The sequence below is a fragment of the Pristiophorus japonicus genome, chromosome 23, assembly GCF_044704955.1.
Source record: "Pristiophorus japonicus isolate sPriJap1 chromosome 23, sPriJap1.hap1, whole genome shotgun sequence".
Lineage (NCBI taxonomy): Eukaryota > Metazoa > Chordata > Chondrichthyes > Pristiophoridae > Pristiophorus > Pristiophorus japonicus.
In genome coordinates this window covers 27120929-27193017 of record NC_091999.1, presented here as the reverse complement: position 1 = coordinate 27193017, position 72089 = coordinate 27120929, and positions in this window count along the sequence as shown.

Here is a 72089-nt window from a genome sequence, read left to right as displayed (position 1 = left end):
GGGGACAGTATGGACAGAGAGAGGGGACAGTGTTTATAGAGAGAGGAGACAGTGTGGATAGATAGAGGGGACAGTGTGGATAGAGAGAGGGGACAGTGTGGATAGAGAGAGGGGACAGTATGGATAGAGAGAGGGGACAGTATGGATAGAGAGAGGGGACAGTATGGATAGAGAGAGTGGACAGTATGGATAGAGAGAGGGGACAGTATGGATAGAGAGAGGGGAGAGTATGCATAGAAATAGGGGACAGTATGGATCGAGAGAGGGGACTGTGTGGATAGAGAGAGGGGACAGTGTGGATAGAGAGAGGGGATTGTATGGATAGAGAGAGGGAACAGTATGGATCGAGAGAGGGGACTGTATGTATCGAGAGAGGGGACTGTATGGATCGTGAGAGGGGACTGTATGTATAGAGAGAGGGGACTGTATGGATAGAGAGAGGGGACTGTATGGATAGAGAAAGGGGACAGTATGGATAGAGAGAGGGGACAGTATGGATAGAGAGAGGGGACTGTATGGATCGAGAGAGGGGACTGAATGGATAGAGAGAGGGGACAGTATGGATAGAGATAGGGGACTGTATGGATAGAGAGAGGGGACAGTATGGATAGAGAGAGGGGACAGTGTGGATAGAGAGGGGACAGTATGGTTCGAGCGAGGGGACAGTATGGATAGAGAGAGGGGACAGTGTGGATCGAGAGAGGGGACAGTATGGATCGAGAGAGGGGACAATATGGATCGAGAGAGGGGACAGTATGGATAGAGAGAGGGGACTGTGTGGATCGAGAGAGGGGACATTATGGATCGAGAGAGGGGACTGTGTGGATCGAGAGAGGGGACTGTATGGATCGTGAGAAGGGACTGTATGTATAGAGAGAGGGGACTGTATGGATAGAGAGAGGGGACAGTATGGATAGAGAGAGGGGACAGTATGGATAGAGAGAGGGGACAGTATGGATAGAGAGAGGGAACAGTGTGGATCGAGAGAGGGGACAGTATGGATCGAGAGAGGGGACAGTATGGATCGAGAGAGGGGACAGTATGGATAGAGAGAGGGGACTGTGTGGATCGAGAGAGGGGACATTATGGATCGAGAGAGGGGACTGTGTGGATCGAGAGAGGGGACTGTATGGATCGTGAGCGGGGACTGTATGTATAGAGAGAGGGGATTGTATGGATAGAGAGAGGGGACTGTATGGATAGGGAGAGGGGACTGTATGGATAGAGAGAGGGGGCTGTATGGATCGAGAGAGGGGACTGTATGGATCGAGAGAGGGGACAGTATGGATCGAGAGAGAGGACTGTATGGATCGAGTGAGGGGACAGTATGGATCGAGAGAGGGGACTGTATGGATAGAGAGAGGGGACAGTATGGATAGAGAGAGAGGACTGTATGGATAGAGAGAGGGGACAGTATGGATCGAGAGAGGGGACAGTATGGATTGAGAGAGGGGACAGTATGGATCGAGAGAGGGGACTGTATGGATAGAGAGAGGGGACAGTATGGATAGAGAGAGAGGACTGTATGGATAGAGAGAGGGGACAGTATGGATCGAGAGAGGGGACAGTATGGATCGAGAGAGGGGACAGTGTGGATAGAAAGAGGGGACAGTGTGGATAGAGAGAGGGGACAGTGTGGATAGAGAGAGGGGACAGTGTGGATAGAGAGAGGGGACAGTATGGATAGAGAGAGGGGACAGTGTGGATAGAGAGAGGGGACTGTATGGATAGAGAGAGGGGACAGTGTGGATAGAGAGAGGGGACAGTGTGGATAGAGAGAGGGGACACCGTGGATAGAGAGAGGGGACAGTGTGGATAGAGAGAGGCGACAGTATGGATCGAGAGAGGGGACTGTGTGGATAGAGAGAGGGGACAGTGTGGATAGAGAGAGGGGACACTGTGGATAGAGAAGGGGACAGTGTGGATAGAGAGAGGGGACAGTGTGGATAGAGAGAGGGGACACTGTGGATAGAGAGAGGGGACAGTGTGGATAGAGAGAGGGGACAGTGTGGATAGAGAGAGGGGACACTGTGGATAGAGAGAGGGGACAGTGTGGATAGAGAGAGGGGACAGTATGGACCGAGAGAGGGGACAGTATGGATCGAGAGAGGGGACAGTGTGGATAGAGAGAGGGGACAGTGTGGATAGAGAGAGGGGACAGTATGGATAGAGAGAGGGGACAGTATGGATAGAGAGAGGGGACAGGATGTATAGAGAGGGGACAGTATGGATCGATAGAGGGGACATTATGGATCGAGAGAGGGGACTGTATGTATCGAGAGAGGGGACAGTATGGATAGAGAGAGGGGACAGTGTGGATTGAGAGAGGGGACAGTGTGGCTAGAGAGAGGGGACAGTGTGGATAGAGAGAGGGGACAGTGTGGATAGAGAGAGGGAACAGTGTGGATAGAGAGAGGGGACAGTGTGGATAGAGAGAGGGGACAGTGTGGATAGAGAGAGGGAAGAGTGTGGATAGAGAGAGGGGACAGTATGGATAGAGAGAGGGGACAGTGTTTATAGAGAGAGGAGACAGTATGGATAGATAGAGGGGACAGTGTGGATAGAGAGAGGGGACAGTGTGGATAGAGAGAGGGGACAGTATGGATAGAGAGAGGGGACAGTATGGATAGAGAGAGGGGACAGTATGGATAGAGAGAGTGGACAGTATGGATAGAGAGAGGGGACAGTATGGATCGAGAGAGGGGACTGTGTGGATAGAGAGAGGGGACAGTGTGGATAGAGAGAGGGGACACTGTGGATAGAGAGGGGACAGTGTGGATAGAGAAAGGGGACAGTGTGGATAGAGAGAGGGGACAGTGTGGATAGAGAGAGGGGACAGTATGAATCGAGAGAGGGGACTGTATGGATAAAGAGAGGGGACAGTGTGGATAGAGAGAGGGGACAGTGTGGATAGTGGGAGAGGACAGTGTGGATAGAGAGAGGGGACAGTGTGGATAGAGAGAGGGGACAGTATGGATAGAGAGAGTGGACAGTATGGATAGAGAGAGGGGACAGTATGGATAGAGAGAGGGGAGAGTATGCATAGAGATAGGGGACAGTATGGATCGAGAGAGGGGACTGTGTGGATAGAGAGAGGGGACAGTGTGGATAGAGAGAGGGGATTGTATGGATAGAGAGAGGGAACAGTATGGATCGAGAGAGGGGACTGTATGTATCGAGAGAGGGGACTGTATGGATCGTGAGAGGGGACTGTATGTATAGAGAGAGGGGACTGTATGGATAGAGAGAGGGGACTGTATGGATAGAGAAAGGGGACAGTATGGATAGAGAGTGGGGACAGTATGGATAGAGAGAGGGGACTGTATGGATCGAGAGAGGGGACTGAATGGATAGAGAGAGGGGACAGTATGGATAGAGATAGGGGACTGTATGGATAGAGAGAGGGGACAGTATGGATAGAGAGAGGGGACAGTGTGGATAGAGAGGGGACAGTATGGTTCGAGAGAGGGGACAGTATGGATAGAGAGAGGGGACAGTGTGGATCGAGAGAGGGGACAGTATGGATCGAGAGAGGGGACAGTATGGATCGAGAGAGGGGACAGTATGGATAGAGAGAGGGGACTGTGTGGATCGAGAGAGGGGACATTATGGATCGAGAGAGGGGACTGTGTGGATCGAGAGAGGGGACTGTATGGATCGTGAGAAGGGACTGTATGTATAGAGAGAGGGGACTGTATGGATAGAGAGAGGGGACAGTATGGATAGAGAGAGGGGACAGTATGGATAGAGAGAGGGGACAGTATGGATAGAGAGAGGGAACAGTGTGGATCGAGAGAGGGGACAGTATGGATCGAGAGAGGGGACAGTATGGATCGAGAGAGGGGACAGTATGGATAGAGAGAGGGGACTGTGTGGATCGAGAGAGGGGACATTATGGATCGAGAGAGGGGACTGTGTGGATCGAGAGAGGGGACATTATGGATCGTGAGCGGGGACTGTATGTATAGAGAGAGGGGATTGTATGGATAGAGAGAGGGGACTGTATGGATAGAGAGAGGGGACTGTATGGATAGAGAGAGGGGGCTGTATGGATCGAGAGAGGGGACTGTATGGATCGAGAGAGGGGACAGTATGGATCGAGAGAGAGGACTGTATGGATCGAGTGAGGGGACAGTATGGATCGAGAGAGGGGACTGTATGGATAGAGAGAGGGGACAGTATGGATAGAGAGAGAGGACTGTATGGATAGAGAGAGGGGACAGTATGGATCGAGAGAGGGGACAGTATGGATTGAGAGAGGGGACAGTATGGATCGAGAGAGGGGACTGTATGGATAGAGAGAGGGGACAGTATGGATAGAGAGAGAGGACTGTATGGATAGAGAGAGGGGACAGTATGGATCGAGAGAGGGGACAGTATGGATCGAGAGAGGGGACAGTGTGGATAGAAAGAGGGGACAGTGTGGATAGAGAGAGGGGACAGTGTGGATAGAGAGAGGGGACAGTGTGGATAGAGAGAGGGGACAGTATGGATAGAGAGAGGGGACAGTGTGGATAGAGAGAGGGGACTGTATGGATAGAGAGAGGGGACAGTGTGGATAGAGAGAGGGGACAGTGTGGATAGAGAGAGGGGACACTGTGGATAGTGAGAGGGGACAGTGTGGATAGAGAGAGGGGACAGTATGGATCGAGAGAGGGGACTGTGTGGATAGAGAGAGGGGACAGTGTGGATAGAGAGAGGGGACACTGTGGATAGAGAAGGGGACAGTGTGGATAGAGAGAGGGGACAGTGTGGATAGAGAGAGGGGACACTGTGGATAGAGAGAGGGGACAGTGTGGATAGAGAGAGGGGACAGTGTGGATAGAGAGAGGGGACACTGTGGATAGAGAGAGGGGACAGTGTGGATAGAGAGAGGGGACAGTATGGACCGAGAGAGTGGACAGTATGGATCGAGAGAGGGGACAGTGTGGATAGAGAGAGGGGACAGTGTGGATAGAGAGAGGGGACAGTATGGATAGAGAGAGGGGACAGTATGGATAGAGAGAGGGGACAGGATGTATAGAGAGGGGACAGTATGGATCGATAGAGGGGACATTATGGATCGAGAGAGGGGACTGTATGTATCGAGAGAGGGGACAGTATGGATAGAGAGAGGGGACAGTGTGGATTGAGAGAGGGGACAGTGTGGATAGAGAGAGGGGACAGTGTGGATAGAGAGAGGGGACAGTGTGGATAGAGAGAGGGAACAGTGTGGATAGAGAGAGGGGACAGTGTGGAAAGAGAGAGGGGACAGTGTGGATAGAGAGAGGGAAGAGTGTGGATAGAGAGAGGGGACAGTATGGATAGAGAGAGGGGACAGTGTTTATAGAGAGAGGAGACAGTATGGATAGATAGAGGTGACAGTGTGGATAGAGAAAGGGGACAGTGTGGATAGAGAGAGGGGACAGTATGGATAGAGAGAGGGGACAGTATGGATAGAGAGAGGGGACAGTATGGATAGAGAGAGTGGACAGTATGGATAGAGAGAGGGGACAGTATGGATCGAGAGAGGGGACTGTGTGGATAGAGAGAGGGGACAGTGTGGATAGAGAGAGGGGACACTGTGGATAGAGAGGGGACAGTGTGGATAGAGAAAGGGGACAGTGTGGATAGAGAGAGGGGACAGTATGAATCGAGAGAGGGGACTGTATGGATAAAGAGAGGGGACAGTGTGGATAGAGAGGGGACAGTGTGGATAGAGGGAGAGGACAGTGTGGATAGAGAGAGGGGACAGTGTGGATAGAGAGAGGGGACAGTATGGATAGAGAGAGGGGACAGTATGGATAGAGAGAGGGGACAGGGTGGATAGAGAGAGGGGACAGTGTGGATAGAGAGAGGGGACAGTGTGGATAGAGAGAGGGGACGGTGTGGATAGAGAGAGGGGACAGTGTGGATAGAGAGAGGGGACAGTGTGGATAGAGAGAGGGGACAGTGTGGATAGTGAGAGGGGACAGTGTGGATAGAGAGAGGGGACAGTGTGGATCGAGAGAGGGGACAGTATGGATAGAGAGAGGGGACAGTATGGATAGAGAGAGGGGACAGTGTGGATAGAGCTAGAGGACAGTTTGGATAGAGAGAGGGGACTGTATGGATAGAGAGAGGGGACAGTGTGGATAGAGAGAGGGGACAGTATGGATAGAGAGAGGGGACACTGTGGATAGAGAGAGGGGACAGTGTGGATAGAGAGAGGGGACAGTATGGATCGAGAGAGGGGACTGTGTGGATAGAGAGAGGGGACAGGGTGGATAGAGAGAGGGGACACTGTGGATAGAGAGAGGGGACAGTGTGGATAGAGAGAGGGGACAGTGTGGATAGAGAGAGGGGACACTGTGGATAGAGAGAGGGGACAGTGTGGATAGAGAGAGGGGACAGTGTGGATAGAGAGAGGGGACACTGTGGATAGAGAGAGGGGACAGTGTGGATAGAGAGAGGGGACAGTATGGACCGAGAGAGGGGACAGTATGGATCGAGAGAGGGGACAGTGTGGATAGAGAGAGGGGACAGTGTGGATAGAGAGAGGGGACAGTGTGGATAGAGAGAGGGGACAGTATGGACCGAGAGAGGGGACAGTATGGATCGAGAGAGGGGACAGTGTGGATAGAGAGAGGGGACAGTGTGGATAGAGAGAGGGGACAGTATGGATAGAGAGAGGGGACAGTATGGATAGAGAGAGGGGACAGGATGTATAGAGAGGGGACAGTATGGATCGATAGAGGGGACATTATGGATCGAGAGAGGGGACTGTATGTATCGAGAGAGGGGACAGTATGGATAGAGAGAGGGGACAGTGTGGATTGAGAGAGGGGACAGTGTGGATAGAGAGAGGGGACAGTGTGGATAGAGAGAGGGGACAGTGTGGATAGAGAGAGGGAACAGTGTGGGTAGAGAGAGGGGACAGTGTGGATAGAGAGAGGGGACAGTGTGGATAGAGAGAGGGAAGAGTATGGATAGAGAGAGGGGACAGTATGGATAGAGAGAGGGGACAGTGTTTATAGAGAGAGGAGACAGTATGGATAGATAGAGGGGACAGTGTGGATAGAGAGAGGGGACAGTGTGGATAGAGAGAGGGGACAGTATGGATAGAGAGAGGGGACAGTATGGATAGAGAGAGGGGACAGTATGGATAGAGAGAGTGGACAGTATGGATAGAGAGAGGGGACAGTATGGATCGAGAGAGGGGACTGTGTGGATAGAGAGAGGGGACAGTGTGGATAGAGAGAGGGGACACTGTGGATAGAGAGGGGACAGTGTGGATAGAGAGAGGGGACAGTATGAATCGAGAGAGGGGACTGTATGGATAAAGAGAGGGGACAGTGTGGATAGCGAGAGGGGACAGTGTGGATAGAGGGAGAGGACAGTGTGGATAGAGAGAGGGGACAGTGTGGATAGAGAGAGGGGACAGTATGGATAGAGAGAGGGGACAGGGTGGATAGAGAGAGGGGACAGTGTGGATAGAGGGAGAGGACAGTGTGGATAGAGAGAGGGGACAGTGTGGATAGAGAGAGGGGACAGTATGGATAGAGAGAGGGGACAGGGTGGATAGAGAGAGGGGACAGTGTGGATAGAGAGAGGGGACAGTGTGGATAGAGAGAGGGGACGGTGTGGATAGAGAGAGGGGACAGTGTGGATAGAGAGAGGGGACAGTGTGGATAGAGAGAGGGGACAGTGTGGATAGTGAGAGGGGACAGTGTGGATAGAGAGAGGGGACAGTGTGGATCGAGAGAGGGGACAGTATCGATAGAGAGAGGGGTCAGTATGGATAGAGAGAGGGGACAGTGTGGATAGAGCTAGAGGACAGTTTGGATAGAGAGAGGGGACTGTATGGATAGAGAGAGGGGACAGTGTGGATAGAGAGAGGGGACAGTGTGGATAGAGAGAGGGGACACTGTGGATAGAGAGAGGGGACAGTGTGGATAGAGAGAGGGGACAGTGTGGATAAAGAGAGGGGACAGTGTGGATAGAGAGAGGGGACACTGTGGATAGAGAGAGGGGACAGTGTGGATAGAGAGAGGGGACAGTATGGACCGAGAGAGGGGACAGTATGGATCGAGAGAGGGGACAGTGTGGATAGAGAGAGGGGACAGTGTGGATAGAGAGAGGGGACAGTATGGATAGAGAGAGGGGACAGTATGGATAGAGAGAGGGGACATTATGGATCGAGAGAGGGGACTGTATGTATCGAGAGAGGGGACAGTATGGATAGAGAGAGGGGACAGTGTGGATTGAGAGAGGGGACAGTGTGGATAGAGAGAGGGGACAGTGTGGATAGAGAGAGGGGACAGTGTGGATAGAGAGAGGGGACAGTGTGGATAGAGAGAGGGGACAGTGTGGATAGAGAGAGGGGACAGTGTGGATAGAGAGAGGGAAGAGTGTGGATAGAGAGAGGGGACAGTATGGATAGAAAGAGGGGACAGTGTGGATAGAGAGAGGGGACAGTGTGGATAGAGAGAGGGGACAGTATGGATAGAGAGAGGGGACAGTATGGATAGAGAGAGGGGACAGTATGGATAGAGAGAGTGGACTGTATGGATAGAGAGAGGGGACAGTATGGATAGAGAGAGGGGACAGTATGGATAGAGAGAGTGGACAGTATGGATAGAGAGAGGGGACAGTGTGGATAGAGAGAGGGGACAGTGTGGATAGAGAGAGGGGACAGTATGGATAGAGAGAGGGGACAGTATGGATAGAGAGAGGGGACATTATGGATCGAGAGAGGGGACTGTATGTATCGAGAGAGGAGACAGTATGGATAGAGAGAGGGGACAGTGTGGATAGAGAGAGGGGACAGTATGGATAGAGAGAGGGGACAGTATGGATAGAGAGAGGGGACAGTATGGATAGAGAGAGTGGACAGTATGGATAGAGAGAGGGGACAGTATGGATAGAGAGAGGGGACAGCATGCATAGAAAGAGGGGACAGTATGGATCGAGAGAGGGGACTGTGTGGATAGAGAGAGGGGACAGTGTGGATAGAGAGAGGGGACACTGTGGATAGAGAGGGGACAGTGTGGATAGAGAGAGGGGACAGTGTGGATAGAGAGAGGGGACACTGTGGATAGAGAGAGGGGACAGTGTGGATAGAGAGAGGGGACAGTGTGGAAAGAGAGAGGGGACACTGTGGATAGAGAGAGGGGACAGTGTTTGTAGAGAGAGGGGACAGTATGGATAGATAGAGGGGACAGTGTGGATAGAGAGAGGGGACAGTGTGGATAGAGAGAGGGGACAGTATGGATAGAGAGAGGGGACAGTATGGATAGAGAGAGGGGACAGTATGGATAGAGAGAGTGGACAGTATGGATAGAGAGAGGGGACAGTATGGATAGAGAGAGGGGACAGTATGCATAGAGAGAGGGGACAGTATGGATCGAGAGAGGGGACTGTGTGGATAGAGAGAGGGGACAGTGTGGATAGAGAGAGGGGACACTGTGGATAGAGATGGGACAGTGTGGATAGAGAGAGGGGACAGTGTGGATAGAGAGAGGGGACACTGTGGATAGAGAGAGGGGACAGTGTGGATAGAGAGAGGGGACAGTGTGGAAAGAGAGAGGGGACACTGTGGATAGAGAGAGGGGACAGTGTGGATAGAGAGAGGGGACATTATGGATCGAGAGAGGGGACAGTATGGATCGAGAGAGAGGACTGTATGGATAAAGAGAGGGGACAGTGTGGATAGAGAGAGGGGACAGTGTGGATAGAGGGAGAGGACAGTGTGGATAGAGAGAGGGGACAGTATGGATCGAGAGAGGGGACAGTATGGATCGAGAGAGGGGACTGTATGGATCGAGAGAGGGGACAGTATGGATAGAGAGAGGGGACAGTATGGATCGAGAAAGTGGGCAGTGTGGATAGAGAGAGGGGACAGTGTGGATAGAGAGAGGGGACAGCATGGATAGAGAGAGGGGACATTATGGATCGAGAGAGGGGACTGTGTGTATCGAGAGAGGTGACAGTATGGATAGAGAGAGGGGACAGTGTGGATTGAGAGAGGGGACAGTGTGGATAGAGAGAGGGGACAGTGTGGATAGAGAGAGGGGACAGTGTGGATAGAGAGAGGGGACAGTGTGGATAGAGAGAGGGAAGAGTGAGGATAGAGAGAGGGGACAGTATGGATAGAGAGAGGGGTCAGTGTTTATAGAGGGAGGAGACAGTATGGATAGATAGCGGGAACAGTGTGGATAGAGAGAGGGGACAGTGTGGATAGAGAGAGGGGACAGTGTTTATAGAGAGAGGAGACAGTATGGATAGATAGAGGGGACAGTGTGGATAGAGAGAGGGGACAGTGTGGATAGAGAGAGGGAACAGTATGGATAGAGAGAGGGGACAGTTTTTATAGAGAGAGGGGACAGTGTGGATAGAGAGAGGGGACAGTGTGGATAGAGAGAGGGGACAGTGTGGATAGAGAGAGGGGAGAGTGTGGATAGAGAGAGGGGACAGTATGGATCGAGATAGGGAACTGTGTGGATAGAGAGAGGGGACAGTGTGGATAGAGAGAGGGGACAGTGTGGATAGAGAGAGGGGACAGTGTGGATAGAGAGAGGGGACAGTATGGATCGAGAGAGGGGACTGTGTGGATAGAGAGAGGGGACAGTGTGGATAGAGAGAGGGGACACTGTGGATAGAGAGAGGGGACAGTGTGGATAGAGAGAGGGGACAGTGTGGATAGAGAGAGAGGACAGTGTGGATAGAGAGAGGGGGCAGTGTGGATAGAGAGAGGGGACAGTGTGGATAGAGAGAGGGGACAGTGTGGATAGAGAGAGGGAAGAGTGTGGATAGAGAGAGGGGACAGTATGGATAGAGAGAGGGGACAGTATTTATAGAGAGAGGAGACAGTGTGGATAGAGAGAGGGGACAGTGTGGATAGAGAGAGGGGACAGTGTGGATAGAGAGAGGGGACAGTATGGATAGAGAGAGGGGACAGTGTTTATAGAGAGAGGGGACAGTATGGATAGAGAGAGGGGACAGTGTGGATAGAGAGAGGGGACAGTGTGGATAGAGAGAGAGGACAGTGTGGATAGAGAGAGGGGGCAGTGTGGATAGAGAGAGGGGACAGTGTGGATAGAGAGAGGGGACAGTGTGGATAGAGAGAGGGAAGAGTGTGGATAGAGAGAGGGGACAGTATGGATAGAGAGAGGGGACAGTATTTATAGAGAGAGGGGACAGTATGGATAGAGAGAGGGGACAGTGTGGATAGAGAGAGGGGACAGTGTGGATAGAGAGAGGGGACAGTATGGATCGAGAGAGGGGACTGTGTGGATAGAGAGAGGGGACAGTGTGGATAGAGAGAGGGGACACTGTGGATAGAGAGAGGGGACAGTGTGGATAGAGAGAGGGGACAGTGTGGATAGAGAGAGGGGACACTGTGGATAGAGAGAGGGGGCAGTGTGGATAGAGAGCGGGGACAGTGTGGATAGAGAGAGGGGACACTGTGGTTAGAGAGAGGGGACAGTGTGGATAGAGAGAGGGGACAGTATGGATCGAGAGAGGGGATACTATGGATCGAGAGAGGGGACTGTATGGATAGAGAGAGGGGACTGTATGGATAGAGAGAGGGGACAGTGTGGATAGAGAGAGGGGACAGTGTGGATAGAGAGAGAGGACAGTGTGGATAGAGAGAGGGGACAGTATGGATCGAGAGAGGGGACAGTATGGATCGAGAGAGGGGACTGTATGGATCGAGCGAGGGGACAGTATGGATCGAGAAAGTGGACAGTGTGGATAGAGAGAGAGGACAGTGTGGATAGAGAGAGGGGACAGTATGGATAGAGAGAGCGGACAGTATGGATAGAGAGAGGGGACAGGGTGTATAGAGAGAGAGGGGACAGTATGGATCGAGAGAGGGGACATTATGGATCGAGAGAGGGGACTGTATGTATAGAGAGAGGGGACAGTGTGGATTGAGAGAGGGGACAGTGTGGATAGAGAGAGGGGACAGTGTGGATAGAGAGAGGGGACAGTGTGGATAGAGAGAGGGGACAGTGTGGATAGAGAGAGGGGACAGTGTGGATAGAGAGAGGGAAGAGTGTGGATAGAGAGAGGGGACAGTATGGAGAGAGAGAGGGGACAGTGTTTATAGAGAGAGGAGACAGTGTGGATAGAGAGAGGGGACAGTGTGGATAGAGAGAGGGGACAGTGTGGATAGAGAGAGGGGACAGTATGGATAGAGAGAGGGGACAGTGTTTATAGAGAGAGGGGACAGTATGGATAGAGAGAGGGGACAGTATGGATAGAGAGAGTGGACAGTATGGATAGAGAGAGGGGACAGTATGGATAGAGAGAGGGGACAGTATGGATAGAGAGAGGGGACAGTATGGATAGAGAGAGGGGACGGTGTGGATAGAGAGAGGGGAAAGTGTGGATAGCGAGAGGGGACAGTATGGATAGAGAGAGGGGACAGTGTGGATAGAGAGAGGGGTCAGTATGGATAGAGAGAGGGGACAGTATGGATAGAGAGAGGGGACAGTATGGATGGAGAGACGGGACAGTATGGATAGAGAGAGGGGACTGTATGTATCGAGAGAGGGGACTGTGTGGATAGAGAGAGGGGACAGTGTGGATAGAGAGAGGGGACACTGTGGATAGAGAGAGGGGACAGTGTGGATAGAGAGAGGGGACAGTGTGGATAGAGAGAGGGGACACTGTGGATAGAGAGAGGGGACAGTGTGGATAGAGAGAGGGGACAGTGTGGATAGAGAGAGGGGACACTGTGGATAGAGAGAGTGGATAGTGTGGATAGAGAGAGGGGACAGTATGGATCGAGAGAGGGGACAGTATGGATCGAGAGAGGGGACAGTGTGGATAGAGAGAGAGGACAGTGTGGATAGAGAGAGGGGATAGTATGGATCGAGAGAGGGGACAGTATGGATCGAGAGAGGGGACTGTATGGATCGAGCGAGGGGACAGTATGGATCGAGAAAGTGGACAGTGTGGATAGAGAGAGGGGACAGTGTGGATAGCGAGAGGGGACAGTATGGATTGAGAGAGGGGACAGTATGGATAGAGAGAGGGGACAGGGTGTATAGAGAGAGAGGGGGCAGTATGGATCGGGAGAGGGGACATTATGGATCGAGAGAGGGGACTGTATGTATCGAGAGAGAGGACAGTATGGATAGAGAGAGGGGACAGTGTGGATTGAGAGAGGGGAAAGTGTGGATAGAGAGAGGGGACAGTTTGGATAGAGATAGGGGACAGTGTGGATAGAGAGAGGGGACAGTGTGGATAGAGAGAGGGGACAGTGTGGATAGAGATGGGGGCAGTGTGGACAGAGAGAGAGGACTGTGTGGATAGAGATAGAGGACAGTGTGGATAGATAGAGGGGACAGTGTGGAAGAGAGAGGGGACAGTGTGGAGAGAGAGAGGGGAGAGTATGGATAGAAAGAGAGGGGACAGTATGGATAGAGAGAGGGGACAGTGTGGATAGAGAGAGGGGACAGTGTGGATAGAGAGAGGGGACAGTGTGGATAGAGAGAGGGGACAGTGTGGATAGAGAGAGGGGACAGTGTGGATAGAGAGAGGGGACAGTGTGGATAGAGAGAGGGGACAGTGTGGATATTGAGAGGGGACAGTGTGGATAGAGAGAGGGGACAGTGTGGATAGAGAGAGAGGACAGTGTGGATAGAGAGAGGGGACAGTGTGGATAGAGAGAGGGGACTATGTGGATAGAGAGAGGGGACAGTGTGGATAGAGAGAGGGGACAGTGTGGATAGAGAGAGGGGACAGTGTGGATAGAGAGAGGAGACTGTATGGATAGAGATAGAGGACAGTATGGATAGAGAGAGGGGACTGTGTGGATCGAGAGAGGGGACAGTGTGGATAGAGAGAGGGGACAGTATGGATCGAGAGAGGGGACAGTATGAATCGAGAGAGGGGACTGTATGGATCGAGAGAGGGGACAGTATGGATAGAGAGAGGGGACAGTGTGGATAGAGAGAGGGGACAGTGTGGATAGAGAGAGGGGACAGTGAGGATAGAGAGAGGGGCAGTATGGATAGAGAGAGGGGACAGTGTGGATAGAGAGAGGGGACAGTATGGATCGAGAGAGGGGACTGTATGGATCGAGAGAGGGGACAGTATGGATAGAGAGAGGGGACAGTATGGATCGAGAGAGTGGACAGTGTGGACAGAGAGAGGGGACAGTGTGGATTGAGAGAGGGGACAGTGTGGATAGAGTGAGGGGTCAGTATGGATAGAGAGATGGGACAGTGTGGATAGAGAGAGGGGACAGTGTGGATAGATAGAGGGGACAGTGTGGATAGAGAGAGGGGACAGTGTGGATAGAGAGAAGGGACAGTGTGGATAGAGAGAGGGGACTGTGTGGATAGCGAGAGGGGACAGTATGGATCGAGAGAGGGGACTGTCTGGATAGAGAGAGGGAACAGTATGGATCGAGAGAGGGGACTGTATGGATCGAGAGAGGGGACAGTATGGATCGAGAGAGGGGACTGTATGGATCAAGAGAGGGGACTGAATGGATAGAGAGAGGGGACAGCATGGATAGAGATAGGGGACTGTATGGATAGAGAGAGGGGACAGTATGGATAGAGAGAGTGGACAGTGTGGATAGAGAGGGGACAGTATGGGTCGAGAGAGGGGACAGTATGGATCGAGAGAGGGTGGACAGTATGGATAGAGAGAGGGGACAGTATGTTTAGAGAGAGGGGACAGTGTGGATAGAGAGAGGGGACAGTATGGATAGAGAGAGGGGACAGTGTGGATCGAGAGAGGGGACAGTATGGATCGAGAGAGGGGACAGTATGGATCGAGAGAGGGGACAGTATGGATAGAGAGAGGGGACTGTATGGATCGAGAGAGGGTACATTATGGATCGAGAGAGGGGACTGTTTGGATCGAGAGAGGGGACTGTATGGATCGTGAGAGGGGACTGTATGTATAGAGAGAGGGGACTGTATGGATAGAGAGAGGGGACTGTATGGATAGAGAGAGGGGGCTGTATGGATCGAGAGAGGGGACTGTATGGATCGAGAGAGGGGACAGTATGGATCGAGAGAGGGGACTGTATGGATCGAGAGAGGGGATTGTATGTATCGAGAGACGGGGCAGTATGGATAGAGAGAGGGCCCAGTATGGATAGAGAGTGAGGACTGTATGGATAGAGAGAGGGGACAGTGTGGATAGAGAGAGAGGACAGTGTGGATAGAGAGAGAGGACAGTGTGGATAGAGAGAGGGGACAGTGTGGAAGAGAGAGGGGACAGTGTGGATAGAGAGAGGGGAGAGTATGGATAGAAGGAGAGGGGACAGTATGGATAGAGAGAGGGGACAGTGTGGATAGAGAGAGGGGACAGTGTGGATAGAGAGAGGGGACAGTGTGGATAGAGAGAGGGGACAGTGTGGATAGAGAGAGGGGACAGTGTGGATATTGAGAGGGGACAGTGTGGATAGAGAGAGGGGACAGTGTGGATAGAGAGAGGGGACAGTGTGGATAGAGAGAGGGGACAGTGTGGATAGAGAGAGGGGACAGTGTGGATAGAGAGAGGGGACAGTGTGGATAGAGAGAGGGGACAGTGTGGATAGAGGGAGGGGACAGTGTGGATAGAGAGAGGAGACTGTATGGAAAGAGAGAGAGGACAGTATGGATAGAGAGAGGGGACTGTGTGGATCGAGAGAGGGGACAGTGTGGATAGAGAGAGGGGACAGTATGGATAGAGAGAAGGGACAATATGGATCGAGAGAGGGGACTGTATGGATCGAGAGAGGGGATAGTATGAATCGAGAGAGGGGACTGTATGGATCGAGAGAGGGGACAGTATGGATAGAGAGAGGGGACAGTGTGGATAGAGAGAGGGGACAGTGTGGATAGAGAGAGGGGACAGTGTGGATAGAGAGAGGGGCAGTATGGATAGAGAGAGGGGACAGTGTGGATAGAGAGAGGGGACAGTGTGGATAGAGAGAGGGGACAGTGTGGATAGAGAGAGGGGACAGTGTGGATAGAGACAGGGGACAGTGTGGATAGAGAGAGGGGACAGTATGGATCTAGAGAGGGGACTGTATGGATCGAGAGAGGGGACAGTATGGATAGAGAGAGGGGACAGTATGGATCGAGAGAGTGGACAGTGTGGATAGAGAGAGGGGACAGTGCGGATAGAGAGAGGGGACAGTGTGGATAGAGAGAGGGGTCAGTATAGATAGAGAGAGGGGACAGTGTGGATAGAGAGAGGGGACAGTGTGGAATGAGAGAGGGGACAGTGTGGATAGAGAGAGGGGACAGTATGGATAGAGAGAGGGGACAGTGTGGATAGAGAGAGGGGACAGTGTGGATAGAGAGAGGGGACAGTGTGGATAGAGAGAGGGGACTGTGTGGATAGAGAGAGGGGACAGTATGGATCGAGAGAGGGGACTGACTGGACCGAGAGAGGGGACAGTGTGGATAGAGAGAGGGGACAGTATGGATCGAGTGAGTGGACTGTATGGATCGAGAGAGGGGACTGTATGGATCGAGAGAGGGGACAGTATGGATAGAGAGAGGGGACAGTATGGATTGAGAGAGGGGACTGTATGGATAGAGAGAGGGGACTGTGTGGATAGAGAGAGGGGACTGTGTGGATAGAGAGAGGGGACTGTATGGATAGAGAGAGGGGATTGTATGGATCGAGAGAGGGAACAGTATGGATCGAGAAAGGGGACTTTATGGATCGAGAGAGGGCACAGTATGGATCGAGAGAGGGGACTGTATGGATCGAGAGAGGGGACTGAATGGATAGAGAGAGGGGACAGTATGGATAGAGATAGGGGACTGTATGGATAGAGAGAGGGGACAGTATAGATAGAGAGAGGGGACAGTGTGGATAGAGAGGGGACAGTATGGGTCGAGAGAGGGGACAGTATGGATCGAGAGAGGGTGGACAGTATGGATAGAGAGAGGGGACATTATGGATAGAGAGAGAGGACAGTATGGATAGAGAGAGGGGACAGTATGGATAGAGAGAGGGGACAGTGTGGATCGAGAGAGGGGACAGTATGGATCGAGAGAGGGGACAGTATGGATCGAGAGAGGCGACAGTATGGATAGAGAGAGGGGATTGTATGGATCGAGAGAGGGGACATTATGGATCGAGAGAGGGGACTGTATGGATCGTGAGAGGGGACTGTATGTATAGAGAGAGGGGACAGTATGGATAGAGAGAGGGGATTGTATGGATAGAGAGAGGGGACTGTATGGATAGAGAGAGGGGACTGTATGGATAGAGACAGGGGGCTGTATGGATCGAGAGAGGGGACTGTATGGATAGAGAGAGGGGACAGTATGGATCGAGAGAGAGGACTGTATGGATCGAGTGAGGGGACAGTATGGATCGAGAGAGGGGACTGTATGGATAGAGAGAGGGGACTGTGGATAGAGAGAGAGGACTGTATGGTAGAGAGAGGGGACAGTATGGATCGAGAGAGGGGACAGTATGGATCGAGAGAGGGGACAGTATGGATCGAGAGAGGGGACAGTATGGATCGAGAGAGGGGACTGTATGGATCAAGAGAGGGGACTGAATGGATAGAGAGAGGGGACAGCATGGATAGAGATAGGGGACTGTATGGATAGAGAGAGGGGACAGTATGGATAGAGAGAGTGGACAGTGTGGATAGAGAGGGGACAGTATGGGTCGAGAGAGGGGACAGTATGGATCGAGAGAGGGTGGACAGTATGGATAGAGAGAGGGGACAGTATGTTTAGAGAGAGGGGACAGTGTGGATAGAGAGAGGGGACAGTATGGATAGAGAGAGGGGACAGTGTGGATCGAGAGAGGGGACAGTATGGATCGAGAGAGGGGACAGTATGGATCGAGAGAGGGGACAGTATGGATAGAGAGAGGGGACTGTATGGATCGAGAGAGGGTACATTATGGATCGAGAGAGGGGACTGTTTGGATCGAGAGAGGGTACTGTATGGATCGTGAGAGGGGACTGTATGTATAGAGAGAGGGGACTGTATGGATAGAGAGAGGGGACTGTATGGATAGAGAGAGGGGGCTGTATGGATCGAGAGAGGGGACTGTATGGATCGAGAGAGGGGACAGTATGGATCGAGAGAGGGGACTGTATGGATCGAGAGAGGGGATTGTATGTATCGAGAGACGGGGCAGTATGGATAGAGAGAGGGCCCAGTATGGATAGAGAGTGAGGACTGTATGGATAGAGAGAGGGGACAGTGTGGATAGAGAGAGAGGACAGTGTGGATAGAGAGAGAGGACAGTGTGGATAGAGAGAGGGGACAGTGTGGAAGAGAGAGGGGACAGTGTGGATAGAGAGAGGGGAGAGTATGGATAGAAGGAGAGGGGACAGTATGGATAGAGAGAGGGGACAGTGTGGATAGAGAGAGGGGACAGTGTGGATAGAGAGAGGGGACAGTGTGGATAGAGAGAGGGGACAGTGTGGATAGAGAGAGGGGACAGTGTGGATATTGAGAGGGGACAGTGTGGATAGAGAGAGGGGACAGTGTGGATAGAGAGAGGGGACAGTGTGGATAGAGAGAGGGGACAGTGTGGATAGAGAGAGGGGACAGTGTGGATAGAGAGAGGGGACAGTGTGGATAGAGAGAGGGGACAGTGTGGATAGAGGGAGGGGACAGTGTGGATAGAGAGAGGAGACTGTATGGATAGAGAGAGAGGACAGTATGGATAGAGAGAGGGGACTGTGTGGATCGAGAGAGGGGACAGTGTGGATAGAGAGAGGGGACAGTATGGATAGAGAGAAGGGACAATATGGATCGAGAGAGGGGACTGTATGGATCGAGAGAGGGGATAGTATGAATCGAGAGAGGGGACTGTATGGATAGAGAGAGGGGACAGTGTGGATAGAGAGAGGGGACAGTGTGGATAGAGAGAGGGGACAGTGTGGATAGAGAGAGGGGCAGTATGGATAGAGAGAGGGGACAGTGTGGATAGAGAGAGGGGACAGTGTGGATAGAGAGAGGGGACAGTGTGGATAGAGAGAGGGGACAGTGTGGATAGAGACAGGGGACAGTGTGGATAGAGAGAGGGGACAGTATGGATCTAGAGAGGGGACTGTATGGATCGAGAGAGGGGACAGTATGGATAGAGAGAGGGGACAGTATGGATCGAGAGAGTGGACAGTGTGGATAGAGAGAGGGGACAGTGTGGATAGAGAGAGGGGACAGTGTGGATAGAGAGAGGGGTCAGTATAGATAGAGAGAGGGGACAGTGTGGATAGAGAGAGGGGACAGTGTGGAATGAGAGAGGGGACAGTGTGGATAGAGAGAGGGGACAGTATGGATAGAGAGAGGGGACAGTGTGGATAGAGAGAGGGGACAGTGTGGATAGAGAGAGGGGACAGTGTGGATAGAGAGAGGGGACAGTGTGGATAGAGAGAGGGGACAGTGTGGATAGAGAGAGGGGACAGTGTGGATAGAGAGAGGGGACAGTGTGGATATTGAGAGGGGACAGTGTGGATAGAGAGAGGGGACAGTGTGGATAGAGAGAGAGGACAGTGTGGATAGAGAGAGGGGACAGTGTGGATAGAGAGAGGGGACTATGTGGATAGAGAGAGGGGACAGTGTGGATAGAGAGAGGGGACAGTGTGGATAGAGAGAGGGGACAGTGTGGATAGAGAGAGGAGACTGTATGGATAGAGAGAGGGGACAGTGTGGATAGAGAGAGAGGACAGTGTGGATAGAGAGAGGGGACAGTGTGGATAGAGAGAGGGGACTATGTGGATAGAGAGAGGGGACAGTGTGGATAGAGAGAGGGGACAGTGTGGATAGAGAGAGGGGACAGTGTGGAAGAGAGAGGGGACAGTGTGGATAGAGAGAGGGGAGAGTATGGATAGAAGGAGAGGGGACAGTGTGGATAGAGAGAGGGGACAGTGTGGATAGAGAGAGGGGACAGTGTGGATAGAGAGAGGAGACTGTATGGATAGAGAGAGGGGACAGTGTGGATAGAGAGAGAGGACAGTGTGGATAGAGAGAGGGGACAGTGTGGATAGAGAGAGGGGACTATGTGGATAGAGAGAGGGGACAGTGTGGATAGAGAGAGGGGACAGTGTGGATAGAGAGAGGGGACAGTGTGGATAGAGAGAGGGGACAGTGTGGATAGAGAGAGGGGACAGTGTGGATATTGAGAGGGGACAGTGTGGATAGAGAGAGAGGACAGTATGGATAGAGAGAGGGGACAGTGTGGATTGAGAGAGGGGAAAGTGTGGATAGAGAGAGGGGACAGTTTGGATAGAGATAGGGGACAGTGTGGATAGAGAGAGGGGACAGTGTGGATAGAGAGAGGGGACAGTGTGGATAGAGATGGGGGCAGTGTGGACAGAGAGAGAGGACTGTGTGGATAGAGATAGAGGACAGTGTGGATAGATAGAGGGGACAGTGTGGAAGAGAGAGGGGACAGTGTGGAGAGAGAGAGGGGAGAGTATGGATAGAAAGAGAGGGGACAGTATGGATAGAGAGAGGGGACAGTGTGGATAGAGAGAGGGGACAGTGTGGATAGAGAGAGGGGACAGTGTGGATAGAGAGAGGGGACAGTGTGGATAGAGAGAGGGGACAGTGTGGATAGAGAGAGGGGACAGTGTGGATAGAGAGAGGGGACAGTGTGGATAGAGAGAGGGGACAGTGTGGATATTGAGAGGGGACAGTGTGGATAGAGAGAGGGGACAGTGTGGATAGAGAGAGAGGACAGTGTGGATAGAGAGAGGGGACAGTGTGGATAGAGAGAGGGGACTATGTGGATAGAGAGAGGGGACAGTGTGGATAGAGAGAGGGGACAGTGTGGATAGAGAGAGGGGACAGTGTGGATAGAGAGAGGAGACTGTATGGATAGAGATAGAGGACAGTATGGATAGAGAGAGGGGACTGTGTGGATCGAGAGAGGGGACAGTGTGGATAGAGAGAGGGGACAGTATGGATCGAGAGAGGGGACAGTATGAATCGAGAGAGGGGACTGTATGGATCGAGAGAGGGGACAGTATGGATAGAGAGAGGGGACAGTGTGGATAGAGAGAGGGGACAGTGTGGATAGAGAGAGGGGACAGTGAGGATAGAGAGAGGGGCAGTATGGATAGAGAGAGGGGACAGTGTGGATAGAGAGAGGGGACAGTATGGATCGAGAGAGGGGACTGTATGGATCGAGAGAGGGGACAGTATGGATAGAGAGAGGGGACAGTATGGATCGAGAGAGTGGACAGTGTGGACAGAGAGAGGGGACAGTGTGGATTGAGAGAGGGGACAGTGTGGATAGAGTGAGGGGTCAGTATGGATAGAGAGATGGGACAGTGTGGATAGAGAGAGGGGACAGTGTGGATAGATAGAGGGGACAGTGTGGATAGAGAGAGGGGACAGTGTGGATAGAGAGAAGGGACAGTGTGGATAGAGAGAGGGGACTGTGTGGATAGCGAGAGGGGACAGTATGGATCGAGAGAGGGGACTGTCTGGATAGAGAGAGGGAACAGTATGGATCGAGAGAGGGGACTGTATGGATCGAGAGAGGGGACAGTATGGATCGAGAGAGGGGACTGTATGGATCAAGAGAGGGGACTGAATGGATAGAGAGAGGGGACAGCATGGATAGAGATAGGGGACTGTATGGATAGAGAGAGGGGACAGTATGGATAGAGAGAGTGGACAGTGTGGATAGAGAGGGGACAGTATGGGTCGAGAGAGGGGACAGTATGGATCGAGAGAGGGTGGACAGTATGGATAGAGAGAGGGGACAGTATGTTTAGAGAGAGGGGACAGTGTGGATAGAGAGAGGGGACAGTATGGATAGAGAGAGGGGACAGTGTGGATCGAGAGAGGGGACAGTATGGATCGAGAGAGGGGACAGTATGGATCGAGAGAGGGGACAGTATGGATAGAGAGAGGGGACTGTATGGATCGAGAGAGGGTACATTATGGATCGAGAGAGGGGACTGTTTGGATCGAGAGAGGGGACTGTATGGATCGTGAGAGGGGACTGTATGTATAGAGAGAGGGGACTGTATGGATAGAGAGAGGGGACTGTATGGATAGAGAGAGGGGGCTGTATGGATCGAGAGAGGGGACTGTATGGATCGAGAGAGGGGACAGTATGGATCGAGAGAGGGGACTGTATGGATCGAGAGAGGGGATTGTATGTATCGAGAGACGGGGCAGTATGGATAGAGAGAGGGCCCAGTATGGATAGAGAGTGAGGACTGTATGGATAGAGAGAGGGGACAGTGTGGATAGAGAGAGAGGACAGTGTGGATAGAGAGAGAGGACAGTGTGGATAGAGAGAGGGGACAGTGTGGAAGAGAGAGGGGACAGTGTGGATAGAGAGAGGGGAGAGTATGGATAGAAGGAGAGGGGACAGTATGGATAGAGAGAGGGGACAGTGTGGATAGAGAGAGGGGACAGTGTGGATAGAGAGAGGGGACAGTGTGGATAGAGAGAGGGGACAGTGTGGATAGAGAGAGGGGACAGTGTGGATATTGAGAGGGGACAGTGTGGATAGAGAGAGGGGACAGTGTGGATAGAGAGAGGGGACAGTGTGGATAGAGAGAGGGGACAGTGTGGATAGAGAGAGGGGACAGTGTGGATAGAGAGAGGGGACAGTGTGGATAGAGAGAGGGGACAGTGTGGATAGAGGGAGGGGACAGTGTGGATAGAGAGAGGAGACTGTATGGATAGAGAGAGAGGACAGTATGGATAGAGAGAGGGGACTGTGTGGATCGAGAGAGGGGACAGTGTGGATAGAGAGAGGGGACAGTATGGATAGAGAGAAGGGACAATATGGATCGAGAGAGGGGACTGTATGGATCGAGAGAGGGGATAGTATGAATCGAGAGAGGGGACTGTATGGATCGAGAGAGGGGACAGTATGGATAGAGAGAGGGGACAGTGTGGATAGAGAGAGGGGACAGTGTGGATAGAGAGAGGGGACAGTGTGGATAGAGAGAGGGGCAGTATGGATAGAGAGAGGGGACAGTGTGGATAGAGAGAGGGGACAGTGTGGATAGAGAGAGGGGACAGTGTGGATAGAGAGAGGGGACAGTGTGGATAGAGACAGGGGACAGTGTGGATAGAGAGAGGGGACAGTATGGATCTAGAGAGGGGACTGTATGGATCGAGAGAGGGGACAGTATGGATAGAGAGAGGGGACAGTATGGATCGAGAGAGTGGACAGTGTGGATAGAGAGAGGGGACAGTGCGGATAGAGAGAGGGGACAGTGTGGATAGAGAGAGGGGTCAGTATAGATAGAGAGAGGGGACAGTGTGGATAGAGAGAGGGGACAGTGTGGAATGAGAGAGGGGACAGTGTGGATAGAGAGAGGGGACAGTATGGATAGAGAGAGGGGACAGTGTGGATAGAGAGAGGGGACAGTGTGGATAGAGAGAGGGGACAGTGTGGATAGAGAGAGGGGACTGTGTGGATAGAGAGAGGGGACAGTATGGATCGAGAGAGGGGACTGACTGGACCGAGAGAGGGGACAGTGTGGATAGAGAGAGGGGACAGTATGGATCGAGTGAGTGGACTGTATGGATCGAGAGAGGGGACTGTATGGATCGAGAGAGGGGACAGTATGGATAGAGAGAGGGGACAGTATGGATTGAGAGAGGGGACTGTATGGATAGAGAGAGGGGACTGTGTGGATAGAGAGAGGGGACTGTGTGGATAGAGAGAGGGGACTGTATGGATAGAGAGAGGGGATTGTATGGATCGAGAGAGGGAACAGTATGGATCGAGAAAGGGGACTTTATGGATCGAGAGAGGGCACAGTATGGATCGAGAGAGGGGACTGTATGGATCGAGAGAGGGGACTGAATGGATAGAGAGAGGGGACAGTATGGATAGAGATAGGGGACTGTATGGATAGAGAGAGGGGACAGTATAGATAGAGAGAGGGGACAGTGTGGATAGAGAGGGGACAGTATGGGTCGAGAGAGGGGACAGTATGGATCGAGAGAGGGTGGACAGTATGGATAGAGAGAGGGGACATTATGGATAGAGAGAGAGGACAGTATGGATAGAGAGAGGGGACAGTATGGATAGAGAGAGGGGACAGTGTGGATCGAGAGAGGGGACAGTATGGATCGAGAGAGGGGACAGTATGGATCGAGAGAGGCGACAGTATGGATAGAGAGAGGGGATTGTATGGATCGAGAGAGGGGACATTATGGATCGAGAGAGGGGACTGTATGGATCGTGAGAGGGGACTGTATGTATAGAGAGAGGGGACAGTATGGATAGAGAGAGGGGATTGTATGGATAGAGAGAGGGGACTGTATGGATAGAGAGAGGGGACTGTATGGATAGAGACAGGGGGCTGTATGGATCGAGAGAGGGGACTGTATGGATAGAGAGAGGGGACAGTATGGATCGAGAGAGAGGACTGTATGGATCGAGTGAGGGGACAGTATGGATCGAGAGAGGGGACTGTATGGATAGAGAGAGGGGACTGTGGATAGAGAGAGAGGACTGTATGGTAGAGAGAGGGGACAGTATGGATCGAGAGAGGGGACAGTATGGATCGAGAGAGGGGACAGTATGGATCGAGAGAGGGGACAGTATGGATCGAGAGAGGGGACTGTATGGATCAAGAGAGGGGACTGAATGGATAGAGAGAGGGGACAGCATGGATAGAGATAGGGGACTGTATGGATAGAGAGAGGGGACAGTATGGATAGAGAGAGTGGACAGTGTGGATAGAGAGGGGACAGTATGGGTCGAGAGAGGGGACAGTATGGATCGAGAGAGGGTGGACAGTATGGATAGAGAGAGGGGACAGTATGTTTAGAGAGAGGGGACAGTGTGGATAGAGAGAGGGGACAGTATGGATAGAGAGAGGGGACAGTGTGGATCGAGAGAGGGGACAGTATGGATCGAGAGAGGGGACAGTATGGATCGAGAGAGGGGACAGTATGGATAGAGAGAGGGGACTGTATGGATCGAGAGAGGGTACATTATGGATCGAGAGAGGGGACTGTTTGGATCGAGAGAGGGTACTGTATGGATCGTGAGAGGGGACTGTATGTATAGAGAGAGGGGACTGTATGGATAGAGAGAGGGGACTGTATGGATAGAGAGAGGGGGCTGTATGGATCGAGAGAGGGGACTGTATGGATCGAGAGAGGGGACAGTATGGATCGAGAGAGGGGACTGTATGGATCGAGAGAGGGGATTGTATGTATCGAGAGACGGGGCAGTATGGATAGAGAGAGGGCCCAGTATGGATAGAGAGTGAGGACTGTATGGATAGAGAGAGGGGACAGTGTGGATAGAGAGAGAGGACAGTGTGGATAGAGAGAGAGGACAGTGTGGATAGAGAGAGGGGACAGTGTGGAAGAGAGAGGGGACAGTGTGGATAGAGAGAGGGGAGAGTATGGATAGAAGGAGAGGGGACAGTATGGATAGAGAGAGGGGACAGTGTGGATAGAGAGAGGGGACAGTGTGGATAGAGAGAGGGGACAGTGTGGATAGAGAGAGGGGACAGTGTGGATAGAGAGAGGGGACAGTGTGGATATTGAGAGGGGACAGTGTGGATAGAGAGAGGGGACAGTGTGGATAGAGAGAGGGGACAGTGTGGATAGAGAGAGGGGACAGTGTGGATAGAGAGAGGGGACAGTGTGGATAGAGAGAGGGGACAGTGTGGATAGAGAGAGGGGACAGTGTGGATAGAGGGAGGGGACAGTGTGGATAGAGAGAGGAGACTGTATGGATAGAGAGAGAGGACAGTATGGATAGAGAGAGGGGACTGTGTGGATCGAGAGAGGGGACAGTGTGGATAGAGAGAGGGGACAGTATGGATAGAGAGAAGGGACAATATGGATCGAGAGAGGGGACTGTATGGATCGAGAGAGGGGATAGTATGAATCGAGAGAGGGGACTGTATGGATCGAGAGAGGGGACAGTATGGATAGAGAGAGGGGACAGTGTGGATAGAGAGAGGGGACAGTGTGGATAGAGAGAGGGGACAGTGTGGATAGAGAGAGGGGCAGTATGGATAGAGAGAGGGGACAGTGTGGATAGAGAGAGGGGACAGTGTGGATAGAGAGAGGGGACAGTGTGGATAGAGAGAGGGGACAGTGTGGATAGAGACAGGGGACAGTGTGGATAGAGAGAGGGGACAGTATGGATCTAGAGAGGGGACTGTATGGATCGAGAGAGGGGACAGTATGGATAGAGAGAGGGGACAGTATGGATCGAGAGAGTGGACAGTGTGGATAGAGAGAGGGGACAGTGTGGATAGAGAGAGGGGACAGTGTGGATAGAGAGAGGGGTCAGTATAGATAGAGAGAGGGGACAGTGTGGATAGAGAGAGGGGACAGTGTGGAATGAGAGAGGGGACAGTGTGGATAGAGAGAGGGGACAGTATGGATAGAGAGAGGGGACAGTGTGGATAGAGAGAGGGGACAGTGTGGATAGAGAGAGGGGACAGTGGATAGAGAGAGGGGACTGTGTGGATAGAGAGAGGGGACAGTATGGATCGAGAGAGGGGACTGACTGGACCGAGAGAGGGGACAGTGTGGATAGAGAGAGGGGACAGTATGGATCGAGTGAGTGGACTGTATGGATCGAGAGAGGGGACTGTATGGATCGAGAGAGGGGACAGTATGGATAGAGAGAGTGGACAGTATGGATTGAGAGAGGGGACTGTATGGATAGAGAGAGGGGACTGTGTGGATAGAGAGAGGGGACTGTGTGGATAGAGAGAGGGGACTGTATGGATAGAGAGAGGGGATTGTATGGATCGAGAGAGGGAACAGTATGGATCGAGAGAGGGGACTTTATGGATCGAGAGAGGGCACAGTATGGATCGAGAGAGGGGACTGTATGGATCGAGAGAGGGGACTGAATGGATAGAGAGAGGGGACAGTATGGATAGAGATAGGGGACTGTATGGATAGAGAGAGGGGACAGTATAGATAGAGAGAGGGGACAGTGTGGATAGAGAGGGGACAGTATGGGTCGAGAGAGGGGAGAGTATGGATCGAGAGAGGGTGGACAGTATGGATAGAGAGAGGGGACATTATGGATAGAGAGAGAGGACAGTATGGATAGAGAGAGGGGAAAGTATGGATAGAGAGAGGGGACAGTGTGGATCGAGAGAGGGGACAGTATGGATCGAGAGAGGGGACAGTATGGATCGAGAGAGGCGACAGTATGGATAGAGAGAGGGGACTGTATGGATCGAGAGAGGGGACATTATGGATCGAGAGAGGGGACTGTATGGATCGTGAGAGGGGACTGTATGTATAGAGAGAGGGGACAGTATGGATAGAGAGAGGGGATTGTATGGATAGAGAGAGGGGACTGTATGGATAGAGAGAGGGGACTGTATGGATAGAGACAGGGGGCTGTATGGATCGAGAGAGGGGACTGTATGGATAGAGAGAGGGGACAGTATGGATCGAGAGAGAGGACTGTATGGATCGAGTGAGGGGACAGTATGGATCGAGAGAGGGGACTGTATGGATAGAGAGAGGGGACTGTGGATAGAGAGAGAGGACTGTATGGGTGAGAGAGGGGACAGTATGGATCGAGAGAGGGGACAGTATGGATCGAGAGAGGGGACAGTATGGATCGAGAGAGGGGACTGTATGGATAGAGAGAGGGGACAGTATGGATAGAGAGAGAGGTCTGTATGGATAGAGAGAGGGGACAGTATGGATCGAGAGAGGGGACAGTATGGATCGAGAGAGGGGACAGTATGGATCGAGAGAGGGGACAGTTTGGACAGAGAGAGGGGACAGTTTGGATAGAGAGAGGGGACAGTATGGATAGAGAGAGGGGACAGTGTGGATAGAGAGAGGGGACAGTTTGGATAGAGAGAGGGGAGAGTATGGATAGAGAGAGGGGACAGTGTGGATAGAGAGAGGGAACAGTGTGGATAGAGAGAGGGGACAGTGTGGATAGAGAGAGGGGACAGTGTGGATAGAGAGAGGGGACAGTGTGGATAGAGAGAGGGGACAGTGTGGATAGAGAGAGGGGACAGTCTGGATAGAGAGAGGGGACAGAGTGGATAGAAAGAAGGGACAGTGTGGATAGAGAGAGGGGACAGTGTGGATAGAGAAAGGGGACAGTGTGGATAGAGAGAGGGGACAGTGTGGATAGAGAGAGGGGACAGTGTGGATAGAGAGAGGGGACAGTGTGGATAGAGAGAGGGGACAGTGTGGATAGTGAGATGGGATTGTATGGATAGAGAGAGGGAACAGTATGGATCGAGAGAGGGGACTGTATGGATCGAGAGAGGGGACAGTATGGATCGAGAGAGCGGACTGTATGGATCGAGAGAGGGGACTGAATGGATAGAGAGAGGGGACAGTATGGATAGAGATAGGGGACTGTATGGATAGAGAGAGGGGACAGTATGGATAGAGAGAGGGGACAGTGTGGGTCGAGAGAGGGGACAGTATGGATCGAGAGAGGGTGGAGAGTATGGATAGAGAGAGGGGACAGTATGGATAGAGAGAGGGGACACTATGGATAGAGAGAGGGGACAGTATGGATAGAGAGAGGGGACAGTGTGGATCGAGAGAGGGGACAGTATGGATCGAGAGAGGGGACAGTATGGATCGAGAGAGGGGACAGTATGGATAGAGAGAGGGGACTGTATGGATCGAGAGAGGGTACATTATGGATCGAGAGAGGGGATTGTGTGGATCGTGAGAGGGGACTGTATGTATAGAGAGAGGGGACTGTATGGATCGAGAGAGGGGACTGTATGGATAGAGAGAGGGCACAGTATGGATAGAGAGTGAGGACAGTATGGATAGAGAGAGGGGACAGTGTGGATAGAGAGAGAGGACAGTGTGGATAGAGAGAGAGGACAGTGTGGATAGAGAGAGGGGACAGTGTGGAAGAGAGAGGGGACAGTGTGGATAGAGAGAGGGGAGAGTATGGATAGAAAGAGAGGGGACAGTATGGATAGAGAGAGGGGACAGTGTGGATAGAGAGAAGGGACAGTGTGGATAGTGAGAGGGGACAGTGTGGATCGAGAGAGGGGAAAGTATGGATCGAGAGAGGGGACAGTATGGATCGAGAGAGGGTACAGTATGGATAGAGAGAGGGGACTGTGTGGATCGAGAGAGGGGACATTATGGATCGAGAGAGGGGACTGTGTGGATCGAGAGAGGGGACAGTATGGATTGAGAGAGGGGACAGTGTGGATAGAGAGAGGGGACACTGTGGATAGAGAGAGGGGACAGTGTGGATAGAGAGAGGGGACAGTGTGGATAGAGAGAGGGGACAGTATGGATCGAGAGAGGGGACTGTCTGGACCGAGAGAGGGGACAGAGTGGATAGAGAGAGGGGACAGTATGGATCGAGAGAGGGGACTGTATGGATCGAGACAGGGGACTGTATGGATCGAGAGAGGGGACAGTATGGATAGAGAGAGGGGACAGTATGCATTGAGAGAGGGGACTGTATGGATAGAGAGAGGGGACTGTGTGGATAGAGAGAGGGGACTGTATGGATAGAGAGAGGGGATTGTATGGATAGAGAGAGGGAACAGTATGGATCGAGAGAGGGGACTGTATGGATCGAGAGAGGGGACTGTATGGATCGAGAGAGGGGACTGAATGGATAGAGAGAGGGGACAGTATGGATAGAGATAGGGGACTGTATGGATAGAGAGAGGGGACAGTATAAATAGAGAGAGGGGACAGTGTGGATAGAGAGGGGACAGTATGGTTCGAGAGAGGGGACAGTATGGATAGAGAGAGGGGACAGTATGGATAGAGAGAGGGGACAGTATGGATAGAGAGAGGGGACAGTATGGATAGAGAGAGGGGACTGTGTGGATCGAGAGAGGGGACATTATGGATCGAGAGAGGGGACTGTGTGGATCGAGAGAGGGGACTGTATGGATCGTGAGAGGGGACTGTATGTATAGAGAGAGGGGACTGTATGGATAGAGAGAGGGGACTGTATGGATAGAGAGAGGGGACTGTATGGATAGAGGAGGGGGCTGTATGGATCGAGAGAGGGGACTGTATGGATCGAGAGAGGGGACAGTATGGATCGAGAGAGAGGACTGTATGGATCGAGTGAGGGGACAGTATGGATCGAGAGAGGGGACTGTATGGATAGAGAGAGGGGACAGTATGGATAGAGAGAGAGGACTGTATGGATAGAGAGAGGGGACAGTATGGATCGAGAGAGGGGACAGTATGGATTGAGAGAGGGGACAGTATGGATCGAGAGAGGGGACTGTATGGATAGAGAGAGGGGACAGTATGGATAAAGAGAGAGGACTGTATGGATAGAGAGAGGGGACAGTATGGATCGAGAGAGGGGACAGTATGGATCGAGAGAGGGGACAGTATGGATCGAGAGAGGGGACAATATGGATAGAGAGAGGGGACAGTGTGGATAAAGAGAGGGGACAGTTTGGATAGAGAGAGGGGACAGTATGGATAGAGAGAGGGGACAGTGTGGATAGAGAGAGGGGACATTTTGGATAGAGAGAGGGGACAGTGTGGATAGAAAGAGGGGACAGTGTGGATAGAGAGAGGGGACAGTGTGGATAGAGAGAGGGGACAGTGTGGATCGAGAGAGGGGACAGTATGGATAGAGAGAGGGGACAGTGTGGATAGAGAGAAGGGACAGTGTGGATAGAGAGAGGGGACAGTGTGGATAGAGAGAGGGGACAGTGTGGATAGAGAGAGGGGACAGTATGGATAGAGAGAGGGGACAGGGTGGATAGAGAGAGGGGACAGTGTGGATAGAGAGAGGGGACAGTGTGGATAGAGAGAGCGGACAGTGTGGATAGAGAGAGGGGACAGTGTGGATAGAGAGAGGGGACAGTGTGGATAGAGAGAGGGGACAGTGTGGATAGAGAGAGGGGACAGTGTGGATAGTGAGAGGGGACAGTGTGGATAGAGAGAGGGGACAGTGTGGATAGAGAGAGGGCACAGTATGGATAGAGAGAGGGGACAGTATGGATAGAGAGAGGGGACAGTGTGGATAGAGCTAGAGGACAGTTTGGATAGAGAGAGGGGACTGTATGGATAGAGAGAGGGGACACTGTGGATAGAGAGAGGGGACAGTGTGGATAGAGAGAGGGGACAGTGTGGATAGAGAGAGGGGTCACTGTGGATAGAGAGAGGGGACAGTGTGGATAGAGAGAGGGGACAGTGTGGATAGAGAGAGGGGACACTGTGGATAGAGAGAGGGGACACTGTGGATAGAGAGAGGGGACAGTGTGGATAGAGAGAGGGGACAGTGTGGATAGAGAGAGGGGACAGTGTGGATAGAGAGAGGGGACAGTATGGATAGAGAGAGGGGACAGTATGGATAGAGAGAGGGGACAGGATGTATAGAGAGAGGGGACAGTATGGATCGAGAGAGGGGACATTATGGATCGAGAGAGGGGACTGTATGTATCGAATGAGTGGACAGTATGGATAGAGAGAGGGGACAGTGTGGATTGAGAGAGGGGACAGTGTGGATAGAGAGAGGGGACAGTGTGAATAGAGAGAGGGGACAGTGTGGATAGAGAGAGGGGGCAGTGTGGATAGAGAGAGGGGACAGTGTGGATAGAGAGAGGGGACAGTGTGGATAGAGAGAGGGAAGAGTGTGGATGGAGAGAGGGGACACAATGGATAGAGAGAGGGGACAGTGTTTATAGAGAGAGGAGACAGTATGGATAGATAGAGGGGACAGTGTGGATAGAGAGAGGGGACAGTGTGGATAGAGAGAGGGGACAGAATGGATAGAGAGAGTGGACAGTATGGATAGAGAGAGGGGACAGTATGGATAGAGAGAGTGGACAGTATGGATAGAGAGAGGGGACAGTATGGATAGAGAGAGGGGACAGTATGCATAGAGAGAGGGGACAGTATGGATCGAGAGAGGGGACTGTGTGGATAGAGAGAGGGGACAGTGTGGATAGAGAGAGGGGACACTGTGGATAGAGAGGGGACAGTGTGGATAGAGAGAGGGGACAGTGTGGATAGAGAGAGGGGACACTGTGGATACAGAGAGGGGACAGTGTGGATAGAGAGAGGGGACAGTGTGGAAAGAGAGAGGGGACACTGTGGATAGAGAGAGGGGACAGTGTGGAGAGAGAGAGGGGACAGTATGGATCGAGAGAGGGGACAGTATGGATCGAGAGAGGGGACTGTATGGATAAAGAGAGGGGACAGTGTGGATAGAGAGAGGGGACAGTGTGGATAGAGGGAGAGGACAGTGTGGATAGAGAGAGGGGACAGTATGGATCGAGAGAGGGGACAGTATGGATCGAGAGAGGGGACTGTATGGATCGAGAGAGGGGACAGTATGGATAGAGAGAGGGGACAGTATGGATCGAGAAAGTGGACAGTGTGGTTAGAGAGAGGGGACAGTGTGGATAGAGAGGGGGGACAGTATGGATAGAGAGAGGGGACATTATGGATCGAGAGAGGGGACTGTATGTATCGAGAGAGGGGACAGTATGGATAGAGAGAGGGGACAGTGTGGATTGAGAGAGGGGACAGTGTGGATAGAGAGAGGGGACAGTGTGGATAGAGAGAGGGGACAGTGTGGATAGAGAGAGGGGACTGTATGTATCGAGAGAGGGGACAGTATGGATAGAGAGAGGGGACAGTATGGATAGAGAGAGGGGACAGTGTGGATAGAGAGAAGGGACAGTGTGGATAGTGAGAGGGGACAGTGTGGATAGAGAGTGGGGACAGTGTGGATAGAGAGAGGGGACAGTGTGGATAGAGAGAGGGGACAGTGTGGATAGAGAGAGGGGACAGTGTGGATAGAGAGAGGGGACAGTGTGGATAGTGAGAGGGGACAGTGTGGATAGAGAGAGGGGACAGTGTGGATAGAGAGAGGGGACAGTGTGGATAGAGGGAGGGGACAGTGTGGATATAGAGAGGGGACAGTGTGGATAGAGAGAGGGGACTGTATGGATAGAGAGAGGGGACAGTATGGATAGAGAGAGAGGACTGTATGGATAGAGAGAGGGGACAGTATGGATCGAGAGAGGGGACAGTATGGATCGAGAGAAGGGACAGTATGGATCGAGAGAGGGGACAATATGGATAGAGAGAGGGGACAGTGTGGATAAAGAGAGGGGACAGTTTGGATAGAGAGAGGGGACAGTATGGATAGAGAGAGGGGACAGTGTGGATAGAGAGAGGGGACATTTTGGATAGAGAGAGGGGACAGTGTGGATAGAAAGAGGGGACAGTGTGGATAGAGAGAGGGGACAGTGTGGATAGAGAGAGGGGACAGTGTGGATCGAGAGAGGGGACAGTATGGATAGAGAGAGGGGACAGTGTGGATAGAGAGAAGGGACAGTGTGGATAGAGAGAGGGGACAGTGTGGATAGAGAGAGGGGACAGTGTGGATAGAGAGAGGGGACAGTATGGATAGAGAGAGGGGACAGGGTGGATAGAGAGAGGGGACAGTGTGGATAGAGAGAGGGGACAGTGTGGATAGAGAGAGCGGACAGTGTGGATAGAGAGAGGGGACAGTGTGGATAGAGAGAGGGGACAGTGTGGATAGAGAGAGGGGACAGTGTGGATAGAGAGAGGGGACAGTGTGGATAGTGAGAGGGGACAGTGTGGATAGAGAGAGGGGACAGTGTGGATAGAGAGAGGGGACAGTATGGATAGAGAGAGGGGACAGTATGGATAGAGAGAGGGGACAGTGTGGATAGAGCTAGAGGACAGTTTGGATAGAGAGAGGGGACTGTATGGATAGAGAGAGGGGACAGTGTGGATAGAGAGAGGGGACAGTGTGGATAGAGAGAGGGGACAGTGTGGATAGAGAGAGGGGACAGTGTGGATAGAGAGAGGGGACAGTATGGATCGAGAGAGGGGACAGTATGGATCGAGAGAGGGGACTGTGTGGATAGAGAGAGGGGACAGTGTGGATAGAGAGAGGGGACACTGTGGATAGAGAGAGGGGACAGTGTGGATAGAGAGAGGGGACAGTGTGGATAGAGAGAGGGGTCACTGTGGATAGAGAGAGGGGACAGTGTGGATCGAGAGAGGGGACAGTGTGGATAGAGAGAGGGGACACTCTGGATAGAGAGAGGGGACACTGTGGATAGAGAGAGGGGACAGTGTGGATAGAGAGAGGGGACAGTGTGGATAGAGAGAGGGGACAGTGTGGATAGAGAGAGGGGACAGTATGGATAGAGATAGGGGACAGTATGGATAGAGAGAGGGGACAGGATGTATAGAGAGAGGGGACAGTATGGATCGAGAGAGGGGACATTATGGATCGAGAGAGGGGACTGTATGTATCGAATGAGTGGACAGTATGGATAGAGAGAGGGGACAGTGTGGATTGAGAGAGGGGACAGTGTGGATAGAGAGAGGGGACAGTGTGGATAGAGAGAGGGGACAGTGTGGATAGAGAGAGGGGACAGTGTGGATAGAGAGAGGGGACAGTGTGGATAGAGAGAGGGGACAGTGTGGATAGAGAGAGGGAAGAGTGTGGATTAGAGAGGGGACACAATGGATAGAGAGAGGGGACAGTGTTTATAGAGAGAGGAGACAGTATGGATAGATAGAGGGGACAGTGTGGATAGAGAGAGGGGACAGTGTGGATAGAGAGAGGGGACAGAATGGATAGAGAGAGTGGACAGTATGGATAGAGAGAGGGGACAGTATGGATAGAGAGAGGGGACAGTATGCATAGAGAGAGGGGACAGTATGGATCGAGAGAGGGGACTGTGTGGATAGAGAGAGGGGACAGTGTGGATAGAGAGAGGGGACACTGTGGATAGAGGGAGAGGACAGTGTGGATAGAGAGAGGGGATAGTATGGATCGAGAGAGGGGACAGTATGGATCGAGAGAGGGGACTGTATGGATCGAGAGAGGGGACAGTGTGGATAGAGAGAGGGGACAGTGTGGATAGAGAGAGGGGACACTGTGGATAGAGAGAGGGGACAGTGTGGATAGAGAGAGGGGACAGTGTGGAAAGAGAGAGGGGACACTGTGGATAGAGAGAGGGGACAGTGTGGAGAGAGAGAGGGGACAGTATGGATCGAGAGAGGGGACAGTATGGATCGAGAGAGGGGACTGTATGGATAAAGAGAGGGGACAGTGTGGATAGAGAGAGGGGACAGTGTGGATAGAGGGAGAGGACAGTGTGGATAGAGAGAGGGGACAGTATGGATCGAGAGAGGGGACAGTATGGATCGAGAGAGGGGACTGTATGGATCGAGAGAGGGGACAGTATGGATAGAGAGAGGGGACAGTATGGATCGAGAAAGTGGACAGTGTGGATAGAGAGAGGGGACAGTGTGGATAGAGAGAGGGGACAGTATGGATAGAGAGAGGGGACATTATGGATCGAGAGAAGGGACTGTATGTATCGAGAGAGGGGACAGTATGGATAGAGAGAGGGGACAGTGTGGATTGAGAGAGGGGACAGTGTGGATAGAGAGAGGGGACAGTGTGGATAGAGAGAGGGGACAGTGTGGATAGAGAGAGGGGACTGTATGTATCGAGAGAGGGGACAGTATGGATAGAGAGAGGGGACAGTATGGATAGAGAGAGGGGACAGTGTGGATAGAGAGAAGGGACAGTGTGGATAGTGAGAGGGGACAGTGTGGATAGAGAGTGGGGACAGTGTGGATAGAGAGAGGGGACAGTGTGGATAGAGAGAGGGGACAGTGTGGATAGAGAGAGGGGACAGTGTGGATAGAGAGAGGGGACAGTGTGGATAGTGAGAGGGGACAGTGTGGATAGAGAGAGGGGACAGTGTGGATAGAGAGAGGGGACAGTGTGGATAGAGGGAGGGGACAGTGTGGATAGAGAGAGGGGACAGTGTGGATAGAGAGAGGGGACAGTGTGGATAGAGAGAGGGGACAGTGTGGATAGAGAGAGGAGACTGTATGGATAGAGAGAGAGGACAGTATGGATAGAGAGAGGGGACTGTGTGGATCGAGAGAGGGGACAGTGTGGATAGAGAGAGGGGACAGTATGGATAGAGAGAGGGGACAATATGGATAGAGAGAGGGGACTGTATGGATCGAGAGAGGGGACAGTATGAATCGAGAGAGGGGACTGTATGGATCGAGAGAGGGGACAGTATGGATAGAGAGAGGGGACAGTGTGGATAGAGAGAGGGGACAGTGTGGATAGAGAGAGGGGACAGTGTGGATAGAGAGAGGGGCAGTATGGATAGAGAGAGGGGACAGTGTGGATAGAGAGAGGGGACAGTGTGGATAGAGAGAGGGGTCAGTGTGGATAGAGAGAGGGACAGTGTGGATAGAGAGAGGGGACAGTGTGGATAGAGAGAGGGGACAGTGTGGATAGAGAGAGGGGACAGTGTGGATAGAGAGAGGGGACAGTGTGGATAGAGAGAGGGGACAGTGTGGATAGAGAGAGGGGACAGTATGGATCGAGAGAGGGGACTGTATGGATCGAGAGAGGGGACAGTATGGATAGAGAGAGGGGACAGTATGGATCGAGAGAGTGGACAGTGTGGATAGAGAGAGGGGACAGTGTGGATAGAGAGAGGGGACAGTGTGGATAGAGAGAGGGGTCAGTATGGATAGAGAGAGGGGACAGTGTGGACAGAGAGAGGGGACAGTGTGGATTGAGAGAGGGGACAGTGTGGATAGAGAGAGGGGACAGTGTGGACAGAGAGAGGGGACAGTGTGGATAGAGAGAGGGGACAGTATGGATCGAGAGAGGGGACTGTCTGGACCGAGAGAGGGGACAGTGTGGATAAAGAGAGGGGACAGTATGGATCGAGAGAGGGGACTGTATGGATCGAGAGAGGGGACTGTATGGATCGAGAGAGGGGACAGTATGGATAGAGAGATGGGACAGTATGTATAGAGAGAGGGGACTGTGTGGATAGAGAGAGGGGACTGTATGGATAGAGAGAGGGGATTGTATGGATAGAGAGAGGGAACAGTATGGATCGAGAGAGGGGACTGTATGGATCGAGAGAGGGGACTGTATGGATCGAGAGAGGGGACTGAATGGATAGAGAGAGGGGACAGTATGGATAGAGATAGGGGACTGTATGGATAGAGAGAGGGGACAGTATGGATAGAGAGAGGGGACAGTGTGGATAGAGAGGGGACAGTATGGTTCGAGAGAGGGGACAGTATGGATAGAGAGAGGGGACAGTGTGGATCGAGTGAGGGGACAGTATGGATCGAGAGAGGGGACAGTATGGATCGAGAGAGGGGACAGTATGGATAGAGAGAGGGGACTGTGTGGATCAAGAGAGGGGACATTATGGATCGAGAGAGGGGACTGTGTGGATCGAGAGAGGGGACTGTATGGATCGTGAGAGGGGACTGAATGTATAGAGAGAGGGGACTGTATGGATAGAGAGAGGGGACTGTATGGATAGAGAAAGGGGACAGTATGGATAGAGAGAGGGGACAGTATGGATAGAGAGAGGGGACAGTGTGGATCGAGAGAGGGGACAGTATGGATCGAGAGAGGGGACAGTATGGATCGAGAGAGGGGACAGTATGGATAGAGAGAGGGGACTGTGTGGATCGAGAGAGGGGACATTATGGATCGAGAGAGGGGACTGTGTGGATCGAGAGAGGGGACTGTATGGATCGTGAGAGGGGACTGTATGTATCGAGAGAGGGGTCTGTATGGATAGAGAGAGTGGACTGTATGGATAGAGGGAGGGGACTGTATGGATAGAGAGAGGGGGCTGTATGGATCGAGAGAGGGGACTGTATGGATCGAGAGAGGGGACAGTATGGATCGAGAGAGAGGACTGTATGGATCGAGTGAGGGGACAGTATGGATCGAGAGAGGGGACTGTATGGATAGAGAGAGGGGACAGTATGGATAGAGAGAGAGGACTGTATGGATAGAGAGAGGGGACAGTATGGATCGAGAGAGGGGACAGTATGGATTGAGAGAGGGGACAGTATGGATCGAGAGAGGGGACTGTATGGATAGAGAGAGGGGACAGTATGGATAGAGAGAGAGGACTGTATGGATAGAGAGAGGGGACAGTATGGATCGAGAGAGGGGACAGTATGGATCGAGAGAGGGGACAGTGTGGATAGAAAGAGGGGACAGTGTGGATAGAGAGAGGGGACAGTGTGGATAGAGAGAGGGGACAGTGTGGATAGAGAGAGGGGACAGTATGGATAGAGAGAGGGGACAGTGTGGATAGAGAGAGGGGACAGTGTGGATAGAGAGAGGGGACAGTGTGGATAGAGAGAGGGGACAGTGTGGATAGAGAGAGGGGACAGTATGGATAGAGAGAGGGGACACTGTGGATAGAGAGAGGGGACAGTGTGGATAGAGAGAGGGGACAGTGTGGATAGAGAGAGGGGACAGTGTGGATAGAGAGAGGGGACAGTGTGGATAGAGAGAGGGGACAGTGTGGATAGAGAGAGGGGGCAGTGTGGATAGTGAGAGGGGACAGTGTGGATAGAGAGAGGGGACAGTGTGGATAGAGAGAGGGGACAGTATGGATAGAGAGAGGGTACAGTATGGATAGAGAGAGGGGACAGTGTGGATAGAGCTAGAGGACAGTTCGGATAGAGAGAGGGGACTGTATGGATAGAGAGAGGGGACAGTGTGGATCGAGAGAGGGGACAGTGTGGATAGAGAGAGGGGACACTGTGGATAGAGAGAGGGGACAGTGTGGATAGAGAGAGGGCACAGTATGGATCGAGAGAGGGGAATGTGTGGATAGAGAGAGGGGACAGTGTGGATAGAGAGAGGGGACACTGTGGATAGAGAGAGGGGACAGTGTGGATAGAGAGAGGGGACAGTGTGGATAGAGAGAGGGGACACTGTGGATAGAGAGAGGGGACAGTGTGGATAGAGAGAGGGGACAGTGTGGATAGAGAGAGGGGACACTGTGGATAGAGAGAGGGGACAGTGTGGATAGAGAGAGGGGACAGTATGGACCGAGAGAGGGGACAGTATGGATCGAGAGAGGGGACAGTGTGGATAGAGAGAGGGGACAGTGTGGATAGAGAGAGGGGACAGTATGGATAGAGAGAGGGGACAGTATGGATAGAGAGAGGGGACAGGATGTATAGAGAGAGGGGACAGTGTGGATAGAGAGAGGGGACAGTATGGATAGAGAGAGGGGACAGTATGGATAGAGAGAGTGGACTGTATGGATAGAGAGAGGGGACAGTATGGATAGAGAGAGGGGACAGTATGCATAGAGAGAGGGGACAGTATGGATCGAGAGAGGGGACTGTGTGGATAGAGAGAGGGGACAGTGTGGAAATAGAGAGGGGACACTGTGGATAGAGAGAGGGGACAGTGTGGATAGAGAGAGGGGACAGTGTGGAAAGAGAGAGGGGACACTGTGGATAGAGAGAGGGGACAGTGTGGATAGAGAGAGGGGACAGTATAGATCGAGAGAGGGGACAGTATGGATCGAGAGAGGGGACTGTATGGATAGAGAGAGGGGACTGTATGGATAGAGAAAGGGGACAGTATGGATAGAGAGAGGGGACAGTATGGATAGAGAGAGGGGACAGTATGGATAGAGAGAGGGGACAGTGTGGATCGAGATAGGGGACAGTATGGATCGAGAGAGGGGACAGTATGGATCGAGAGAGGGGACAGTATGGATAGAGAGAGGGGACTGTGTGGATCGAGAGAGGGGACATTATGGATCGAGAGAGGGGACTGTGTGGATCGAGAGAGGGGACTGTATGGATCGTGAGAGGGGCTGTATGTATCGAGAGAGGGGACTGTATGGATAGAGAGAGGGGACTGTATGGATAGAGAGAGGGGACTGTATGGATAGAGAGAGGGGGCTGTATGGATCGAGAGAGGGGACTGTATGGATCGAGAGAGGGGACAGTATGGATCGAGAGAGAGGACTATATGGATCGAGTGAGGGGACAGTATGGATCGAGAGAAGGGACTGTATGGATAGAGAGAGGGGATAGTATGGATAGAGAGAGAGGACTGTATGGATAGAGAGAGGGGACAGTATGGATCGAGAGAGGGGACAGTATGGATTGAGAGAGGGGACAGTATGGATCGAGAGAGGGGACTGTATGGATAGAGAGAGGGGACAGTATGGATAGAGAGAGAGGACTGTATGGATAGAGAGAGGGGAAGTATGGATCGAGAGAGGGGACAGTATGGATCGAGAGAGGGGACAGTGTGGATAGAAAGAGGGGACAGTGTGGATAGAGAGAGGGGACAGTGTGGATAGAGAGAGGGGACAGTGTGGATAGAGAGAGGGGACAGTATGGATAGAGAGAGGGGACAGTGTGGATAGAGAGAGGGGACAGTGTGGATAGAGAGAGGGGACAGTGTGGATAGAGAGAGGGGACAGTGTGGATAGAGAGAGGGGACAGTATGGATAGAGAGAGGGGACAGGGTGGATAGAGAGAGGGGACAGTGTGGATAGAGAGAGGGGACAGTGTGGATAGAGAGAGGGGACAGTGTGGATAGAGAGAGGGGACAGTGTGGATAGAGAGAGGGGACAGTGTGGATAGAGAGAGGGGACAGTGTGGATAGTGAGAGGGGACAGTGTGGATAGAGAGAGGGGACAGTGTGGATAGAGAGAGGGGACAGTATGGATAGAGAGAGGGTACAGTATGGATAGAGAGAGGGGACAGTGTGGATAGAGCTAGAGGACAGTTTGGATAGAGAGAGGGGACTGTATGGATAGAGAGAGGGGACAGTGTGGATCGAGAGAGGGGACAGTGTGGATAGAGAGAGGGGACACTGTGGATAGAGAGAGGGGACAGTGTGGATAGAGAGAGGGCACAGTATGGATCGAGAGAGGGGACTGTGTGGATAGAGAGAGGGGACAGTGAGGATAGAGAGAGGGGACACTGTGGATAGAGAGAGGGGACAGTGTGGATAGAGAGAGGGGACAGTGTGGATAGAGAGAGGGGACACTGTGGATAGAGAGAGGGGACAGTGTGGATAGAGAGAGGGGACAGTGTGGATAGAGAGAGGGGACACTGTGGATAGAGAGAGGGGACAGTGTGGATAGAGAGAGGGGACAGTATGGACCGAGAGAGGGGACAGTATGGATCGAGAGAGGGGACAGTGTGGATAGAGAGAGGGGACAGTGTGGATAGAGAGAGGGGACAGTATGGATAGAGAGAGGGGACAGTATGGATAGAGAGAGGGGACAGGATGTATAGAGAGAGGGGACAGTATGGATCGAGAGAGGGGACATTATGGATCGAGAGAGGGGACTGTATGTATCGAGAGAGGGGACAGTATGGATAGAGAGAGGGGACAGTGTGGATTGAGAGAGGGGACAGTGTGGATAGAGAGAGGGGACAGTGTGGATAGAGAGAGGGGACAGTGTGGATAGAGAGAGGGGACAGTGTGGATAGAGAGAGGGGACAGTGTGGATAGAGAGAGGGGACAGTGTGGATAGAGAGAGGGGACAGTGTGGATAGAGAGAGGGAAGAGTGTGGATAGAGAGAGGGGACAGTATGGATAGAGGGAGGGGACAGTGTTTATAGAGAGAGGAGACAGTATGGATAGATAGAGGGGACAGTGTGGATAGAGAGAGGGGACAGTGTGGATAGAGAGAGGGGACAGTATGGATAGAGAGAGGGGACAGTATGGATAGAGAGAGTGGACAGTATGGATAGAGAGAGGGGACAGTATGGATAGAGAGAGGGGACAGTATGCATAGAGAGAGGGGACAGTATGGATCGAGAGAGGGGACTGTGTGGATAGAGAGAGGGGACAGTGTGGAAATAGAGAGGGGACACTGTGGATAGAGAGGGGACAGTGTGGATAGAGAGAGGGGACAGTGTGGATAGAGAGAGGGGACACTGTGGATAGAGAGAGGGGACAGTGTGGATAGAGAGAGGGGACAGTGTGGAAAGAGAGAGGGGACACTGTGGATAGAGAGAGGGGACAGTGTGGATAGAGAGAGGGGACAGTATGGATCGAGAGAGGGGACAGTATGGATCGAGAGAGGGGACTGGATGGATAAAGAGAGCGGACAGTGTGGATAGAGAGAGGGGACAGTGTGGATAGAGGGAGAGGACAGTGTGGATAGAGAGAGGGGACAGTATGGATCGAGAGAGGGGACAGTATGGATCGAGGGAGGGGACTGTATGGGTCGAGAGAGGGGACAGTATGGATAGAGAGAGGGGACAGTGTGGATAGAGAGAGGGGACAGTATGGATAGAGAGAGGGGACAGTATGGATAGAGAGAGGGGACAGTGTGGATAGAGAGAGGGGACAGTGTGGATAGAGAGAGGGGACAGTGTGGATAGAGAGAGGGGACAGTGTGGATAGAGAGAGGGGACAGTGTGGATAGAGAGAGGGGACAGTATGGATAGAGAGAGGGGACAGTGTGGATAGAGCTAGAGGACAGTTTGGATAGAGAGAGGGGACTGTATGGATAGAGAGAGGGGACAGTGTGGATAGAGAGAGGGGACAGTGTGGATAGAGAGAGGGGACACTGTGGATAGAGAGAGGGGACAGTGTGGATAGAGAGAGGGGACAGTGTGGATCGAGAGAGGGGACTGTGTGGATAGAGAGAGGGGATAGTGTGGATAGAGAGAGGGGACACTGTGGATAGAGAGAGTGGACAGTGTGGATAGAGAGAGGGGACAGTGTGGATAGAGAGAGGGGACACTTTGGATAGAGAGAGGGGACAGTGTGGATAGAGAGAGGGGACAGTGTGGATAGAGAGAGGGGACACTGTGGATAGAGAGAGGGGACAGTGTGGATAGAGAGAGGGGACAGTATGGACCGAGAGAGGGGACAGTATGGACCGAGAGAGGGGACAGTGTGGATAGAGAGAGGGGACAGTGTGGATAGAGAGAGGGGACAGTATGGATAGAGAGAGGGGACAGTATGGATAGAGAGAGGGGACAGGATGTATAGAGAGAGGGGACAGTATGGATCGAGAGAGGGGACATTATGGATCGAGAGAGGGGACTGTATGTATCGAGAGAGGGGACAGTATGGATAGAGAGAGGGGACAGTGTGGATTGAGAGAGGGGACAGTGTGGATAGAGAGAGGGGACAGTGTGGATAGAGAGAGGGGACAGTGTGGATAGAGAGAGGGGACAGTGTGGATAGAGAGAGGGGACAGTGTGGATAGAGAGAGGGGACAGTGTGGATAGAGAGAGGGAATAGTGTGGATAGAGAGAGGGGACAGTATGGACAGAGAGAGGGGACAGTGTTTATAGAGAGAGGAGACAGTATGGATAGATAGAGGGGACAGTGTGGATAGAGAGAGGGGACAGTGTGGATAGAGAGAGGGGACAGTATGGATAGAGAGAGGGGACAGTATGGATAGAGAGAGGGGACAGTATGGATAGAGAGAGTGGACAGTATGGATAGAGAGAGGGGACAGTATGGATAGAGAGAGGGGACAGTATGCATAGAGACAGGGGACAGTATGGATCGAGAGAGGGGACTGTGTGGATAGAGAGAGGGGACAGTGTGGATAGAGAGAGGGGATTGTATGGATAGAGAGAGGGAACAGTATGGATCGAGAGAGGGGACTATATGTATCGAGAGAGGGGACTGTATGGATCGTGAGAGGGGACTGTATGTATAGAGAGAGGGGACTGTATGGATAGAGAGAGGGGACTGTATGGATAGAGAAAGGGGACAGTATGGATAGAGAGAGGGGACAGTATGGATAGAGAGAGGGGACTGTATGGATCGAGAGAGGGGACTGAATGGATAGAGAGAGGGGACAGTATGGATAGAGATAGGGGACTGTATGGATAGAGAGAGGGGACAGTATCGATAGAGAGAGGGGACAGTGTGGATAGTGAAGGGACAGTGTGGATAGAGAGGGGACAGTATGGTTCGAGAGAGGGGACAGTATGGATAGAGAGAGGGGACAGTGTGGATCGAGAGAGGGGACAGTATGGATCGAGAGAGGGGACAGTATGGATCGAGAGAGGGGACAGTATGGATAGAGAGAGGGGACTGTGTGGATCGAGAGAGGGGATATTATGGATCGAGAGAGGGGACTGTGTGGATCGAGAGAGGGGACTGTATGGATCGTGAGAAGGGACTGTATGTATAGAGAGAGGGGACTGTATGGATAGGGAGAGGGGACTGTATGGATAGAGAAAGGGGACAGTATAGATAGAGAGAGGGGACAGTATGGATAGAGAGAGGGGACAGTATGGATAGAGAGAGGGAACAGTGTGGATCGAGAGAGGGGACAGTATGGATCGAGAGAGGGGACAGTATGGATCGAGAGAGGGGACAGTATGGATAGAGAGAGGGGACTGTGTGGATCGAGAGAGGGGACATTATGGATCGAGAGAGGGGACTGTGTGGATCGAGAGAGGGGACTGTATGGATCGTGAGCGGGGACTGTATGTATAGAGAAAGGGGACTGTATGGATAGAGAGAGGGGACTGTATGGATAGAGAGAGGGGACTGTATGGATAGAGAGAGGGGGCTGTATGGATCGAGAGAGGGGACTGTATGGATCGAGAGAGGGGACAGTATGGATCGAGAGAGAGGACTGTATGGATCGAGTGAGGGGACAGTATGGATCGAGAGAGGGGACTGTATGGATAGAGAGAGGGGACAGTATGGATAGAGAGAGAGGACTGTATGGATAGAGAGAGGGGGCAGTATGGATCGAGAGAGGGGACAGTATGGATTGAGAGAGGGGACTGTATGGATCGAGAGAGGGGACTGTATGGATAGAGAGAGGGGACAGTATGGATAGAGAGAGAGCACTGTATGGATAGAGAGAGGGGACAGTATGGATCGAGAGAGGGGACAGTATGGATCGAGAGAGGGGACAGTGTGGATAGAAAGAGGGGACAGTGTGGATAGAGAGAGGGGACAGTGTGGATAGAGAGAGGGGACAGTGTAGATAGAGAGAGGGTACAGTATGGATAGAGAGAGGGGACAGTGTGGATAGAGAGAGGGGACAGTGTGGATAGAGAGAGGGGACAGTGTGGATAGAGAGAGGGGACAGTGTGGATAGAGAGAGGGGACAGGGTGGATAGAGAGAGGGGACAGTGTGGATAGAGAGAGGGGACAGTGTGGATAGAGAGAGGGGAGAGTGTGGATAGAGAGAGGGGACAGTGTGGATAGAGAGAGGGGACAGTGTGGATAGAGAGAGGGGACAGTGTGGATAGTGAGAGGGGACAGTGTGGATAGAGAGAGGGGACAGTTTGGATAGAGAGAGGGGACAGTATGGATAGAGAGAGGGACAGTATGGATAGAGAGAGGGGACAGTGTGGATAGAGCTAGAGGACAGTTTGGATAGAGAGAGGGGACTGTATGGATAGAGAGAGGGGACAGTGTGGATAGAGAGAGGGGACAGTGTGGATAGAGAGAGGGGACACTGTGGATAGAGAGAGGGGACAGTGTGGATAGAGAGAGGGGACAGTATGGATCGAGAGAGGGGACTGTGTGGATAGAGAGAGGGGACAGTGTGGATAGAGAGAGGGGACACTGTGGATAGAGAGAGGGGACAGTGTGGATAGAGAGAGGGGACAGTGTGGATAGAGAGAGGGGACACTGTGGATAGAGAGAGGGGACAGTGTGGATAGAGAGAGGGGACGGTGTGGATAGAGAGAGGGGACACTGTGGATAGAGAGAGGGGACAGTGTGGATAGAGAGAGGGGACAGTATGGACCGAGAGAGGGGACAGTATGGATCGAGAGAGGGGACAGTGTGGATAGAGAGAGGGCACAGTGTGGATAGAGAGAGGGGACAGTATGGATAGAGAGAGGGGACAGTATGGATAGAGAGAGGGGACAGGATGTATAGAGAGAGGGGACAGTATGGATCGATAGAGGGGACATTATGGATCGAGAGAGGGGACTGTATGTATCGAGAGAGGGGACAGTATGGATAGAGAGAGGGGACAGTGTGGATTGAGAGAGGGGACAGTGTGAATAGAGAGAGGGGACAGTGTGGATAGAGAGAGGGGACAGTGTGGATAGAGAGAGGGGACAGTGTGGATAGAGAGAGGGGACAGTGTGGATAGAGAGAGGGGACAGTGTGGATAGAGAGAGGGAAGAGTGTGGATAGAGAGAGGGGACAGTATGGATAGAGAGAGGGGACAGTGTTTATAGAGAGAGGAGACAGTATGGATAGATAGAGGGGACAGTGTGGATAGAGAGAGGGGACAGTGTGGATAGAGAGAGGGGACAGTATGGATAGAGAGAGGGGACAGTATGGATAGAGAGAGGGGACAGTATGGATAGAGAGAGTGGACAGTATGGATAGAGAGAGGGGACAGTATGGATCGAGAGAGGGGACTGTGTGGATAGAGAGAGGGGACAGTGTGGATAGAGAGAGGGGACACTGTGGATAGAGAGGGGACAGTGTGGATAAGAGAGGGGACAGTGTGGATAGAGAGAGGGGACAGTGTGGATAGAGAGAGGGGACAGTGTGGATAGAGAGAGGGGACAGGGTGGATAGAGAGAGGGGACAGTGTGGATAGAGAGAGGGGACAGTGTGGATAGAGAGAGGGGAGAGTGTGGATAGAGAGAGGGGACAGTGTGGATAGAGAGAGGGGACAGTGTGGATAGAGAGAGGGGACAGTGTGGATAGTTTGAGGGGACAGTGTGGATAGAGAGAGGGGACAGTTTGGATAGAGAGAGGGGACAGTATGGATAGAGAGAGGGGACAGTATGGATAGAGAGAGGGGACAGTGTGGATAGAGCTAGAGGACAGTTTGGATAGAGAGAGGGGACTGTATGGATAGAGAGAGGGGACAGTGTGGATAGAGAGAGGGGACAGTGTGGATAGAGAGAGGGGACACTGTGGATAGAGAGAGGGGACAGTGTGGATAGAGAGAGGGGACAGTATGGATCGAGAGAGGGGACTGTGTGGATAGAGAGAGGGGACAGTGTGGATAGAGAGAGGGGACACTGTGGATAGAGAGAGGGGACAGTGTGGATAGAGAGAGGGGACAGTGTGGATAGAGAGAGGGGACACTGTGGATAGAGAGAGGGGACAGTGTGGATAGAGAGAGGGGACAGTGTGGATAGAGAGAGGGGACACTGTGGATAGAGAGAGGGGACAGTGTGGATAGAGAGAGGGGACAGTATGGACCGAGAGAGGGGACAGTATGGATCGAGAGAGGGGACAGTGTGGATAGAGAGAGGGCACAGTGTGGATAGAGAGAGGGGACAGTATGGATAGAGAGAGGGGACAGTATGGATAGAGAGAGGGGACAGGATGTATAGAGAGAGGGGACAGTATGGATCGATAGAGGGGACATTATGGATCGAGAGAGGGGACTGTATGTATCGAGAGAGGGGACAGTATGGATAGAGAGAGGGGACAGTGTGGATTGAGAGAGGGGACAGTGTGGATAGAGAGAGGGGACAGTGTGGATAGAGAGAGGGGACAGTGTGGATAGAGAGAGGGGACAGTGTGGATAGAGAGAGGGGACAGTGTGGATAGAGAGAGGGGACAGTGTGGATAGAGAGAGGGAAGAGTGTGGATAGAGAGAGGGGACAGTATGGATAGAGAGAGGGGACAGTGTTTATAGAGAGAGGAGACAGTATGGATAGATAGAGGGGACAGTGTGGATGGAGAGAGGGGACAGTGTGGATAGAGAGAGGGGACAGTATGGATAGAGAGAGGGGACAGTATGGATAGAGAGAGGGGACAGTATGGATAGAGAGAGTGGACAGTATGGATAGAGAGAGGGGACAGTATGGATCGAGAGAGGGGACTGTGTGGATAGAGAGAGGGGACAGTTTGGATAGAGAGAGGGGACACTGTGGATAGAGAGGGGACAGTGTGGATAAGAGAGGGGACAGTGTGGATAGAGAGAGGGGACAGTGTGGATAGAGAGAGGGGACAGTATGGATCGAGAGAGGGGACTGTATGGATAAAGAGAGGGGACAGTGTGGATAGAGAGAGGGGACAGTGTGGATAGAGGGAGAGGACAGTGTGGATAGACAGAGTGGACAGTATGGATCGATGGAGGGGACAGTATGGATCGAGAGAGGGGACTGTATGGATCGAGAGAGGGGACAGTATGGATAGAGAGAGGGGACAGTGTGGATAGAGAGAGGGGACAGTGTGGATAGAGAGAGGGGACAGTGTGGATAGAGAGAGGGGACAGTGTGGATAGAGAGAGGGGACAGTGTGGATAGAGAGAGGGGACAGTATGGATAGAGAGAGGGGACAGTATGGATAGAGAGAGGGGACAGGGTGGATAGAGAGAGGGGACAGTGTGGATAGAGAGAGGGGACAGTGTGGATAGAGAGAGGGGACAGTGTGGATAGAGAGAGGGGACAGTGTGGATAGAGAGAGGGGACAGTGTGGATAGAGAGAGGGGACAGTGTGGATAGTGAGAGGGGACAGTGTGGATAGAGAGAGGGGACAGTGTGGATAGAGAGAGGGGACAGTATGGATAGAGAGAGGGGACAGTATGGATAGTGAGAGGGGACAGTGTGGATAGAGCTAGAGCACAGTTTGGATAGAGAGAGGGGACTGTATGGATAGAGAGAGGGGACAGTGTGGATAGAGAGAGGGGACAGTGTGGATAGAGAGAGGGGACAGTGTGGATAGAGAGAGGGGACAGTGTGGATAGAGAGAGGGGACAGTGTGGATAGAGAGAGGGGACAGTGTGGATAGAGAGAGGGGACAGTGTGGATAGTGAGAGGGGACAGTGTGGATAGAGCTAGAGGACAGTTCGGATAGAGAGAGGGGACTGTATGGATAGAGAGAGGGGACAGTGTGGATCGAGAGAGGGGACAGTGTGGATAGAGAGAGGGGACACTGTGGATAGAGAGAGGGGACAGTGTGGATAGAGAGAGGGCACAGTATGGATCGAGAGAGGGGACTGTGTGGATAGAGAGAGGGGACAGTGTGGATAGAGAGAGGGGACACTGTGGATAGAGAGAGGGGACAGTGTGGATAGAGAGAGGGGACAGTGTGGATAGAGAGAGGGGACACTGTGGATAGAGAGAGGGGACAGTGTGGATAGAGAGAGGGGACAGTGTGGATAGAGAGAGGGGACACTGTGGATAGAGAGAGGGGACAGTGTGGATAGAGAGAGGGGACAGTATGGACCGAGAGAGGGGACAGTATGGATCGAGAGAGCGGACAGTGTGGATAGAGAGAGGGGACAGTGTGGATAGAGAGAGGGGACAGTATGGATAGAGAGAGGGGACAGTATGGATAGAGAGAGGGGACAGGATGTATAGAGAGAGGGGACAGTGTGGATAGAGAGAGGGGACAGTATGGATAGAGAGAGGGGACAGTATGGATAGAGAGAGTGGACTGTATGGATAGAGAGAGGGGACAGTATGGATAGAGAGAGGGGACAGTATGCATAGAGAGAGGGGACAGTATGGATCGAGAGAGGGGACTGTGTGGATAGAGAGAGGGGACAGTGTGGAAATAGAGAGGGGACACTGTGGATAGAGAGGGGACAGTGTGGATAGAGAGAGGGGACAGTGTGGATAGAGAGAGGGGACACTGTGGATAGAGAGAGGGGACAGTGTGGATAGAGAGAGGGGACAGTGTGGAAAGAGAGAGGGGACACTGTGGATAGAGAGAGGGGACAGTGTGGATAGAGAGAGGGGACAGTATGGATCGAGAGAGGGGACAGTATGGATCGAGAGAGGGGACTGTATGGATAGAGAGAGGGGACTGTATGGATAGAGAAAGGGGACAGTATGGATAGAGAGAGGGGACAGTATGGATAGAGAGAGGGGACAGTATGGATAGAGAGAGGGGACAGTATGGATCGAGATAGGGGACAGTATGGATCGAGAGAGGGGACAGTATGGATCGAGAGAGGGGACAGTATGGATAGAGAGAGGGGACTGTGTGGATCGAGAGAGGGGACATTATGGATCGAGAGAGGGGACTGTGTGGATCGAGAGAGGGGACTGTATGGATCGTGAGAGGGGACTGTATGTATCGAGAGAGGGGACTGTATGGATAGAGAGAGGGGACTGTATGGATAGAGAGAGGGGACTGTATGGATAGAGAGAGGGGGCTGTATGGATCGAGAGAGGGGACTGTATGGATCGAGAGAGGGGACAGTATGGATCGAGAGAGAGGACTATATGGATCGAGTGAGGGGACAGTATGGATCGAGAGAAGGGACTGTATGGATAGAGAGAGGGGATAGTATGGATAGAGAGAGAGGACTGTATGGATAGAGAGAGGGGACAGTATGGATCGAGAGAGGGGACAGTATGGATTGAGAGAGGGGACAGTATGGATCGAGAGAGGGGACTGTATGGATAGAGAGAGGGGACAGTATGGATAGAGAGAGAGGACTGTATGGATAGAGAGAGGGGAAGTATGGATCGAGAGAGGGGACAGTATGGATCGAGAGAGGGGACAGTGTGGATAGAAAGAGGGGACAGTGTGGATAGAGAGAGGGGACAGTGTGGATAGAGAGAGGGGACAGTGTGGATAGAGAGAGGGGACAGTATGGATAGAGAGAGGGGACAGTGTGGATAGAGAGAGGGGACAGTGTGGATAGAGAGAGGGGACAGTGTGGATAGAGAGAGGGGACAGTGTGGATAGAGAGAGGGGACAGTATGGATAGAGAGAGGGGACAGGGTGGATAGAGAGAGGGGACAGTGTGGATAGAGAGAGGGGACAGTGTGGATAGAGAGAGGGGACAGTGTGGATAGAGAGAGGGGACAGTGTGGATAGAGAGAGGGGACTGTGTGGATAGAGAGAGGGGACAGTGTGGATAGTGAGAGGGGACAGTGTGGATAGAGAGAGGGGACAGTGTGGATAGAAAGAGGGGACAGTATGGATAGAGAGAGGGTACAGTATGGATAGAGAGAGGGGACAGTGTGGATAGAGCTAGAGGACAGTTTGGATAGAGAGAGGGGACTGTATGGATAGAGAGAGGGGACAGTGTGGATCGAGAGAGGGGACAGTGTGGATAGAGAGAGGGGACACTGTGGATAGAGAGAGGGGACAGTGTGGATAGAGAGAGGGCACAGTATGGATCGAGAGAGGGGACTGTGTGGATAGAGAGAGGGGACAGTGTGGATAGAGAGAGGGGACACTGTGGATAGAGAGAGGGGACAGTGTGGATAGAGAGAGGGGACAGTGTGGATAGAGAGAGGGGACACTGTGGATAGAGAGAGGGGACAGTGTGGATAGAGAGAGGGGACAGTGTGGATAGAGAGAGGGGACACTGTGGATAGAGAGAGGGGACAGTGTGGATAGAGAGAGGGGACAGTATGGACCGAGAGAGGGGACAGTATGGATCGAGAGAGGGGACAGTGTGGATAGAGAGAGGGGACAGTGTGGATAGAGAGAGGGGACAGTATGGATAGAGAGAGGGGACAGTATGGATAGAGAGAGGGGACAGGATGTATAGAGAGAGGGGACAGTATGGATCGAGAGAGGGGACTGTATGGATAGAGAGAGGGGACTGTATGGATAGAGAAAGGGGACAGTATGGATAGAGAGAGGGGACAGTATGGATAGAGAGAGGGGACAGTATGGATAGAGAGAGGGGACAGTATGGATCGAGATAGGGGACAGTATGGATCGAGAGAGGGGACAGTATGGATCGAGAGAGGGGACAGTATGGATAGAGAGAGGGGACTGTGTGGATCGAGAGAGGGGACATTATGGATCGAGAGAGGGGACTGTGTGGATCGAGAGAGGGGACTGTATGGATCGTGAGAGGGGACTGTATGTATCGAGAGAGGGGATTGTATGGATAGAGAGAGGGGACTGTATGGATAGAGAGAGGGGACTGTATGGATAGAGAGAGGGGGCTGTATGGATCGAGAGAGGGGACTGTATGGATCGAGAGAGGGGACAGTATGGATCGAGAGAGAGGACTATATGGATCGAGTGAGGGGACAGTATGGATCGAGAGAAGGGACTGTATGGATAGAGAGAGGGGATAGTATGGATAGAGAGAGAGGACTGTATGGATAGAGAGAGGGGACAGTATGGATCGAGAGAGGGGACAGTATGGATTGAGAGAGGGGACAGTATGGATCGAGAGAGGGGACTGTATGGATAGAGAGAGGGGACAGTATGGATAGAGAGAGAGGACTGTATGGATAGAGAGAGGGGAAGTATGGATCGAGAGAGGGGACAGTATGGATCGAGAGAGGGGACAGTGTGGATAGAAAGAGGGGACAGTGTGGATAGAGAGAGGGGACAGTGTGGATAGAGAGAGGGGACAGTGTGGATAGAGAGAGGGGACAGTATGGATAGAGAGAGGGGACAGTGTGGATAGAGAGAGGGGACAGTGTGGATAGAGAGAGGGGACAGTGTGGATAGAGAGAGGGGACAGTGTGGATAGAGAGAGGGGACAGTATGGATAGAGAGAGGGGACAGGGTGGATAGAGAGAGGGGACAGTGTGGATAGAGAGAGGGGACAGTGTGGATAGAGAGAGGGGACAGTGTGGATAGAGAGAGGGGACAGTGTGGATAGAGAGAGGGGACAGTGTGGATAGAGAGAGGGGACAGTGTGGATAGTGAGAGGGGACAGTGTGGATAGAGAGAGGGGACAGTGTGGATAGAGAGAGGGGACAGTATGGATAGAGAGAGGGTACAGTATGGATAGAGAGAGGGGACAGTGTGGATAGAGCTAGAGGACAGTTTGGATAGAGAGAGGGGACTGTATGGATAGAGAGAGGGGACAGTGTGGATCGAGAGAGGGGACAGTGTGGATAGAGAGAGGGGACACTGTGGATAGAGAGAGGGGACAGTGTGGATAGAGAGAGGGCACAGTATGGATCGAGAGAGGGGACTGTGTGGATAGAGAGAGGGGACAGTGTGGATAGAGAGAGGGGACACTGTGGATAGAGAGAGGGGACAGTGTGGATAGAGAGAGGGGACAGTGTGGATAGAGAGAGGGGACACTGCGGATAGAGAGAGGGGACAGTGTGGATAGAGAGAGGGGACAGTGTGGATAGAGAGAGGGGACACTGTGGATAGAGAGAGGGGACAGTGTGGATAGAGAGAGGGGACAGTATGGACCGAGAGAGGGGACAGTATGGATCGAGAGAGGGGACAGTGTGGATAGAGAGAGGGGACAGTGTGGATAGAGAGAGGGGACAGTATGGATAGAGAGAGGGGACAGTATGGATAGAGAGAGGGGACAGGATGTATAGAGAGAGGGGACAGTATGGATCGAGAGAGGGGACATTATGGATCGAGAGAGGGGACTGTATGTATCGAGAGAGGGGACAGTATGGATAGAGAGAGGGGACAGTGTGGATTGAGAGAGGGGACAGTGTGGATAGAGAGAGGGGACAGTGTGGATAGAGAGAGGGGACAGTGTGGATAGAGAGAGGGGACAGTGTGGATAGAGAGAGGGGACAGTGTGGATAGAGAGAGGGGACAGTGTGGATAGAGAGAGGGAAGAGTGTGGATAGAGAGAGGGGACAGTATGGATAGAGAGAGGGGACAGTGTTTATAGAGAGAGGAGACAGTATGGATAGATAGAGGGGACAGTGTGGATAGAGAGAGGGGACAGTGTGGATAGAGAGAGGGAAGAGTGTGGATAGAGAGAGGGGACAGTATGGATAGAGAGAGGAGACAGTATGGATAGATAGAGGGGACAGTGTGGATAGAGAGAGGGGACAGTGTGGATAGAGAGAGGGGATCGTATGGATAGAGAGAGGGGACAGTATGGATAGAGAGAGTGGACAGTATGGATAGAGAGAGGGGACAGTATGGATAGAGAGAGGGGACAGTATGCATAGAGAGAGGGGACAGTATGGATCGAGAGAGGGGACTGTGTGGATAGAGAGAGGGGACAGTGTGGAAATAGAGAGGGGACACTGTGGATAGAGAGGGGACAGTGTGGATAGAGAGAGGGGACAGTGTGGATAGAGAGAGGGGACACTGTGGATAGAGAGAGGGGACAGTGTGGATAGAGAGAGGGGACAGTGTGGAAAGAGAGAGGGGACACTGTGGATAGAGAGAGGGGACAGTGTGGATAGAGAGAGGGGACAGTATGGATCGAGAGAGGGGACAGTATGGATCGAGAGAGGGGACTGGATGGATAAAGAGAGCGGACAGTGTGGATAGAGAGAGGGGACAGTGTGGATAGAGGGAGAGGACAGTGTGGATAGAGAGAGGGGACAGTATGGATCGAGAGAGGGGACAGTATGGATCGAGAGAGGGGACTGTATGGATCGAGAGAGGGGACAGTATGGATAGAGAGAGGGGACAGTGTGGATAGAGAGAGGGGACAGTATGGATAGAGAGAGGGGACAGTATGGATAGAGAGAGGGGACAGTGTGGATAGAGAGAGGGGACAGTGTGGATAGAGAGAGGGGACAGTGTGGATAGAGAGAGGGGACAGTGTGGATAGAGAGAGGGGACAGTGTGGATAGAGAGAGGGGACAGTATGGATAGAGAGAGGGGACAGTGTGGATAGAGCTAGAGGACAGTTTGGATAGAGAGAGGGGACTGTATGGATAGAGAGAGGGGACAGTGTGGATAGAGAGAGGGGACAGTGTGGATAGAGAGAGGGGACACTGTGGATAGAGAGAGGGGACAGTGTGGATAGAGAGAGGGGACAGTGTGGATCGAGAGAGGGGACTGTGTGGATAGAGAGAGGGGATAGTGTGGATAGAGAGAGGGGACACTGTGGATAGAGAGAGTGGACAGTGTGGATAGAGAGAGGGGACAGTGTGGATAGAGAGAGGGGACACTTTGGATAGAGAGAGGGGACAGTGTGGATAGAGAGAGGGGACAGTGTGGATAGAGAGAGGGGACACTGTGGATAGAGAGAGGGGACAGTGTGGATCGAGAGAGGGGACAGTATGGACCGAGAGAGGGGACAGTATGGACCGAGAGAGGGGACAGTGTGGATAGAGAGAGGGGACAGTGTGGATAGAGAGAGGGGACAGTATGGATAGAGAGAGGGGACAGTATGGATAGAGAGAGGGGACAGGATGTATAGAGAGAGGGGACAGTATGGATCGAGAGAGGGGACATTATGGATCGAGAGAGGGGACTGTATGTATCGAGAGAGGGGACAGTATGGATAGAGAGAGGGGACAGTGTGGATTGAGAGAGGGGACAGTGTGGATAGAGAGAGGGGACAGTGTGGATAGAGAGAGGGGACAGTGTGGATAGAGAGAGGGGACAGTGTGGATAGAGAGAGGGGACAGTGTGGATAGAGAGAGGGGACAGTGTGGATAGAGAGAGGGAATAGTGTGGATAGAGAGAGGGGACAGTATGGACAGAGAGAGGGGACAGTGTTTATAGAGAGAGGAGACAGTATGGATAGATAGAGGGGACAGTGTGGATAGAGAGAGGGGACAGTGTGGATAGAGAGAGGGGACAGTATGGATAGAGAGAGGGGACAGTATGGATAGAGAGAGGGGACAGTATGGATAGAGAGAGTGGACAGTATGGATAGAGAGAGGGGACAGTATGGATAGAGAGAGGGGACAGTATGCATAGAGACAGGGGACAGTATGGATCGAGAGAGGGGACTGTGTGGATAGAGAGAGGGGACAGTGTGGATAGAGAGAGGGGATTGTATGGATAGAGAGAGGGAACAGTATGGATCGAGAGAGGGGACTATATGTATCGAGAGAGGGGACTGTATGGATCGTGAGAGGGGACTGTATGTATAGAGAGAGGGGACTGTATGGATAGAGAGAGGGGACTGCATGGATAGAGAAAGGGGACAGTATGGATAGAGAGAGGGGACAGTATGGATAGAGAGAGGGGACTGTATGGATCGAGAGAGGGGACTGAATGGATAGAGAGAGGGGACAGTATGGATAGAGATAGGGGACTGTATGGATAGAGAGAGGGGACAGTATCGATAGAGAGAGGGGACAGTGTGGATAGTGAGGGGACAGTGTGGATAGAGAGGGGACAGTATGGTTCGAGAGAGGGGACAGTATGGATAGAGAGAGGGGACAGTGTGGATCGAGAGAGGGGACAGTATGGATCGAGAGAGGGGACAGTATGGATCAAGAGAGGGGACAGTATGGATAGAGAGAGGGGACTGTGTGGATCGAGAGAGGGGATATTATGGATCGAGAGATGGGACTGTGTGGATCGAGAGAGGGGACTGTATGGATCGTGAGAAGGGACTGTATGTATAGAGAGAGGGGACTGTATGGATAGAGAGAGGGGACTGTATGGATAGAGAAAGGGGACAGTATAGATAGAGAGAGGGGACAGTATGGATAGAGAGAGGGGACAGTATGGATAGAGAGAGGGAACAGTGTGGATCGAGAGAGGGGACAGTATGGATCGAGAGAGGGGACAGTATGGATCGAGAGAGGGGACAGTATGGATAGAGAGAGGGGACTGTGTGGATCGAGAGAGGGGACATTATGGATCGAGAGAGGGGACTGTGTGGATCGAGAGAGGGGACTGTATGGATCGTGAGCGGGGACTGTATGTATAGAGAGAGGGGACTGTATGGATAGAGAGAGGGGACTGTATGGATAGAGAGAGGGGACTGTATGGATAGAGAGAGGGGGCTGTATGGATCGAGAGAGGGGACTGTATGGATCGAGAGAGGGGACAGTATGGATCGAGAGAGAGGACTGTATGGATCGAGTGAGGGGACAGTATGGATCGAGAGAGGGGACTGTATGGATAGAGAGAGGGGACAGTATGGATAGAGAGAGAGGACTGTATGGATAGAGAGAGGGGGCAGTATGGATCGAGAGAGGGGACAGTATGGATTGAGAGAGGGGACTGTATGGATCGAGAGAGGGGACTGTATGGATAGAGAGAGGGGACAGTATGGATAGAGAGAGAGCACTGTATGGATAGAGAGAGGGGACAGTATGGATCGAGAGAGGGGACAGTATGGATCGAGAGAGGGGACAGTGTGGATAGAAAGAGGGGACAGTGTGGATAGAGAGAGGGGACAGTGTGGATAGAGAGAGGGGACAGTGTGGATAGAGAGAGGGGACAGTATGGATAGAGAGAGGGGACAGTGTGGATAGAGAGAGGGGGCAGTGTGGATAGAGAGAGGGGACAGTGTGGATAGAGAGAGGGGACAGTGTGGATAGAGAGAGGGGACAGGGTGGATAGAGAGAGGGGACAGTGTGGATAGAGAGAGGGGACAGTGTGGATAGAGAGAGGGGAGAGTGTGGATAGAGAGAGGGGACAGTGTGGATAGAGAGAGGGGACAGTGTGGATAGAGAGAGGGGACAGTGTGGATAGTGAGAGGGGACAGTGTGGATAGAGAGAGGGGACAGTTTGGATAGAGAGAGGGGACAGTATGGATAGAGAGAGGGGACAGTATGGATAGAGAGAGGGGACAGTGTGGATAGAGCTAGAGGACAGTTTGGATAGAGAGAGGGGACTGTATGGATAGAGAGAGGGGACAGTGTGGATAGAGAGAGGGGACAGTGTGGATAGAGAGAGGGGACACTGTGGATAGAGAGAGGGGACAGTGTGGATAGAGAGAGGGGACAGTATGGATCGAGAGAGGGGACTGTGTGGATAGAGAGAGGGGACAGTGTGGATAGAGAGAGGGGACACTGTGGATAGAGAGAGGGGACAGTGTGGATAGAGAGAGGGGACAGTGTGGATAGAGAGAGGGGACACTGTGGATAGAGAGAGGGGACAGTGTGGATAGAGAGAGGGGACAGTGTGGATAGAGAGAGGGGACACTGTGGATAGAGAGAGGGGACAGTGTGGATAGAGAGAGGGGACAGTATGGACCGAGAGAGGGGACAGTATGGATCGAGAGAGGGGACAGTGTGGATAGAGAGAGGGCACAGTGTGGATAGAGAGAGGGGACAGTATGGATAGAGAGAGGGGACAGTATGGATAGAGAGAGGGGACAGGATGTATAGAGAGAGGGGACAGTATGGATCGATAGAGGGGACATTATGGATCGAGAGAGGGGACTGTATGTATCGAGAGAGGGGACAGTATGGATAGAGAGAGGGGACAGTGTGGATTGAGAGAGGGGACAGTGTGGATAGAGAGAGGGGACAGTGTGGATAGAGAGAGGGGACAGTGTGGATAGAGAGAGGGGACAGTGTGGATAGAGAGAGGGGACAGTGTGGATAGAGAGAGGGGACAGTGTGGATAGAGAGAGGGAAGAGTGTGGATAGAGAGAGGGGACAGTATGGATAGAGAGAGGGGACAGTGTTTATAGAGAGAGGAGACAGTATGGATAGATAGAGGGGACAGTGTGGATAGAGAGAGGGGACAGTGTGGATAGAGAGAGGGGACAGTATGGATAGAGAGAGGGGACAGTATGGATAGAGAGAGGGGACAGTATGGATAGAGAGAGTGGACAGTATGGATAGAGAGAGGGGACAGTATGGATCGAGAGAGGGGACTGTGTGGATAGAGAGAGGGGACAGTGTGGATAGAGAGAGGGGACACTGTGGATAGAGAGGGGACAGTGTGGATAAGAGAGGGGACAGTGTGGATAGAGAGAGGGGACAGTGTGGATAGAGAGAGGGGACAGTGTGGATAGAGAGAGGGGACAGGGTGGATAGAGAGAGGGGACAGTGTGGATAGAGAGAGGGGACAGTGTGGATAGAGAGAGGGGAGAGTGTGGATAGAGAGAGGGGACAGTGTGGATAGAGAGAGGGGACAGTGTGGATAGAGAGAGGGGACAGTGTGGATAGTGAGAGGGGACAGTGTGGATAGAGAGAGGGGACAGTTTGGATAGAGAGAGGGGACAGTATGGATAGAGAGAGGGGACAGTATGGATAGAGAGAGGGGACAGTGTGGATAGAGCTAGAGGACAGTTTGGATAGAGAGAGGGGACTGTATGGATAGAGAGAGGGGACAGTGTGGATAGAGAGAGGGGACAGTGTGGATAGAGAAAGGGGACACTGTGGATAGAGAGAGGGGACAGTGTGGATAGAGAGAGGGGACAGTATGGATCGAGAGAGGGGACTGTGTGGATAGAGAGAGGGGACAGTGTGGATAGAGAGTGGGGACACTGTGGATAGAGAGAGGGGACAGTGTGGATAGAGAGAGGGGACAGTGTGGATAGAGAGAGGGGACACTGTGGATAGAGAGAGGGGACAGTGTGGATAGAGAGAGGGGACAGTGTGGATAGAGAGAGGGGACACTGTGGATAGAGAGAGGGGACAGTGTGGATAGAGAGAGGGGACAGTATGGACCGAGAGAGGGGACAGTATGGATCGAGAGAGGGGACAGTGTGGATAGAGAGAGGGCACAGTGTGGATAGAGAGAGGGGAAAGTATGGATAGAGAGAGGGGACAGTATGGATAGAGAGAGGGGACAGGATGTATAGAGAGAGGGGACAGTATGGATCGATAGAGGGGACATTATGGATCGAGAGAGGGGACTGTATGTATCGAGAGAGGGGACAGTATGGATAGAGAGAGGGGACAGTGTGGATTGAGAGAGGGGACAGTGTGGATAGAGAGAGGGGACAGTGTGGATAGAGAGAGGGGACAGTGTGGATAGAGAGAGGGGACAGTGTGGATAGAGAGAGGGGACAGTGTGGATAGAGAGAGGGGACAGTGTGGATAGAGAGAGGGAAGAGTGTGGATAGAGAGAGGGGACAGTATGGATAGAGAGAGGGGACAGTGTTTATAGAGAGAGGAGACAGTATGGATAGATAGAGGGGACAGTGTGGATAGAGAGAGGGGACAGTGTGGATAGAGAGAGGGGACAGTATGGATAGAGAGAGGGGACAGTATGGATAGAGAGAGGGGACAGTATGGATAGAGAGAGTGGACAGTATGGATAGAGAGAGGGGACAGTATGGATCGAGAGAGGGGACTGTGTGGATAGAGAGAGGGGACAGTGTGGATAGAGAGAGGGGACACTGTGGATAGAGAGGGGACAGTGTGGATAAGAGAGGGGACAGTGTGGATAGAGAGAGGGGACAGTGTGGATAGAGAGAGGGGACAGTATGGATCGAGAGAGGGGACTGTATGGATAAAGAGAGGGGACAGTGTGGATAGAGAGAGGGGACAGTGTGGATAGAGGGAGAGGACAGTGTGGATAGACAGAGTGGACAGTATGGATCGATGGAGGGGACAGTATGGATCGAGAGAGGGGACTGTATGGATCGAGAGAGGGGACAGTATGGATAGAGAGAGGGGACAGTGTGGATAGAGAGAGGGGACAGTGTGGATAGAGAGAGGGGACAGTGTGGATAGAGAGAGGGGACAGTGTGGATAGAGAGAGGGGACAGTGTGGATAGAGAGAGGGGACAGTATGGATAGAGAGAGGGGACAGTGTGGATAGAGAGAGGGGACACTGTGGATAGAGAGAAGGGACAGTGTGGATAGAGAGAGGGGACAGCATGGATCGAGAGAGGGGACTGTGTGGATAGAGAGAGGGGACAGTGTGGATAGAGAGAGGGGACACTGTGGATAGAGAGAGGGGACAGTGTGGATAGAGAGAGGGGACAGTGTGGATAGAGAGAGGGGACACTGTGGATAGAGAGAGGGGACAGTGTGGATAGAGAGAGGGGACAGTGTGGATAGAGAGAGGGGACACTGTGGATAGAGAGAGGGGACAGTGTGGATAGAGAGAGGGGACAGTATGGACCGAGAGAGGGGACAGTATGGATCGAGAGAGGGGACAGTGTGGATAGAGAGAGGGGACAGTGTGGATAGAGAGAGGGGACAGTATGGATAGAGAGAGGGGACAGTATGGATAGAGAGAGGGGACAGGATGTATAGAGAGAGGGGACAGTATGGATCGAGAGAGGGGACATTATGGATCGAGAGAGGGGACTGTATGTATCGAGAGAGGGGACAGTATGGATAGAGAGAGGGGACAGTGTGGATTGAGAGAGGGGACAGTGTGGATAGAGAGAGGGGACAGTGTGGATAGAGAGAGGGGACAGTGTGGATAAGAGAGGGGACAGTGTGGATAGAGAGAGGGGACAGTGTGGATAGAGAGAGGGGACAGTGTGGATAGAGAGAGGGAAGAGTGTGGATAGAGAGAGGGGACAGTATGGATAGAGAGAGGGGACAGTATGGATAGAGAGAGGGGACAGTATGGATAGAGAGAGTGGACAGTATGGATAGAGAGAGGGGACAGTATGGATAGAGAGAGGGGACAGTATGCATAGAGAGAGGGGACAGTATGGATCGAGAGAGGGGACTGTGTGGATAGAGAGAGGGGACAGTGTGGATAGAGAGAGGGGACACTGTGGATAGAGAGGGGACAGTGTGGATAGAGAGAGGGGACAGTGTGGATAGAGAGAGGGGACACTGTGGATAGAGAGAGGGGACAGTGTGGATAGAGAGAGGGGATAGTGTGGAAAGAGAGAGGGGACACTGTGGATAGAGAGAGGGGAGAGTGTGGATAGAGAGAGGGGACAGTATGGATCGAGAGAGGGGACAGTATGGATCGAGAGAGGGGACTGTATGGATAAAGAGAGGGGACAGTGTGGATAGAGAGAGGGGACAGTGTGGATAGAGGGAGAGGACAGTGTGGATAGAGAGAGGGGACAGTATGGATCGAGAGAGGGGACAGTATGGATCGAGAGAGGGGACTGTATGGATCGAGAGAGGGGACAGTATGGATAGAGAGAGGGGACAGTATGGATCGAGAGAGGGGACAGTATGGATAGAGTGAGGGGACATTATGGATCGAGAGAGGGGACTGTATGTATCGAGAGAGGGGACAGTATGGATAGAGAGAGGGGACAGTGTGGATTGAGAGAGGGGACAGTGTGGATAGAGAGAGGGGACAGTGTGGATAGAGAGAGGGGACAGTGTGGATAGAGAGAGGGGACAGTGTGGATAGAGAGAGCGGACAGTGTGGATAGAGAGAGGGAAGAGTGTGGATAGAGAGAGGGGACAGTATGGATAGAGAGAGGGCTCAGTGTTTATAGAGGGAGGAGACAGTATGGATAGATAGAGGGAACAGTGTGGATAGAGAGAGGGGACAGTGTGGATAGAGAGAGGGGACAGTATGGATAGAGAGAGGGGACAGTATGGATAGAGAGAGGGGACAGTATGGATAGAGAGAGTGGACAGTATGGATAGAGAGAGGGGACAGTATGGATAGAGAGAGGGGACAGTATGGATAGAGAGAGGGGACAGTATTGATAGAGAGAGGGGACAGTGTGGATAGAAAGAGGGGAAAGTGTGGATAGCGAGAGGGGACAGTATGGATAGAGAGAGGGGACTGCATATATCGAGAGACGGGGCAGTATGGATAGAGAGAGGGCCCAGTATGGATAGAGAGTGAGGACTGTATGGATGGAGAGAGGGGACAGTGTGGATAGAGAGAGAGGACAGTGTGGATAGAGAGAGAGGACAGTGTGGATAGGGAGAGGGGACAGTGTTGAAGAGAGAGGGGACAGTGTGGATAGAGAGAGGGGAGAGTATGGCTAGAAAGAGAGGACAGTATGGATAGAGAGAGGGGACAGTGTGGATAGAGAGAGGGGACAGTGTGGAAAGAGAGAGGGGACAGTGTGAATAGAGAGAGGGGACAGTGTGGATAGAGAGAGGGGACAGTGTGGATAGAGAGAGGGGACAGTATGGATCGAGAGGGGGGACAGTATGGATCGAGAGAGGGGACTGGATGGATAAAGAGAGCGGACAGTGTGGATAGAGAGAGGGGACAGTGTGGATAGAGGGAGAGGACAGTGTGGATAGAGAGAGGGGACAGTATGGATCGAGAGAGGGGACAGTATGGATCGAGAGAGGGGACTGTATGGATCGAGAGAGGGGACAGTATGGATAGAGAGAGGGGACAGTGTGGATAGAGAGAGGGGACAGTATGGATAGAGAGAGGGGACAGTATGGATAGAGAGAGGGGGCAGGGTGGATAGAGAGAGGGGACAGTGTGGATAGAGAGAGGGGACAGTGTGGATAGAGAGAGGGGACAGTGTGGATAGAGAGAGGGGACAGTGTGGATAGAGAGAGGGGACAGTGTGGATAGAGAGAGGGGACAGTGTGGATAGAGAGAGGGGACAGTATGGATAGAGAGAGGGGACAGTGTGGATAGAGCTAGAGGACAGTTTGGATAGAGAGAGGGGACTGTATGGATAGAGAGAGGGGACAGTGTGGATAGAGAGAGGGGACAGTGTGGATAGTGAGAGGGGACACTGTGGATAGAGAGAGGGGACAGTGTGGATAGAGAGAGGGGACAGTGTGGATCGAGAGAGGGGACTGTGTGGATAGAGAGAGGGGATAGTGTGGATAGAGAGAGGGGACACTGTGGATAGAGAGAGTGGACAGTGTGGATAGAGAGAGGGGACAGTGTGGATAGAGAGAGGGGACACTGTGGTTAGAGAGAGGGGACAGTGTGGATAGAGAGGGGGGACAGTGTGGATAGAGAGAGGGGACACTGTGGATAGAGAGAGGGGACAGTGTGGATAGAGAGAGGGGACAGTATGGACCGAGAGAGGGGACAGTATGGATCGAGAGAGGGGACAGTGTGGATAGAGAGAGGGGACAGTGTGGATAGAGAGAGGGGACAGTATGGATAGAGAGAGGGGACAGTATGGATAGAGAGAGGGGACAGGATGTATAGAGAGAGGGGACAGTATGGATCGAGAGAGGGGACATTATGGATCGAGAGAGGGGACTGTATGTATCGAGAGAGGGGACAGTATGGATATAGAGAGGGGACAGTGTGGATTGAGAGAGGGGACAGTGTGGATAGAGAGAGGGGACAGTGTGGATAGAGAGAGGGGACAGTGTGGATAGAGAGAGGGGACAGTGTGGATAGAGAGAGGGGACAGTGTGGATAGAGAGAGGGGACAGTGTGGATAGAGAGAGGGAATAGTGTGGATAGAGAGAGGGGACAGTATGGACAGAGAGAGGGGACAGTGTTTATAGAGAGAGGAGACAGTATGGATAGATAGAGGGGACAGTGTGGATAGAGAGAGGGGACAGTGTGGATAGAGAGAGGGGACAGTATGGATAGAGAGAGGGGACAGTATGGATAGAGAGAGGGGACAGTATGGATAGAGAGAGTGGACAGTATGGATAGAGAGAGGGGACAGTATGGATAGAGAGAGGGGACAGTATGCATAGAGAGAGGGGACAGTATGGATCGAGAGAGGGGACTGTGTGGATAGAGAGAGGGGACAGTGTGGATAGAGAGAGGGGATTGTATGGATAGAGAGAGGGAACAGTATGGATCGAGAGAGGGGACTATATGTATCGAGAGAGGGGACTGTATGGATCGTGAGAGGGGACTGTATGTATAGAGAGAGGGGACTGTATGGATAGAGAGAGGGGACTGTATGGATAGAGAAAGGGAACAGTATGGATAGAGAGAGGGGACAGTATGGATAGAGAGAGGGGACTGTATGGATCGAGAGAGGGGACTGAATGGATCGAGAGAGGGGACAGTATGGATAGAGAGAGGGGACTGTGTGGATCGAGAGAGGGGATATTATGGATCGAGAGAGGGGACTGTGTGGATCGAGAGAGGGGACTGTATGGATCGTGAGAAGGGACTGTATGTATAGAGAGAGGGGACTGTATGGATAGAGAGAGGGGACTGTATGGATAGAGAAAGGGGACAGTATAGATAGAGAGAGGGGACAGTATGGATAGAGAGAGGGGACAGTATGGATAGAGAGAGGGAACAGTGTGGATCGAGAGAGAGGACAGTATGGATCGAGAGAGGGGACAGTATGGATCGAGAGAGGGGACAGTATGGATAGAGAGAGGGGACTGTGTGGATCGAGAGAGGGGACATTATGGATCGAGAGAGGGGACTGTGTGGATCGAGAGAGGGGACTGTATGGATCGTGAGCGGGGACTGTATGTATAGAGAGAGGGGACTGTATGGATAGAGAGAGGGGACTGTATGGATAGAGAGAGGGGACTGTATGGATAGAGAGAGGGGGCTGTATGGATCGAGAGAGGGGACTGTATGGATCGAGAGAGGGGACAGTATGGATCGAGAGAGAGGACTGTATGGATCGGGTGAGGGGACTGTATGGATAGAGAGAGGGGACAGTATGGATAGAGAGAGAGGACTGTATGGATAGAGAGAGGGGACAGTATGGATCGAGAGAGGGGACAGTATGGATTGAGAGAGGGGACAGTATGGATCGAGAGAGGGGACTGTATGGATAGAGAGAGGGGACAGTATGGATAGAGAGAGAGCACTGTATGGATAGAGAGAGGGGACAGTATGGATCGAGAGAGGGGACAGTATGGATCGAGAGAGGGGACAGTGTGGATAGAAAGAGGGGACAGTGTGGATAGAGAGAGGGGACAGTGTGGATAGAGAGAGGGGACAGTGTGGATAGAGAGAGGGGACAGTATGGATAGAGAGAGGGGACAGTGTGGATAGAGAGAGGGGACAGTGTGGATAGAGAGAGGGGACAGTGTGGATAGAGAGAGGGGACAGTGTGGATAGAGAGAGGGGACAGGGTGGATAGAGAGAGGGGACAGTGTGGATAGAGAGAGGGGACAGTGTAGATAGAGAGAGGGGAGAGTGTGGATAGAGAGAGGGGACAGTGTGGATAGAGAGAGGGGACAGTGTGGATAGAGAGAGGGGACAGTGTGGATAGTGAGAGGGGACAGTGTGGATAGAGAGAGGGGACAGTTTGGATAGAGAGAGGGGACAGTATGGATAGAGAGAGGGGACAGTATGGATAGAGAGAGGGGACAGTGTGGATAGAGCTAGAGGACAGTTTGGATAGAGAGAGGGGACTGTATGGATAGAGAGAGGGGACAGTGTGGATAGAGAGAGGGGACAGTGTGGATAGAGAGAGGGGACACTGTGGATAGAGAGAGGGGACAGTGTGGATAGAGAGAGGGGACAGTATGGATCGAGAGAGGGGACTGTGTGGATAGAGAGAGGGGACAGTGTGGATAGAGAGAGGGGACACTGTGGATAGAGAGAGGGGACAGTGTGGATAGAGAGAGGGGACAGTGTGGATAGAGAGAGGGGACACTGTGGATAGAGAGAGGGGACAGTGTGGATAGAGAGAGGGGACAGTGTGGATAGAGAGAGGGGACACTGTGGATAGAGAGAGGGGACAGTGTGGATAGAGAGAGGGGACAGTATGGACCGAGAGAGGGGACAGTATGGATCGAGAGAGGGGACAGTGTGGATAGAGAGAGGGCACAGTGTGGATAGAGAGAGGGGACAGCATGGATTGAGAGGGGGGACAGTATGGATAGAGAGAGGGGACAGGATGTATAGAGAGAGGGGACAGTATGGATCGATAGAGGGGACATTATGGATCGAGAGAGGGGACTGTATGTATCGAGAGAGGGGACAGTATGGATAGAGAGAGGGGACAGTGTGGATTGAGAGAGGGGACAGTGTGGATAGAGACAGGGGACAGTGTGGATAGAGAGAGGGGACAGTGTGGATAGAGAGAGGGGACAGTGTGGATAGAGAGAGGGGACAGTGTGGATAGAGAGAGGGGACAGTGTGGATAGAGAGAGGGAAGAGTGTGGATAGAGAGAGGGGACAGTATGGATAGAGAGAGGGGACAGTGTTTATAGAGAGAGGAGACAGTATGGATAGATAGAGGGGACAGTGTGGATAGAGAGAGGGGACAGTGTGGATAGAGAGAGGGGACAGTATGGATAGAGAGAGGGGACAGTATGGATAGAGAGAGGGGACAGTATGGATAGAGAGAGTGGACAGTATGGATAGAGAGAGGGGACAGTATGGATCGAGAGAGGGGACTGTGTGGATAGAGAGAGGGGACAGTGTGGATAGAGAGAGGGGACACTGTGGATAGAGAGGGGACAGTGTGGATAAGAGAGGGGGCAGTGTGGATAGAGAGAGGGGACAGTGTGGATAGAGAGAGGGGACAGTATGGATCGAGAGAGGGGACTGTATGGATAAAGAGAGGGGACAGTGTGGATAGAGAGAGGGGACAGTGTGGATAGAGGGAGAGGACAGTGTGGATAGACAGAGTGGACAGTATGGATCGATGGAGGGGACAGTATGGATCGAGAGAGGGGACTGTATGGATCGAGAGAGGGGACAGTATGGATAGAGAGAGGGGACAGTGTGGATAGAGAGAGGGGACAGTGTGGATAGAGAGAGGGGACAGTGTGGATAGAGAGAGGGGACAGTGTGGATAGAGAGAGGGGACAGTGTGGATAGAGAGAGGGGACAGTATGGATAGAGAGAGGGGACAGTATGGATAGAGAGAGGGGACAGGGTGGATAGAGAGAGGGGACAGTGTGGATAGAGAGAGGGGACAGTGTGGATAGAGAGAGGGGACAGTGTGGATAGAGAGAGGGGACAGTGTGGATAGAGAGAGGGGACAGTGTGGATAGAGAGAGGGGACAGTGTGGATAGTGAGAGGGGACAGTGTGGATAGAGAGAGGGGACAGTGTGGATAGAGAGAGGGGACAGTATGGATAGAGAGAGGGGACAGTATGGATAGAGAGAGGGGACAGTGTGGATAGAGCTAGAGCACAGTTTGGATAGAGAGAGGGGACTGTATGGATAGAGAGAGGGGACAGTGTGGATAGAGAGAGGGGACAGTGTGGAAAGAGAGAGGGGACACTGTGGATAGAGAGAAGGGACAGTGTGGATAGAGAGAGGGGACAGCATGGATCGAGAGAGGGGACTGTGTGGATAGAGAGAGGGGACAGTGTGGATAGAGAGAGGGGACACTGTGGATAGAGAGAGGGGACAGTGTGGATAGAGAGAGGGGACAGTGTGGATAGAGAGAGGGGACACTGTGGATAGAGAGAGGGGACAGTGTGGATAGAGAGAGGGGACAGTGTGGATAGAGAGAGGGGACACTGTGGATAGAGAGAGGGGACAGTGTGGATAGAGAGAGGGGACAGTATGGACCGAGAGAGGGGACAGTATGGATCGAGAGAGGGGACAGTGTGGATAGAGAGAGGGGACAGTGTGGATAGAGAGAGGGGACAGTATGGATAGAGAGAGGGGACAGTATGGATAGAGAGAGGGGACAGGATGTATAGAGAGAGGGGACAGTATGGATCGAGAGAGGGGACATTATGGATCGAGAGAGGGGACTGTATGTATCGAGAGAGGGGACACTATGGATAGAGAGAGGGGACAGTGTGGATTGAGAGAGGGGACAGTGTGGATAGAGAGAGGGGACAGTGTGGATAGAGAGAGGGGACAGTGTGGATAAGAGAGGGGACAGTGTGGATAGAGAGAGGGGACAGTGTGGATAGAGAGAGGGGACAGTGTGGATAGAGAGAGGGAAGAGTGTGGATAGAGAGAGGGGACAGTATGGATAGAGAGAGGGGACAGTGTTTGTAGAGAGAGGAGACAGTATGGATAGATAGAGGGGACAGTGTGGATAGAGAGAGGGGACAGTGTGGATAGAGAGAGGGGACAGTATGGATAGAGAGAGGGGACAGTATGGATAGAGAGAGGGGACAGTATGGATAGAGAGAGTGGACAGTATGGATAGAGAGAGGGGACAGTATGGATAGAGAGAGGGGACAGTATGCATAGAGAGAGGGGACAGTATGGATCGAGAGAGGGGACTGTGTGGATAGAGAGAGGGGACAGTGTGGATAGAGAGAGGGGACACTGTGGATAGAGAGGGGACAGTGTGGATAGAGAGAGGGGACAGTGAGGATAGAGAGAGGGGACACTGTGGATAGAGAGAGGGGACAGTGTGGATAGAGAGAGGGGATAGTGTGGAAAGAGAGAGGGGACACTGTGGATAGAGAGAGGGGACAGTGTGGATAGAGAGAGGGGACAGTATGGATCGAGAGAGGGGACAGTATGGATCGAGAGAGGGGACTGTATGGATAAAGAGAGGGGACAGTGTGGATAGAGAGAGGGGACAGTGTGGATAGAGGGAGAGGACAGTGTGGATAGAGAGAGGGGACAGTATGGATCGAGAGAGGGGACAGTATGGATCGAGAGAGGGGACTGTATGGATCGAGAGAGGGGACAGTATGGATAGAGAGAGGGGACAGTATGGATCGAGAAAGTGGACAGTGCGGATAGAGAGAGGGGACAGTGTGGATAGAGAGAGGGGACAGTATGGATAGAGTGAGGGGACATTATGGATCGAGAGAGGGGACTGTATGTATCGAGAGAGGGGACAGTATGGATAGAGAGAGGGGACAGTGTGGATTGAGAGAGGGGACAGTGTGGATAGAGAGAGGGGACAGTGTGGATAGAGAGAGGGGACAGTGTGGATAGAGAGAGGGGACAGTGTGGATAGAGAGAGCGGACAGTGTGGATAGAGAGAGGGAAGAGTGTGGATAGAGAGAGGGGACAGTGTGGATAGAGAGAGGGGACAGTGTGGATAGAGAGAGGGGACACTGTGGATAGAGAGAGGGGACAGTGTGGATAGAGAGAGGGGATAGTGTGGAAAGAGAGAGGGGACACTGTGGATAGAGAGAGGGGACAGTGTGGATAGAGAGAGGGGACAGTATGGATCGAGAGAGGGGACAGTATGGATCGAGAGAGGGGACTGTATGGATAAAGAGAGGGGACAGTGTGGATAGAGAGAGGGGACAGTGTGGATAGAGGGAGAGGACAGTGTGGATAGAGAGAGGGGACAGTATGGATCGAGAGAGGGGACAGTATGGATCGAGAGAGGGGACTGTATGGATCGAGAGAGGGGACAGTATGGATAGAGAGAGGGGACAGTATGGATCGAGAAAGTGGACAGTGCGGATAGAGAGAGGGGACAGTGTGGATAGAGAGAGGGGACAGTATGGATAGAGTGAGGGGACATTATGGATCGAGAGAGGGGACTGTATGTATCGAGAGAGGGGACAGTATGGATAGAGAGAGGGGACAGTGTGGATTGAGAGAGGGGACAGTGTGGATAGAGAGAGGGGACAGTGTGGATAGAGAGAGGGGACAGTGTGGATAGAGAGAGGGGACAGTGTGGATAGAGAGAGCGGACAGTGTGGATAGAGAGAGGGAAGAGTGTGGATAGAGAGAGGGGACAGTATGGATAGAGAGAGGGGTCAGTGTTTATAGAGGGAGGAGACAGTATGGATAGATAGAGGGAACAGTGTGGATAGAGAGAGGGGACAGTGTGGATAGAGAGAGGGGACAGTATGGATAGAGAGAGGGGACAGTATGGATAGAGAGAGGGGACAGTATGGATAGAGAGAGTGGACAGTATGGATAGAGAGAGGGGACAGTATGGATAGAGAGAGGGGACAGTATGGATAGAGAGAGGGGACAGTATTGATAGAGAGAGGGGACAGTGTGGATAGAAAGAGGGGAAAGTGTGGATAGCGAGAGGGGACAGTATGGATAGAGAGAGGGGACTGCATGTATCGAGAGACGGGGCAGTATGGATAGAGAGAGGGCCCAGTATGGATAGAGAGTGAGGACTGTATGGATGGAGAGAGGGGACAGTGTGGATAGAGAGAGAGGACAGTGTGGATAGAGAGAGAGGACAGTGTGGATAGGGAGAGGGGACAGTGTTGAAGAGAGAGGGGACAGTGTGGATAGAGAGAGGGGAGAGTATGGCTAGAAAGAGAGGACAGTATGGATAGAGAGAGGGGACAGTGTGGATAGAGAGAGGGGACAGTGTGGAAAGAGAGAGGGGACAGTGTGAATAGAGAGAGGGGACAGTGTGGATAGAGAGAGTGGACAGTGTGGATAGAGAGAGGGGACAGTATGGATCGAGAGAGGGGACAGTATGGATCGAGAGAGGGGACTGGATGGATAAAGAGAGCGGACTGTGTGGATAGAGAGAGGGGACAGTGTGGATAGAGGGAGAGGACAGTATGGATAGAGAGAGGGGACAGGGTGGATAGAGAGAGGTGACAGTGTGGATAGAGAGAGGGGACAGTGTGGATAGAGAGAGGGGACAGTGTGGATAGAGAGAGGGGACAGTGTGGATAGAGAGAGGGGACAGTGTGGATAGAGAGAGGGGACAGTGTGGATAGAGCTAGAGGACAGTTTGGATAGAGAGAGGGGACTGTATGGATAGAGAGAGGGGACAGTGTGGATAGAGAGAGGGGGCAGTGTGGATAGAGAGAGGGGACACTGTGGATAGAGAGAGGGGACAGTGTGGATAGAGAGAGGGGACAGTGTGGCTCGAGAGAGGGGACTGTGTGGATAGAGAGAGGGGATAGTGTGGATAGAGAGAGGGGACACTGTGGATAGAGAGAGTGGACAGTGTGGATAGAGAGAGGGGACAGTGTGGATAGAGAGAGGGGACACTGTGGATAGAGAGAGGGGACAGTGTGGATAGAGAGAGGGGACAGTGTGGATAGAGAGAGGGGACACTGTGGATAGAGAGAGGGGACAGTGTGGATAGAGAGAGGGGACAGTATGGACCGAGAGAGGGGACAGTATGGATCGAGAGAGGGGACAGTGTGGATAGAGAGAGGGGACAGTGTGGATAGAGAGAGGGGACAGTATGGATAGAGAGAGGGGACAGTATGGATAGAGAGAGGGGACAGGATGTATAGAGAGAGGGGACAGTATGGATCGAGAGAGGGGACATTATGGATCGAGAGAGGGGACTGTATGTATCGAGAGAGGGGACAGTATGGATAGAGAGAGGAGACAGTGTGAATTGAGAGAGGGGACAGTGTGGATAGAGAGAGGGGACAGTGTGGATAGAGAGAGGGGACAGTGTGGATAGAGAGAGGGGACAGTGTGGATAGAGAGAGGGGACAGTGTGGATAGAGAGAGGGGACAGTGTGGATAGAGAGAGGGAATAGTGTGGATAGAGAGAGGGGACAGTATGGACAGAGAGAGGGGACAGTGTTTATAGAGAGAGGAGACAGTATGGATAGATAGAGGGGACAGTGTGGATAGAGAGAGGGGACAGTGTGGATAGAGAGAGGGGACAGTATGGATAGAGAGAGGGGACAGTATGGATAGAGAGAGGGGACAGTATGGATAGAGAGAGTGGACAGTATGGATAGAGAGAGGGGACAGTATGGATAGAGAGAGGGGACAGTATGCATAGAGAGAGGGGACAGTATGGATCGAGAGAGGGGACTGTGTGGATAGAGAGAGGGGACAGTGTGGATAGAGAGAGGGGATTGTATGGATAGAGAGAGGGAACAGTATGGATCGAGAGAGGTGACTATATGTATCGAGAGAGGGGACTGTATGGATCGTGAGAGGGGACTGTATGTATAGAGAGAGGGGACTGTATGGATAGAGAGAGGGGACTGTATGGATAGAGAAAGGGGACAGTATGGATAGAGAGAGGGGACAGTATGGATAGAGAGAGGGGACTGTATGGATCGAGAGAGGGGACTGAATGGATAGAGAGAGGGGACAGTATGGATAGAGATAGGGGACTGTATGGATAGAGAGAGGGGACAGTATCGATAGAGAGAGGGGACAGTGTGGATAGTGAGGGGACAGTGTGGATAGAGAGGGGACAGTATGGTTCGAGAGAGGGGACAGTATGGATAGAGAGAGGGGACAGGGTGGATAGAGAGAGGGGACAGTGTGGA